Genomic DNA, 65,795 nt, shown 5'->3' on the forward strand with positions numbered 1-65,795 from the left:
CTATTCCTCCCACTGACACCAATGATGGGGCGCTATTCCTCCCACTGACACCAATGATGGGGCACTTTTCCTCCCATGACACCAATGATGGGGCACTATTCCTCCCACTGACACCAATGATGGGACACTATTCCTCCCACTAATACCAATGATGGGGCACTATTCCTCCCACTGACACCAATGATGGGGCCACTATTCCTCCCACTGATACCAATGATGGGGCACTATTCCTCCCACTGATACCAATGATGGGGCACTATTCCTCCCACTGACACCAATGATGGGGCACTTTTCCTCCCATTGACACCAATGATGGGGCACTATTCCTCCCACTGACACCAATGATGGGGCCACTATTCCTCCCACTGACACCAATGATGGGGCGCTATTCCTCCCACTGACACCAATGATGGGGCGCTATTCCTCACACTGACACCAATGATGGGGCACTATTCCTCCCACTGATACCGATGATGGGGCGCTATTCCTCCCACTGACACCAATGATGGGACACTATTCCTCCCACTGATACCAATGATGGGGCACTATTCCTCCCACTGATACCAATGATGGGGCCACTATTCCTCCCACTGATACCGATGATGGGACACTATTCCTCCCACTGATACCAATGATGGGGCCACTATTCCTCCCACTGATACCGATGATGGGGCGCTATTCCTCCCACTGACACCAATGATGGGACACTATTCCTCCCACTGACACCAATGATGGGGCACTATTCCTCCCACTGATACCAATGATGGGGCCACTATTCCTCCCACTGATACCAATGATGGGACACTATTCCTCCCACTGATACCAATGATGGGACACTATTCCTCCCACTGACACCAATGATGGGGCGCTATTCCTCCCACTGACACCAATGATGGGGCACTTTTCCTCCCATTGACACCAATGATGGGGCACTATTCCTCCCACTGACACCAATGATGGGGCACTTTTCCTCCCATTGACACCAATGATGGGACACTATTCCTCCCACTGACACCAATGATGGGACACTATTCCTCCCACTGACACCAATGATGGGGCCACTATTCCTCCCACTGACACCAATGATGGGGCGCTATTCCTCCCACTGACACCAATGATGGGGCGCTATTCCTCCCACTGACACCAATGATGGGGCACTATTCCTCTCACTGACACCAATGATGGGGCGCTATTCCTCCCACTGACACCAATGATGGGGCACTTTTCCTCCCATTGACACCAATGATGGGGCACTATTCCTCCCACTGACACCAATGATGGGACACTATTCCTCCCACTGATACCAATGATGGGGCACTATTCCTCCCACTGATACCAATGATGGGGCACTATTCCTCCCACTGACACCAATGATGGGGCCACTATTCCTCCCACTGATACCAATGATGGGGCACTATTCCTCCCACTGATACCAATGATGGGGCACTATTCCTCCCACTGACACCAATGATGGGGCACTTTTCCTCCCATTGACACCAATGATGGGGCACTATTCCTCCCACTGACACCAATGATGGGACACTATTCCTCCCACTGACACCAATGATGGGGCCACTATTCCTCCCACTGACACCAATGATGGGGCGCTATTCCTCCCACTGACACCAATGATGGGGCGCTATTCCTCACACTGACACCAATGATGGGGCACTATTCCTCTCACTGACACCAATGATGGGGCACTATTCCTCTCACTGACACCAATGATGGGGCACTATTCCTCCCACTGACACCAATGATGGGGCGCTATTCCTCACACTGACACCAATGATGGGGCACTATTCCTCTCACTGACACCAATGATGGGGCACTATTCCTCCCACTGACACCAATGATGGGGCACTATTCCTCACACTGACACCAATGATGGGGCACTATTCCTCCCACCGACACCAATGATGGGGCACTATTCCTCCCACTGACACCAATGATGGGGCACTATTCCTCACACTGACACCAATGATGGGGCACTATTCCTCCCACCGACACCAATGATGGGGCACTATTCCTCTCACTGACACCAATGATGGGGCGCTATTCCTCACACTGACACCAATGATGGGGCGCTATTCCTCACACTGACACCAATGATGGGGCACTATTCCTCCCACCGACACCAATGATGGGGCACTATTCCTCCCACTGACACCAATGATGGGGCACTATTCCTCACACTGACACCAATGATGGGGCACTATTCCTCCCACCGACACCAATGATGGGGCACTATTCCTCCCACTGATACCAATGATGGGGCACTATTCCTCACACTGACACCAATGATGGGACACTATTCCTCCCACTGACACCAATGATGGGGCACTATTCCTCCCACTGACACCAATGATGGGGCACTATTCCTCCCACTGACACCAATGATGGGGCACTATTCCTCCCACCGACACCAATGATGGGGCACTATTCCTCCCACTGACACCAATGATGGGACACTATTCCTCCCAGTGATACCAATGATGGGACACTATTCCTCCCACTGACACCAATGATGGGGCACTATTCCTCCCACTGATACCAATGATGGAGCACTATTCCTCCCACTGACACCAATGATGGGGCACTATTCCTCCCACTGACACCAATGATGGGACACTATTCCTCCCACTGATACCAATGATGGGGCACTATTCCTCCCACTGACACCAATGATGGGGCACTATTCCTCCCACTGATACCAATGATAGGACACTATTCCTCCCACTGACACCAATGATGGGACACTATTCCTCCCCACTGACACCAATGATGGGGCACTATTCCCCCCACTGATACCGATGATGGGGCACTATTCCTCCCACTGACACCAATGATGGGCCACTATTCCTCCCACTGACACCAATGATGGGGCACTATTCCTCCCACTGACACCAATGATGGGACACTATTCCTCCCACTGACACCAATGATGGGCCACTATTCCTCCCACTGACACCAATGATGGGGCACTATTCCTCCCACTGACACCAATGATGGGGCACTATTCCTCCCACTGATACCGATGATGGGGCACTATTCCTCCCACTGATACCAATGATGGGACACTATTCCTCCCACTGACACCAATGATGGGGCGCTATTCCTCCCACTGACACCAATGATGGGGCACTTTTCCTCCCATTGACACCAATGATGGGACACTATTCCTCCCACTGACACCAATGATGGGACACTATTCCTCCCACTGACACCAATGATGGGGCCACTATTCCTCCCACTGACACCAATGATGGGGCGCTATTCCTCCCACTGACACCAATGATGGGGCGCTATTCCTCACACTGACACCAATGATGGGGCACTATTCCTCTCACTGACACCAATGATGGGGCGCTATTCCTCCCACTGACACCAATGATGGGGCACTTTTCCTCCCATTGACACCAATGATGGGGCACTATTCCTCCCACTGACACCAATGATGGGACACTATTCCTCCCACTGACACCAATGATGGGGCGCTATTCCTCCCACTGACACCAATGATGGGGCACTTTTCCTCCCATTGACACCAATGATGGGGCACTATTCCTCCCACTGACACCAATGATGGGACACTATTCCTCCCACTGATACCAATGATGGGGCACTATTCCTCCCACTGACACCAATGATGGGGCCACTATTCCTCCCACTGATACCAATGATGGGGCACTATTCCTCCCACTGATACCAATGATGGGGCACTATTCCTCCCACTGACACCAATGATGGGGCACTTTTCCTCCCATTGACACCAATGATGGGGCACTATTCCTCCCACTGACACCAATGATGGGACACTATTCCTCCCACTGACACCAATGATGGGGCCACTATTCCTCCCACTGACACCAATGATGGGGCGCTATTCCTCCCACTGACACCAATGATGGGGCGCTATTCCTCACACTGACACCAATGATGGGGCACTATTCCTCTCACTGACACCAATGATGGGGCACTATTCCTCCCACTGACACCAATGATGGGGCGCTATTCCTCACACTGACACCAATGATGGGGCACTATTCCTCTCACTGACACCAATGATGGGGCACTATTCCTCCCACTGACACCAATGATGGGGCACTATTCCTCACACTGACACCAATGATGGGGCACTATTCCTCCCACCGACACCAATGATGGGGCACTATTCCTCCCACTGACACCAATGATGGGGCACTATTCCTCACACTGACACCAATGATGGGGCACTATTCCTCCCACCGACACCAATGATGGGGCACTATTCCTCTCACTGACACCAATGATGGGGCGCTATTCCTCACACTGACACCAATGATGGGGCGCTATTCCTCACACTGACACCAATGATGGGGCACTATTCCTCCCACCGACACCAATGATGGGGCACTATTCCTCCCACTGACACCAATGATGGGGCACTATTCCTCACACTGACACCAATGATGGGGCACTATTCCTCCCACCGACACCAATGATGGGGCACTATTCCTCCCACTGATACCAATGATGGGGCACTATTCCTCCCACTGAAACCAATGATGGGACACTATTCCTCCCACTGACACCAATGATGGGGCGCTATTCCTCACACTGACACCAATGATGGGACACTATTCCTCCCACTGACACCAATGATGGGGCACTATTCCTCCCACTGACACCAATGATGGGGCACTATTCCTCCCACCGACACCAATGATGGGGCACTATTCCTCCCACTGACACCAATGATGGGACACTATTCCTCCCAGTGATACCAATGATGGGACACTATTCCTCCCACTGACACCAATGATGGGGCACTATTCCTCCCACTGATACCAATGATGGAGCACTATTCCTCCCACTGATACCAATGATGGGGCACTATTCCTCCCACTGATACCAATGATGGGGCACTATTCCTCCCACTGACACCAATGATGGGGCGCTATTCCTCACACTGACACCAATGATGGGGCACTATTCCTCCCACCGACACCAATGATGGGGCACTATTCCTCCCACTGATACCAATGATGGGACACTATTCCTCCCACTGACACCAATGATGGGGCACTATTCCTCCCACTGACACCAATGATGGGACACTATTCCTCCCACTGATACCAATGATGGGACACTATTCCTCCCACTGATACCAATGATAGGGCACTATTCCCCCACTGACACCAATGATGGGACACTATTCCTCCCACTGATACCAATGATGGGGCACTATTCCTCCCACTGATACCAATGATGGGGCACTATTCCTCCCACTGACACCAATGATGGGGCACTATTCCTCCCACTGATACCAATGATAGGACACTATTCCTCCCACTGACACCAATGATGGGACACTATTCCTCCCCACTGACACCAATGATGGGGCACTATTCCCCCCACTGATACCGATGATGGGGCACTATTCCTCCCACTGACACCAATGATGGGCCACTATTCCTCCCACTGACACCAATGATGGGGCACTATTCCTCCCACTGACACCAATGATGGGACACTATTCCTCCCACTGACACCAATGATGGGCCACTATTCCTCCCACTGACACCAATGATGGGGCACTATTCCTCCCACTGACACCAATGATGGGGCACTATTCCTCCCACTGATACCGATGATGGGGCACTATTCCTCCCACTGACACCAATGATGGGGCACTATTCCTCCCACTGACACCAATGATGGGCCACTATTCCTCCCACTGACACCAATGATGGGGCACTATTCCTCCCACTGACACCAATGATGGGGCACTATTCCTCCCACTGATACCGATGATGGGGCACTATTCCTCCCACTGACACCAATGATGGGCCACTATTCCTCCCACTGACACCAATGATGGGGCACTATTCCTCCCACTGACACCAATGATGGGACACTATTCCTCCCACTGATACCAATGATGGGGCACTATTCCTCCCATTGACACCAATGATGGGGCACTATTCCTCCCACTGATACCGATGATGGGGCACTATTCCTCCCACTGATACCAATGATGGGGCACTATTCCTCCCACTGACACCAATGATGGGGCACTATTCCTCCCACTGACACCAATGATGGGACACTATTCCTCCCACTGATACCAATGATGGGGCCACTATTCCTCCCACTGATACCAATGATGGGGCACTATTCCTACCACTGATACCGATGATGGGACACTATTCCCCCCACTGATACCAATGATGGGACACTATTCCTCCCACTGACACCAATGATGGGACACTATTCCTCCCACTGACACCAATGATGGGGCACTATTCCTCACACTGACACCAATGATGGGGCACTATTCCTCCCACTGACCACCAATGATGGGACACTATTCCTCCCACTGACACCAATGATGGGACACTATTCCTCCCACTGATACCAATGATGGGACACTATTCCTCCCACTGACACCAATGATGGGGCACTTTTCCTCCCACTGACACCAATGATGGGACACTATTCCTCCCACTGATACCAATGATGGGACACTATTCCTCCCACTGACACCAATGATGGGGCACTATTCCTCCCACTGATACCAATGATGGGACACTATTCCTCCCACTGATACCAATGATGGGGCACTATTCCTCCCACTGATACCGATGATGGGACACTATTCCTCCCACTGACACCAATGATGGGACACTATTCCTCCCACTGATACCAATGATGGGACACTATTCCTCCCACTGATACCAATGATGGGGCACTATTCCTCCCACTGATACCGATGATGGGACACTATTCCTCCCACTGACACCAATGATGGGGTACTATTCCTCCCACTGACACCAATGGTGGGGCACTATTCCTCTCACTGACACCAATGATGGGGCACTATTCCTCCCACTGATACCAATGATGGGGCACTATTCCTCCCACTGACACCAATGGTGGGGCACTATTCCTCCCACTGACACCAATGATGGGGCACTATTCCTCCCACTGATACCAATGATGGGGCACTATTCCTCCCACTGACACCAATGATGGGGCACTATTCCTCCCACTGATACCAATGATGGGGCACTATTCCTCCCACTGATACCAATGATGGGGCACTATTCCTCCCACTGATACCAATGATGGGGCACTACTACTATGCTCAAGTCGGGGGCGTGGCCGGATGAGAGAGTGAGAGGTCGCACGGCCTGCGCCTCCCCTCGTCCCCCTTGGATAGTTGCCTGGATGTAGAGCCTAAATTAGAGAACATGCAGCCTATACTGTGATGGCCCTACCTTTTTCCCCTGTAAATTCTGTGGATGTAGCCCGAGCGAAACGGAGCCTGTGTGTCCGTAGCGGCGGAGGGAGATCCCGCGTGTGATCTAGCTATCGCGAGATCCCCTTGCAACGTTCCCGCGGAGAAGCGCAGAGCGAGCGGCGTACCCGAAGGTACCCGAAGGTAGCCGAGGGGAGCCGAGGGAAAGCTACGCCGCCGCGCCGGGCTAAAGCATCGCGAGACCACAAATATACTGCAGCGCAGAAGAGGGCTTTTTGAACGCCGCATGTGGAACGGAGATCCCAGAATTTTGAACTAGCCAAGCGGAGCATCTGTGCAACCTGTGGCATCGGCCTGGGTTAAGCGGTAATACGGGGAGACGAGTGGGGGGTGAGGAGGAAGAAATATAAGTGAAATGTATGGGACAAGATCTACCATGTACGACCACTGGTAACAAGCAGTTCTATATACAGCTGATACCCTCCCTCCACCTCTCTGCTCTCCCCTGTTTCTCTTGTGATAAGCAAAAACACTTATCCATTCGGCCTGATTGTTGAACTGCTGCCTAAGGGATTAAGAGCCGAAAAGCACTACATAATGCAACATAAACTTACCTGCTTTATAATTCTATTCAAACTGTATTTAAATCCGCAATTGCATTGATCCTGGTGTGGGGTAAGCAAGACTATCGAGCATTTGGATTAAGGTCGCTGTACTAGCCACATTGCTCTGTGTTGAAACTACATAGTACACAGGGAGCAATAGAGGGCCTTGCCCACCATCGCTACATAACTGCCGCATCACTTTCTCATCCCCAGTTAAGCCGCCCCTAGGCGCAGACCATGCTTAGTAAAAGGGCCACGGAGGATACACTCCATAGCGATGGGAATCAGAAAACCCGGGCAGGCAAAGAAAAAGCAAGCCAGGCCTCTGCAGCAGCAGCTGCAAACAGGGCTGGTGCAAGGATCGTTGACACCCTAGGCGAAAACCTAATTTTGCCGCCCCCCCCCCCCCCCCCCCGGCTGCGCCCATGACTCCACCTTACCCTGCCCTTGCTACACATGACCTATCTGACCCCTACACTGACCCCCTGACACATACACTAATCCACCTGACTCCTACTTCCTGCACTACTCACATCACACTGACCCCTACACCGACCCACCTGGCACCTACGCTGACACCTACACTGACCATCACGCTGACACCTACACATACCCTGAAAACACATACCCTGACACATACAATGGCACTGACGCATACACTGAGGCATACACTGACATGACACATACACTGACACGACACATTACACTGACACGACACATTACACTGACACGACACATTACACTGACATGACACATTACACTGACATGACACATTACACTGACACGACACATCACACTGGCATGACACATACACTGACACATCACACTGGCATGACACATACACTGACACATCACACTGGCATGACACATACACTGACACATCACACTGGCATGACACATACACAGACATCACACTGACATGACACAGACACATCACATACACTGACACTGGCATGACACATACACAGACACATCACACTGGCATGACACATACACAGACACATCACACTGGCATGACACATACACAGACACATCACACTGGCATGACACTGACACACATCACACTGACCTACCTGACTCCTACTTCCTGCATTACTCACACACAAACCCCCTCCATACAGCTCAATGGATCCATTCTCCTCCTTACCTCTGCTCTTTGATGCTTCCTTCAGCGACCATCATCCGGGCCTCTCCGACTCCTCCGCACTGCCAGGGCCGTCCACCCGCTCCGCCGGGGCCACACCAGCGCCGCCATCCATCCGCTCCGCCGGGGCCACACCAGCGCCGCCATCCATCCGCTCCGCCGGGGCCACACCAGCGCCGCCATCCATCCGCTCCGCCGGGGCCACGCCAGCGCCGCCATCCATCCGCTCCACCGGGGCCACACCAGCGCCGACATCCATCCGCTCCGCCGGGGCCACGCCAGCGCCGCCATCCATCCGCTCTGCCGGGGCCACACCAGCGCCGCCATCCATCCGCTCCGCCGGGGCCACGCCAGTGCCACCATCCATCCGCTCCGCCGGGGCCACGCCAGCGCCGCCATCCATCCGCTCCACCGGGGCCACACCAGCGCCGACATCCATCCGCTCCGCCGGGGCCACGCCAGCGCCGCCATCCATCCGCTCTGCCGGGGCCACACCAGCGCCGCCATCCATCCGCTCCGCCGGGGCCACGCCAGTGCCACCATCCATCCGCTCCGCCGGGGCCACGCCAGTGCCGCCATCCATCCGCTCCGCCGGGGCCACACCAGTGCCATCCATCCGCTCCGCCTCCATCATATTCCCGCCGGGACCAGGCCAGGCAGCGCCGTCAACCCAGCTCCATGCAGGAGGTCAGCTGACCGACCTCTCGAAGCTGAGCCCCGCCCCTCCGCTGCACTCACACAGACACACAGCGCCGCTCCAGAGGGACAGGCTGGAGCAAAGGAGTCCCGGGGCGGCGCTGTGAGATGACTACGGTGGGGGCGCTCAGCGCGAAACATGGGGGATTGGTGGCGCTGGTGGAACACCACAGGGGGGGCGAGAGAGCAGAAGAGGAGCTCACACTGGGCAGAGGCCGTAGTTGCGCCCTAGGTGGTAGTGCGCCCTAGGCGACTGCCTACTTCGCCTAGTGGTAGTGCCGGCCCTGGCTGCAAAACTCGAACGCTATGCACATGCAACTTCACCAACTAGGAAAGGACATCACCAGACAGTCGGGCAGGCAAGGCCACAAGGGACGACATCAGATAGGAGAAGTATTGGCCATCTAGCATTAAACCCTACTGCCTCACCGATTGGCAGCAAAGCAAATAACCCGGAGCTAGTAGAGGGCACGGTAACATGCAATGTATCAGTACCAGTAGTACCAGTAATACGTCCACCAGCAGGGGAAGGTGAACCCACGCTACGAGACATATTGGCAGCAGTTAATGATTGTAAATATTCTATCTGTGGCCTTGATAACCAGCTAACTAGCATTAAAATCAAACTACACTCCATGAGTCAACTGCTGAGTAACACTGTGGAAAGAACTACAGCTCTTGAGGGAAGACTAAGCACGGTTGAGGATGAGCTTCACCCACTCCAGCAAAAAATAACTGGGCTACAGAAGCAGCTTACTATCCAGACGTCAAAATTAGATGAAATTGAGAACAGAAATCGCAGGAACAACATACGCTTGATTGGACTACCAGAGGGGAGTGAGGGCTCTAACCCTATAGCCTTCCTGGAAAACTGGTTTAGAGAACTTCTGGGGGATGATTCCTTTACAGCACTCTTTGCTATAGAAAGGGCACATAGAGTGCCAATTAGAGCTAGGCTACCAGAAGGCCGCACTAGGCCGCTGATACTGAAATTTATGAACTATAATGACCGAGTTATTCTGATGCAAAGGGTCAGAGAATTAAGGGACATTCTCTACAAGGGGACTAGAGTGTCATTTTACCCGGATTTTTCACCAGACCTACAGAAGCAGAGGGCGGAATTCATCCCCATTAAGCGTATTTTGCAAGAACACAATATAGCCTATGCATTGCTATACCCGGCCCGACTACGCATGACTGCCCTGGGTTCAACCCTCTTCTTTAGCACCCCAAATGAGGTTAAGAGGTGGCTGGAGGAACATGGGGGGGATCTTTAGAGCTCTCCAGTGCTACTGTGTCTGGGAAACTGGGGATCCCTCTTGGTACCCCCCTCCCCCCTCTTCCCAATTTTTTTTTCTTTTTGCCCCTTTTTTTTTTATTTATTTTTTTTTTTTTTATGTTAAAGTTAATTTGAGATCTATACGAAGAAATATTTAATTATTAATTAGTCATATTAATTGTACAAGCAGAATTATAATGTCTAGGAATGGTATGTTATGTAATTTGAGTTATTGTAATATGTATAGGCAATACGAGCTTGGCACGAGGGGAAAAAATTAATCATCTAGCACATCGTATGCACATAATAGGCACAAATGCACTTATTGCCTAGAGATGGAGATGCAATAAATGGGATATTAGGGACACTTTTTACCAGGTAGGTGAGGGTCAAGCTAGACCCCCCCCCCCCCCTCCTTTTTTCCTTTTTCTTTCACTATACCGGGGGAATTGAATAATAACAGAATAGCAACTATAGAATAATAGAGTGATTGGATTAGCATTTATATATGATTTAGGGCAGGGATATGCAATTAGCGGACCTCCAGCTGTTGCAAAACTACAAGTCCCATCATGCCTCTGCATCTGGGTACCATGCTTGTGGCTGTCAGAGTCTTGCTATGCCTCATGGGACTTGTAGTTCTGCAACAGCTGGAGGTCCGCTAATTGCATATCCCTGATTTAGGGGATAAGCAGCACTAAGCAAGGCTACCTGTATAGGGTGAAAATAGCACAAAAATATATATATATATATATATATATATATATATATATATATATATATATATTTTTTTTTTTTTGGTTAAGGGTTCATTTATCTGGATTCGGTGAGGGAGTGGTTTGGAGGGGCTACCTGCTGGAGATTTTCTCGGGGTGGGTCCCCTTCTTCCCCCCCCTCCCTTTCCTTTTTTTTTTTTTTTTTCCTTGTGAGGGGATGAGCTTAACTGAATGCTGGGTTAAGATGGTGCTATATAAACACTATGTTTGGAATTAGTTAGGGCGGACCTCCAGGTAAATTGAGGGGCGGGGGGGGTGAAGCGGGGCGCCCTGGGTCTTTTGTGTGAATGCATAAGAGGGCCACCATAGCGACCCCTAGGGGACGCCCTGATGGGCAGAGGAGTGGGGGTGGGGTGGTGGGGGGGGGCTAAGGGACACTTTGAGGAGTGGGGATGGGTGGGGCGGAGGGCTATGGGTAGGTAGGGGTGGGAGGGAGGGTAGGAGGGAGGGGGGGGGAACTTCGAGCACACACTGTGGGTATGGGGGGCTGGGGGGGGGGAGGGGTGAGGGGGCCTGTCGGGAGAGGATGGGTTTCCCTCCCCCCTCTCCCCCTGCCCCCGGCCAACATAGCGACTGCCAATGGCTATGAGTAGAGTAAGCATTATATCGTGGAACGTGAGGGGGTTGGGAGATCCCAAGAAGCGAGCAGCGGTTATGCTGGAAACAGAGAGGGGGGGCCCATGCATACTCTTTCTGCAAGAAACGCACCTAACCCCTGGCACAGCTCCACAGCTAAACAATCGGAAATTCCAAGCACACTACCACTCCTTTCATACATCATATTCAAGAGGAGTGAGTGTTTTAGTTAGGAGGGGCACGGACTTTTTATGTAAGGAGGCCTCTATCGATGAGGTGGGGAGATTTGTTTTTCTATATGGTCTGATGAGAGGGCAACACTACATCTTTGCCAATATCTATATACCCCCTCCCTTTAAGCTGGAGGTTATGTACAAATTGCTGACATTCTGTTTGGACAAGCCGGGAGTTCCGTGGATAGTACTAGGTGACTTTAACGAAACACTTGATGGGAACCTGGATAGGTTTCCTAAACCTGACGGGGCTAGAACAGGGCGACTGCAGGGATTTTTATCCGAAACAGGATTGAGCGACCTATGGCGAATGCGACACCCCCAGGAGAGACAGTATTCTTGTTTTTCTAGGACCTATTACACGTTGTCAAGAATTGATATGATTTTTGGAAACAAAGAGGCAGCAGAGGTGGTACAGGACATTGAATATGGGGCAAGGGGGATTTCAGATCATTCCCCCTTGTCCATCATGGTGTCTTTGGGAGCTAGAACAGGCCCAGGGGAGTGGAGGATAAACCCCGGCTGGCTGGAGCTAATGGACAGTTCTAGTCCCTTTCTGGATAAGATAAGGGAATTCCTTCTAATAAACAAGGGTACAGCTTCACCCGGAATAGTGTGGGATTCCCTTAAAGCCTATATTAGAGGTATATTAATTCAACAAATTGCAATAACTAAAAAGAAAGCTCGAGAACAGGAGTCAGTAATAAGAAATAGGGTTACCATGGCGGAAAGCGTATACTTAGAAGCCCCATTACCTGAAAGTCAGAAGGTATGGCTAGACAGCCAACAAGCTTATAAAATGGCTCTTTTAAAAAAGGCAGAGAACCGGCGAATATTCCAACGGCAGCATTATTTTGGCGAAGGGGAGAGGGTGGGCCGAGCCCTCTCCCTCTTGGTCCAAACTAACAGTTCCCCTACAACAGTCCAGGTGATTAAGTCGCCAAATGGCGATCTTGTTTCTAGCCCCCCCGCGATCATGAGAGTAATCTATGATTACTATAATAACCTATATAAATCATCACCGCGAGGTCAAGGTAGTCTTGCTACTGATTTCTTACTTCAAGCAACAATTCCAACATTACCAGAACAGGACAAAATATGTCTTGAGGCCCCACTTACACTGGAGGAGTTGAAAAACGCAGTAGCTGCAATGCCCAATTATAAATCCCCAGGCCCAGATGGGTTGCCAGCGGAAATATACAAGCGCTATGGCGAAGCGCTACTGCCGGAGCTCTTGGAGACATTGAACCAAGCACTAGAGGTGGGTGAACTCCCCGCCTCAATGCTGGAAGCCAATATAATTCTAATACTTAAGGAGGGGAAGGACCAACAGGAAGTCTCATCATATCGGCCAATATCCTTGCTGTGCTCGGATATTAAAATTCTAGCTAAGGCCCTAGCAACCCGTTTAAATAAATATATCCATAAACTAATACATCCAGACCAGTCGGGTTTTATCCCGGACAGGACAACCAGCACCAATATCAGAAGAGTTTTCCTTAATATTCAAACACCCAGGGATAACGATGGGCCGGGAGCCATTTTGGCCTTAGACGCGACTAAGGCCTTCGACAGCCTGGACTGGGGCTACTTGTGGGGAGTGTTGGAGAGGTTTGGCCTTGGTACTCAATTTATCCAATGGATAAAACTACTCTATAATAGGCCCAGGGCAAAAGTCAAGTTGGGAACTAAATTTTCGGAGGCTTTTCAGCTGGAGAGAGGTACAAGACAGGGGTGCCCATTGTCACCCCTCCTGTTCGTATTAGCCATGGAACCCCTGGCTGTCATGGCAAGATCATGCCCGGACATCCAGGGATTCCGGCGCGGAGTAGGGGAGGATAAAATCGCCCTGTTCGTGGATGATGTCCTGTTCTTTATTGGGGACATGGATTCAACCCTGAACAGGGTAGTGCAGATGATGGGGGAGTTTGGCCAACAATCTGGCCTTGTAATTAACTGGAGCAAATCAGCTCTCCTGCCACTGACCAGACCTGGGGTTCAATGGGCGCTACCAGTGATCCAGGGTCTGGAGACAGTATCTAGCTTGAAGTACCTGGGTATCTGGATCTCTGGGGAAGTGAATCAGTATATCAAGGAAAACTTATTACCATTGTTAACTAAACTGAAGCAGAAACTTAATAGGTGGTGTGGCCTTCCCCTCTCTGTGGCAGGACGCTGTAACTTAATAAAAATGATCTGGCAGCCACAAATACTGTATATTCTACATAATTCCCCAATCTGGATTAACCAGAAATGGTTTAAAAAAATGGATTCTCTTATCCGAGATCTAATCTGGAAAAAGGGGCATGCCCGGATTGGGCTGCAGACGATGCAGCTTCCCGTAGCGGAGGGAGGACTGGCCATACCCCACCTGAGATCATACTTCTTGGCTGCCCAACTCCAGCATTTAGAAGGGGCAGGGCTCCAAGAGGGAGGGTCCCCAAACCATAAATTGATGATGGTTGGGGTACCCCACAAGCTACTTGCTGAAGCCCTGGAGGCTAACTCATTCGTCCATAGATGCCCCACCAATACACTAATGAGGAAGGTATGGCACAATGCAAAGCAAACCATGGGATACGTGGGGGTAACCGGCTACACGCCCCTATGGCACAATCGACACTTATGTGAACTAAACAATATAGATAGATCCCTAGAATGGGACAGACAGGGAATTAATAGGTTGGTGCAACTATACGAAGGGAATGTAATGAAATCCTTTGAAGCCCTTAGACAGGAATTTGATGTCTCTAATAAGACATTTTACAAATATCTACAGTTTAGACATGGTATTCAAGCTCAATACGGGTCATTTGAGATTGAACGGACCGAAATTCCTCTACTCCAGGGACTCATGGACCGTAGGCAAGCAAAAGGCCAGATCTCCAGATTATATACCAAGATCAGGGGAAGGACCCTGAAGGGAGAGGGCCCGGATAAGAGCAGGATGGGGTGGATAGGAGATGTGGGGCCGATAACCAAGGAACAATGGGATAAGATCCTTGAACAGGGGAGATTGGTCTCTATATCCCCATCGCAGCGCGTGTCACATTTGTTTCTTATATATAGGGTATATTATACCCCCTATAAATTGTGGAAAATTGGCAGGAAAGCCAGCGACAGCTGTCCCAGATGTGGGGCATTGGGGGACCTTTTTCATATGGTTTGGAAATGCCCAAAATTGTATGGATACTGGTTAGAAATTGTACTTAGAATAAACAGGATTTTTAAGATCTCCCTGAAACCAGATGCCAGGATTTGCTTATTAGGGATTTTTGAGGAGGACAGAATCTCCCCTCTAATCAAGTTGCCGGTCTTGAGATGTTTATATCAGGCCAAAAATCCCCCGACAATTGAACAATGGTCTAATACAATCAATTCTACCATTTGGTGGGAGAGAGCTATGTTTATAAAGCAAAACAACTTAAAAAAATTTGGAGCAATATGGAACCCGTGGCTGATCGATATGGGCTACCCCCCTGGGGAGGCTATCGTGAGGGCGGCCTAGCACTTTCTGAATCGCTGGCGGCGATGGCTCTCCCTCTTTGGCTTCCTTTTTTTTTTTTTCTCTCTCCATACCAACTTGTGGCTATTGCTCTTTAATCAGCCGACCATTATTGGCGGGGCTGGTACTAGCAGTGTGTGCTCGAAGTGGGGGCGGGTGGGAGGGACGGGGAGGTTGGGGCGGAGGGCGCGCCCGGCGCGAAGTGCGGGTCGGGGGCGCCCCTCCGTATTGCACTATCTATGTATGTAATGTGGATATTTGTTAATTGTGGAAAGCACTGTGTTCTTTGTACAGAAATTTTTTTCTAATAAAAATGAAAGAATTCAATGATGGGGCACTATTCTTCTCACTGACATTTTCTACTGCCACTGACCATGGCCCACCTCCCCCTGAAGTCTGTAGGACAGTAAACTGGCCCTTTCATTAGAAAGTATTAGGCCTCTGATTTTAGATCATTAAGATTAAGGGAGTGTAAGGTAAATATGTGGACTGATAACCCTACAATGTACCACCAGATATGACCACCACTCCTACGGTTCACAGGGCTACCCAATGGGGGGGGGTCCTATGGTTCACAGAATCACCATACCATTGACATTGGTTAATAATTTATTTAATAGAAAATATATTACAATGGAGGCATCTGAGCTCCACTTAACCCCCCCCCCCCCCCCCCCCCCGCAACATTTAATGCCTCCCATTTCCATGAGCAAATATACCTGGGGTAATTCTTCAGACAATGGAGGAGATCCTCGTCTCCGGGTCTACATCATTAGGAACTTGAATTGTTTTGTCTTCTTCATTTAGCTATTTAGCCTTCCTAGACTTCTCTTGTGCTGCATTATTTTCTTCCATCCATTAGAAAAACATTTGGCTTCCAAAATTTTTTTGCTAATATTTTGCAGGTTTCTACATTGGATTTGCAGTTTGTACGAGTGATGGCCGCCTCTGCCTCCTCCGGTAAGTAATACTTGTAAATGGTGTATTTTTTAGGACTGCAGTTCCTCAGGGCTGATCTATCAGTATGGTTCGTCTTCCCGCATTGGTATAAAGGTGAGAAGCACTTTGTGGATCAGCACCGGGAGAAGCTCGTCCAGCAGATCACTATGGTGCATCCAGCGTTGGACCGTCTACTACAAGAAGACCTCCTGACTCAGGAACAGTGTGACATTGTGAAGGCTGAAAACACAAGCCAGGAAAAGATGAGGAGGCTGCTGACATATACCAGAGGCTGGAATACCCCGGACAAGGACGCTCTTCTCAGAGCCCTGAAGACCAGCAATCCCGGGGGCACTAAAAACCTCGCAGGAACATCACTATTAGGTACCATCTTTCAATAACCTTCAAGGCATTTTATTGGACCTGAAAAGCTCTTTTTTTACTTGTGCACACCACATTCTAGTCTATGGGCTTTAAACCAGATTAGGTATTGGCAGGGCTGGACTGGGACAGAAATTTGGCCCTGGACTTCATCCAGACCGGCCCACTTACATTTTGAGTGTCCCATCAGCACTCCCTTGCATCAGAGTGTCCCATCAACAGCCCCCTTACAACAGAGTGTCCCCCATCAGCAGCCCCCTTACAACAAAGTGTCCCCCATCAGCAGCCCCCTTACAACAGAGTGTCTCCCATCAGCAGCCCCCTTACATCAGTGTCCCCCATCGGCAGCCCCCTTACATCAGTGTCCCCCATCAGCAGCCCCCTTACATTAGTGTCCCCCATCGGCAGCCCCCTTACATCAGTGTCCCCATCAGCAGCCCCCTTACATCAGTGTCCCCCATCAGCAGCCCCCTTACATTAGTGTCCCCCATCGGCAGCCCCCTTACATCAGTGTCCCCATCAACAGCCCCCTTACATCAGTGTTCCCCATCAGCAGCCCCCTTACATCAGAGTGTCCCATCAGCAGCCCCCTTACATCAGAGTGTCCCATCAGCAGCCCCCTTACAACAGAGTGTCCCCCATTGGCAGCCCCCTTACATCAGTGTCCTTATCAGCAGCCCCCTTACATCAGTGTTCCCCATCAGCAGCCCCCTTACATCAGTGTCCCCCATCAGCAGCCACCTTACATCAGAGTGTCCCATCACCATCCCCCTTACATCAGAGTGTCCCATCACCAACCCCCTTACATCAGAGTGTCCCATCAGCACCCCCTTACATCAGAGTGTCCCATCAGCACCCCCTTACATCAGAGTGTCCCATCAGCAGCCCCCTTACATCAGAGTGTCCCATCACCATCCCCCTTACATCAGAGTGTCCCATCACCAACCCCCTTACATCAGAGTGTCCCATCAGCACCCCCTTACATCAGAGTGTCCCATCAGCAGCCCCCTTACATCAGAGTGTCCCATCACCAGCACCTTACATCAGAGTGTCCCATCACCAGCCCCCTTACATCAGAGTGTCCCATCACCATCCCCCTTACATCAGAGTGTCCCATCACCAACCCCCTTACATCAGAGTGTCCCATCAGCACCCCCTTACATCAGAGTGTCCCATCAGCACCCCCTTACATCAGAGTGTCCCATCAGCAGCCCCCTTACATCAGAGTGTCCCATCACCAGCACCTTACATCAGAGTGTCCCATCACCAGCCCCCTTACATCAGAGTGTCCCATCACCAGCCCCCTTACATCAGAGTGTCCCATCAGCAGCCCCCTTACATCAGAGTGTCCCATCAGCAGCCCCCTTACATCAGAGTGTCCCATCAGCAGCCCCCTTACATCAGAGTGTCCCATCAGCAGCCCCCTTACATCAGAGTGTCCCATCAGCAGCCCCCTTACATCAGTGTCCCCCATCGGCAGCCCCCTTACATCAGTGTCCCCCATCAGCAGCCCCCTTACATTAGTGTCCCCCATCGGCAGCCCCCTTACATCAGTGTCCCCATCAGCAGCCCCCTTACATCAGTGTCCCCCATCAGCAGCCCCCTTACATTAGTGTCCCCCATCGGCAGCCCCCTTACATCAGTGTCCCCATCAACAGCCCCCTTACATCAGTGTTTCCCATCAGCAGCCCCCTTACATCAGAGTGTCCCATCAGCAGCCCCCTTACATCAGAGTGTCCCATCAGCAGCCCCCTTACAACAGAGTGTCCCCCATTGGCAGCCCCCTTACATCAGTGTCCTTATCAGCAGCCCCCTTACATCAGTGTTCCCCATCAGCAGCCCCCTTACATCAGTGTCCCCCATCAGCAGCCACCTTACATCAGAGTGTCCCATCACCATCCCCCTTACATCAGAGTGTCCCATCACCAACCCCCTTACATCAGAGTGTCCCATCAGCACCCCCTTACATCAGAGTGTCCCATCAGCACCCCCTTACATCAGAGTGTCCCATCAGCAGCCCCCTTACATCAGAGTGTCCCATCACCATCCCCCTTACATCAGAGTGTCCCATCACCAACCCCCTTACATCAGAGTGTCCCATCAGCACCCCCTTACATCAGAGTGTCCCATCAGCAGCCCCCTTACATCAGAGTGTCCCATCACCAGCACCTTACATCAGAGTGTCCCATCACCAGCCCCCTTACATCAGAGTGTCCCATCACCATCCCCCTTACATCAGAGTGTCCCATCACCAACCCCCTTACATCAGAGTGTCCCATCAGCACCCCCTTACATCAGAGTGTCCCATCAGCACCCCCTTACATCAGAGTGTCCCATCAGCAGCCCCCTTACATCAGAGTGTCCCATCACCAGCACCTTACATCAGAGTGTCCCATCACCAGCCCCCTTACATCAGAGTGTCCCATCACCAGCCCCCTTACATCAGAGTGTCCCATCAGCAGCCCCCTTACATCAGAGTGTCCCATCAGCAGCCCCCTTACATCAGAGTGTCCCATCAGCAGCCCCCTTACATCAGAGTGTCCCATCAGCAGCCCCCTTACATCAGAGTGTCCCATCAGCAGCCCCCTTACATCAGTGTCCCCCATCAGCAGCCCCCTTACATCAGTGTCCCCCAACAGCAGCCCCCTTACATCAGAGTGTCCCATCACCAGCCCCCGTTACATCAGAGTGGCCCACTGAGCCATCGGCCCACCGGGAAACTCCCGGTAGTCCCAATGGCCAGTACATGCCTGGGTATTGGTGGTTCATGACTGATCATTCGGTTTATCCCAACGGATTGCTAATACTTACCTTAAGCCCCCATACACACTATCAGTTTTTCTGCTGAGTTTTGTCTTCGGGTTTACCAAAACCGTGTAGTAGAAGGGCCGGCCTGATTGCACACACATTGAAACTCCTAAGGTTTGACCTCATATTATATGTTTGTGGTAAATCTGAGCAGAAAAACTGATAGTGTGTGTGTGGGGCTTTAGATAGAGATGATGGATCCACTCGTTTGTACCTGGGCATTAGGGATGAGTCGAACACACCTGGGTTTTTCGGTTTGCGGAATTTTGATTCAACACAACAAATGTTTGGCTGTTGGATCTGAACCCCACTGAAGTCAATTTTTGGCAATTTTAAAGGGTAATTGGCAAGGGATGGGCAAAAAGTACATGGGGGGGGGGGGGGGCAGGGCCGTCTTTAATATTGATTGGGCCCTGGGCAAAACTTTTCTTGGGCCCCCCCCCCCCCCCCCCATGCAGTTTTGTTCTCCGCCTGCTCCGAGAAATACAATAAATAGCAGCTAAACTCAAAATAAGTTTACTGAATCAGATCAGGCAGCTATTGTGATTTGTTGCCAGAGGTTACAGTGTACTATTACCGCTCACTGACTGGTTGCTAGAGGTTACAGCGAACATTATTGCTCACTGATTAGTTGCTAGAGGTTACAGCATATGATTTCTGCTTGTTGATTGGTTGCTAGAGATTACTGTGGATATGGCCTCAGGGGGGCATGATATACATATCAATGCTGCCGACCACCCCTATTTACATATGAATGGCTGTAATTTACATGTAAACATGTAAACACAGGGTCTGCAGGTGAGTCATCTTTCCACAACAATAGGACAGAGCTGGGCAGTATTAGTAGCAGCACTTCACACTGAGATATTGGGACAGTACAGGACTAAAACCTCAAGGGATGAGGGAACTTAAACCAGGATAGTTGGCAAGTATGAGGCACCACAACAATGACAGGGCCCAGGGCAGCTGCCCCTTTTGCCCTGCCTTAAAAACGACCCGGGGGGGGGGGGGGGGGAGTTGTATTGAACCATTGCAGGAGAAAAAAAGTGGTACATTAAGTGACATTTACAAAGAAACAAAAAACTATTTTCGGGGGAGATGGGGGTCCCCAGTTCATTATTTGTCAGCTTTCAGAAAAAAAAACGAGTTAAGGCCCCCCCCCCCCGCTTTTGGAATATATATATATAAAATAAAAATGATTTAAGATCCCTCCCAAAATCAAAATGAGACCCTCTGGACCCGGTTTGGATTGTAAAGAGCTCCTCCTTGCAAAAAAAAATAAAAATAATAAAAAATTCACGGGGGTTCCCCAAAATATTTACAAGACCCTTTTGGATCTGGTAGGGTTTGTAGGTATAACCCAGTGAAAAAAAAAATGGAGCAAGGTCCATCTCAAATCCATACCAGATTTTTAATCCAAGCATGTAGCCTGGCAGGCTGCCCCCCCAACCTGACCAGGCCACATGCCCTTACAATAGGGAGGGAGACCAGGTTGATGAGCACAAGGGACTCTTCATCACAACCATGGCCCGGTAGATGTGGGAGTGCAGAAGGACTTTGTAGGAATTTAGAAGCTTTCCTTAGGATAGGGCCCCCCCCCCCCAGATATCCCGTAATACCCAGCTGTGCAAGTAAATGAGTCTGGGGGTGCCACTTTATAGGATTTGGCGATGTCTTATCCCATGGGCGTCCTCAACAACCACTGACACCGGCATCCTGACATGTATAAGAGCGTTAGCAATACCGTGGAGATACATTATGTTGGGGTTCCCTCTGAATGGGTAAATGTTCATGCACTTTTCTGAAGGTTCGGTCTGAAGACAACCTTTAGCTCATCTCTAATTGGAGTTCATGATATACAAGGGCTTTGAATTTAGCAGGTCTTCAGATTTCCCCAATAATCTGGTGTTCCTCTATGTTCATCTGAAGGTATGGAAAGAAGTGTCATAATCAAATTAACAGATGTGTTGAATCATGAACTGAGCCATCCATACCTTCTCTCCATTGCACCCCCCATCTCTGATCTTTGGGTTTGCATAGTCCATCTTGGCAGTAAACTCAACATGACGGATGCTGTTCTTCGTAATTAGAAGAATGTCAAAGTGTTGGTTTGCTGTGACGATCCATGCCTTGATCTAAATGCAGTTTGCCAGGTGACATTAATGGCGCGTACACATGATCAAACAATCGGGTGGAAAAGTCCGGCAAACTCAAGTCCGCCGGACAATCCCCCCGTGTGTAGGCTCCGGCGGACTTTTTTTTACCTGAAAGTACGGCGGACTTAGAAAGTAGTTTTGCACTCCAATCTTCCCGCCGGACTTGCATTTCTTTTTTTGAAATGAACGGACTTTTCCCGTCCGGAGAAAAGTCCGCTCATTTTGAGCACGTCTCCAGGTAGGCAGGGCCCGCGAAGGATGCGTCACTGGCCACCTGGTATGGAGTTAAAGGGGAACCCCAACGCCGAAAAAAATCGGCGTGGGGGTCCCCCCCAGGTCCACATCAGACCCTTGTCCGAGCACGCTACCCAGCCGGCCAGGAAAGGGGGGGGGGCCGAGCGCCCCCCCCTCCTGAGCCGTACCAGGCCGCGTGCCCTCAACATGGGGGGTGCCTTGGGGAAGGGGGGGCCGTGCGCCCCCCCCACTCCAAAGCACCTTGTCCCCATGTTGATGAGGACAAGGGCCTCTTCCTGACAACCCTGGCTGTTGGTTGTCGGGGTCTGCGGACGGGGGGGCTTATCGGAATCCGGCAGCCCCCTTTAATAAGGGGGCCCCCGGATACCGGCCCCCCCCACCCTATGTGAATGAGTATGGGGTGCAATGTACCCCTACCCATTCACCTGTAAAAAAAAGTTTAAAAAAAACACAACACACAAGGGTTAAAATAGTTTATTGCACAGCTCCGGGGGGTCTTCCGTCTTCGGGGGTCTTCTTGCCGGACTCCTCCGCTATCTTCTTCTAGCTCTTTTGCTAGCGGAGGAGCCCGGCTTTATTCCTCGCCGCCGCGGCCTCTTCTTCTGACTTTGGGGGTCTTGTCCCCCTCTTCTGTTCTTCTTGCCGGGCCACCGCGCCTTCTTATAGCTCTTTTACAGGCGGTGGCCCGGTCTTCTGTCGCCGCTGTCGTCGTCGCCGCCTTCTGTTCTTCTCTTCAGATGTTGCCTCGTCGCTGCCTCCGCTCACAATGACGGGGACCGGGCGCGCGTCGACTTATATAGGGACATCACCGGATGATGTCCCCCGCCTATTATGATGTCACAGTCCCAGCATCCTCTAAGTCCGCCGGATAGTCGGCTACGTGTGTACGCGGCATTAGGGGCACCAAATGTACTGCAAGTTGTCAAGAAGCTCTCGATTAGTGAGCAACATTTCCATGCATCCACTTAATTGGTGATTCCGGCCACGTGACCCCCCATAAGATTCATTCATGTCTCCAGACCCAAAATAGGCAACGAGTGATGGTCAGCCAAGGGGGTTCCTTCTACGTTGTAGCACTTCCCTCAGTTCTTGATCTAATTTGTCATGTTACTAATGCAGAAGGACTCTTCACATAAAAGAATTCCCTCATCTTCAGATATGACTTTGCTAATACGATTTCATCACCTTTTAACATTTTTTAAAGTGTACATCAAAAAAATAATTTTCTCCTGTCTGTGAAAATTGTCTTTTATTTAGAGAAACTGAAGACGGAATCTGATGACCAAATCAGAGGTGTGTACAATATACAGGATTCCGATAAGTCGGAACTGCAACGACATGTCTGTGAAGCACTAATGCCGCGTACACGCGACCGGACTTCGCAACAGCAAAGGTCCGACGGAGCGAATCCGATCGTGTGTGGGGCTCCATCGGACCTTTGCTTCCCAAAATTCTGACGGACTTTAGAAATAGAAAATGTTTCAAATTTTTTCGGACCCAGTTCCTATCGAGAAATCCGGTTGTCTGTGTGCTGTTCCGATGGACAAAAACCGACGCAAGGGCAGCTATTGGCTACAGGCTATGAACTTCCTTATTCTAGTCCGGTCGTACGTCATCACGTTCCAATCCATTGGACTTTGGTGTGATTGTGTGTGGCCAAGTCCATTCATTTGGAAAGTCCGTCGGAACTCCACCGAAAGTCTATCGGGAAGACCGTCGGACCTAGTCCGTCAAAGTCCGGTCGTGTGTACGCGGCATCAGGAGAGGACTCCTCTAGTCATGGAGCCAGCATATAATACAGTCATCTTTTATTTGCTTCTTTCAAATTTCATATCATGCTACAACGCAGATAGGCTAATAATTAGGTTAGACAAATTTCGTTTTTTTTGGCTCCCCTGTAATTAGTGGAGCAGCTTAAGATTAGCTTGGACTGTTCTGGGTTTAACTGGTTGTAGGTCTTGATTACTTCCCCCTCCCTGCCTTCTGGAAGATTCTGGAAAGTAGTGGACTTGAAAAGTCAAATTCACAGCCTGCATATTTATGTGGTCTCAACCCAACCCCGGAGGAGGGTGCCCAGTAGGTGGCCGGGGAGTGCATAAATAATCTGAGTCCTTGGGGCAGCTTGGTTCTTGTGCAGGAGGAGAAGTTTTCAGCCTGAATGGCTGCTACCCTTCTGGGAATTTCAGGTGTAACTCTGCATGTGCTCATCAAGGTTCCGACTATGGTAGAGCTGGGGGGACGGGACGGGGGACTGTTGTGCTCATCAAGATTCCGACTATGGTAGAGCTGGGGGGACGGGACGGGGGACTGTTGTGCTCATCAAGGTTCTGACTATGGTAGAACTGGGGGGGGGGGCTGTTCTTGCGTTCTTGTGCTCATCAAGGTTTCAGCTATGCTATGACTGGGAGGCCTGTGCTACTGAATCTTGCTGGAACTGATTAAGGGATTTCACTGAGGAACTGGTCTGGAGAGTTAACAGGAGAAATGTCTGGCTGATATTGGATGGAAGCATCCAAGTATCCATGGAGTACAGACCTGTTTGTGGGATCCTAGTGACTGCATGCTGCTACTATCCCTTGGGCATCAGTGCCAGTTGTTGTGAAAATTTCATAAGATGTATTTTATTGTATTGTCATAAGAGTCTCCCAGTTTTGGCACTCCCGCAGGCCACTGTAAAGAGCTGACTGGGGCAGACTGACGCTGGTTGAGACCTGTTAGGTAGTGGAAAACTTCCTGTTTGGAAAGAGGTGTGTGGTAGAATATCCACGACACAGTGCTTGCTCAAGTTGGGGCGTGTCAGTAGAGCAGTGGACGGTGTCAGTAGAGCAGTGGATGGTGTCAGTAGAGCAGTGGACGGTGTCAGTAGAGCAGTGGATGGTGTCAGTAGAGCAGTGGATGGTGTCAGTAGGGCAGTGCATGGTGTCGGTAGGGCAGTGGACGGTGTCGGCAGGGCAGTGGACGGTGTTGGTAGGCAGTGGATGGTATCGGTAGGGCAGTGGACGGTGTCGGCAGGGCAGTGGATGGTGTCGGCAGGGCAGTGGATGGTGTCGATAGGGCAGTGGACGTGTCAGTAGGGCAGTGGATGGTATCGGTAGGGCAGTGGACGGTGTCGGCAGGGCAGTGGATGGTGTCGGTAGGGCAGTGGACAGTGTCGGCAGGGCAGTGGACGGTGTCGGCAGGGCAGTGGACGAAGTCGGTAGGCAGTGGATGGTATCGGTAGGGCAGTGGACGGTGTCGGCAGGGCAGTGGACGGTGTCGGTAGGGCAGTGGATGTGTCAGTAGGGCAGTGGATGGTGTCGGCAGGGCAGTGGATGGTGTCGGCAGGGCAGTGGATGGTGTCGGTAGGGCAGTGGACAGTGTCGGCAGGGCAGTGGATGGTGTCGGCAGGGCAGTGGATGGTGTCGGTAGGGCAGTGGACAGTGTCGGCAGGGCAGTGGATGGTGTCGGCAGGGCAGTGGATGGTGTCGGTAGGGCAGTGGACAGTGTCGGTAGGGCAGTGGACGGTGTCGGCAGGGCAGTGGATGGTGTCGGCAGGGCAGTGGATGGTGTCGGTAGGGCAGTTGACAGTGTCGGCAGGGCAGTGGACGGTGTCGGCAGGGCAGTGGACGAAGTCGGTAGGCAGTGGATGGTATCGGTAGGGCAGTGGACGGTGTCGGCAGGGCAGTGGACGGTGTCGGTAGGGCAGTGGACGTGTCAGTAGGGCAGTGGATGGTGTCGGCAGGGCAGAGGATGGTATCGGTAGGGCAGTGGATGGTGTCGGCAGGGCAGTGGACGTGTCAGTAGGGCAGTGGATGGTGTCGGCAGGGCAGAGGATGGTATCGGTAGGGCAGTGGATGGTGTCGGTAGGGCAGTGGACAGTGTCGGTAGGGCAGTGGATGGTGTTGGTAGGCAGTGGATGGTATCGGTAGGGCAGTGGACGGTGTCTGCAGGGCAGTGGATGGTATCGGTAGGGCAGTGGACAGTGTCGGCAGGGCAGTGGATGGTGTCGGTAGGGCAGTGGACGGTGTCGGCAGGGCAGTGGACAAAGTCGGTAGGCAGTGGATGGTATCGGTAGGGCAGTGGACGGTGTCAGCAGGGCAGTGGACGGTGTCGGTAGGGCAGTGGACGTGTCAGTAGGGCAGTGGATGGTGTCGGCAGGGCAGAGGATGGTATCGGTAGGGCAGTGGACGGTGTCGGCAAGGCAGTGGATGGTGTCGGTAGGGCAGTGGACAGTGTCGGTAGGGCAGTGGATGGTGTTGGTAGGCAGTGAATGGTATCGGTAGGGCAGTGGACGGTGTCGGCAGGGCAGTGGACGGTGTTGGTAGGGCAGTGGACGTGTCAGTAGGGCAGTGGATGGTGTCGGCAGGGCAGAGGATGGTATCGGTAGGGCAGTGGACGGTGTCGGCAGGGCAGTGGATGGTGTCGGTAGGGCAGTGGACGGTGTTGGTAGAGCAGTGGATGGCGTCGACAGGGCAGTGAACGTGTCACAGATAGAAGCAGATTTAATCCCACAGCTGCTGGAGAGGGACCCGAATGGGAGGATTACAATTAACTCCTTAATGACTGGGCACCTTTTTCTAAGTAACCAGCAGCCACTACTTAAAGTTTGTTCGTTATTTTGCACCTTTCATTTCTAGCAATCGGTGTGGAGAGTGGGAAGGTCAGTGTTGGGGGGGGGGTTGATAGTTGGGTGTCTGTATTTGGAAGGTGGGGGTCAGTAGTTGAAGATGAGGGGTGTCAGTCTGGGGGAGTGACGAGGGGTCTCTAATGTAGATGGGATTCATAATATCACAGTCTGCATTACTATCTGGAAGGGTGCCCAGTAGGTGGCCAGGGAGTGCATGAATAGTCTGAGGCCTGTGGCGGCTTGGTTCTTGTCCAGGAGGAGAGGTTTTCAGCCTGAAGGCCCGCTACCCTTCTGGGCATTTCAGTTGTACCTCTGCATGTGCTCATCGGTCTGCATTACTATTTGAAAAGCCCCCTTCCCCCGCTGACAGACCCCCAGCACCCTAACTACTGCCCCACCCCCACTGACAATCACCCCATCCTCTTTCTTGTCCCTCGTTGGGTGCTTTAAGTTGTACATGGCAGAGGTATCTGGAAATTAAGGGGTTAATTGTTAGCCACCTGGTTGGCTCTCTCCCCAGCAGCTTTGGGGTTAAGTCTGTGCAACTTAAATTGGAAGTCTTGAAGAAGCGCCACTGGCCGTAAAACGCATTGACATTCTTACTTCTGACCAATTCCACTGTGATTTTATGCATAAATATTGGGACATTATGTCCAATTTTCATGGGACGCTGTCTAGTCATCCTAGAACGCCCATTGGCTTTTGTCTACTCTTTGGATTACATTTTTTTGGGGGTTGACGATCTCTCAGTATTGGGCCTCACAAGGAGGTCAGGCAGCAATGTTGCCCCCCACACCTATCAACTTTAGAATCTGTATTTTCTTTATATGCTTTTTTTTCTTAACTCTTTTATATTTCTAACCTTAGACTCAAGAACGAAATACATGATGTCTACAAGACAGAGATACCAACGTTTCAAAGCGTATAACTCTTGTAGAGGGGAGTACGTTAGTCTAGACAAAATATATACACAAATCCTACTGATAAAAGACAATCAACATAAACAAAGGAGAGAGCATGAAATACAATATTTGGGTAGAAGACATCTTCATCTACTGAACGACAGATCTTCTTCCGGTGAGCACTCCCCAACCACACCTCAGGATCTGTTTAATCCCAATGAAGATGGCGTTACTCCCAAGATCGTGGTTCTAGAAGGGCCTGCCGGGATCGGAAAGACGATGACCTGCCAGAAGATCATGCTGGATTGGGCCTCTGGGAATCTCTACCAAGACAAGTTCCGTCTGCTGTTTTGTTTGAGCTGTAGAGAACTCAACAACCTTACTGGCCGCATAAGCCTAGCTAGGCTTATATCCAGAATCTGTAGGCTGCCGTATGAAGAGGAAGTCATGAAGGCCATTTTGAGTGATTCCGAAAACTTGCTCTTTATCATTGATGGTCTGGATGAGCTCAGGTGCTCGTTGGAGGATCAGTCTGAGGTTTGTGAAGACCCTTTTCAGGAAACTCACCTAAACGTCATTCTGAGGAGTTTACTGAAAAAACAAGTCCTGTGCGAAGCGTCTATGATTATCACCACCAGATCATTTGCCTTGGAGAAATTGGATGACCTTATCGAAGATCCACGCTATGTAGAAGCTTTAGGATTCACGGGGAAGGAGCGGGAAGAATATGTTTACAAGTTCTTTAGAGATAAAGATGTTGCAGAGAAGGTTCTTGGAATAATTAAAGAGAACGACATTGTATTTACCATGTGCGCCATCCCGATCACGTGCTGGATTGTGTGTACTGTGATGGAACAAGAGATAAAAAAGGACTTTGACCTCATCCAGTGTAGAACAACCACCTCCATCTACATCCTCTACCTCAAGGGCTTAACAAAATATCACAGCAGAAAGCAGCCGGTGGCGACGTGTCTAAGGAAGGTGTGCACTTTAGCCAACGAAGGGGTTTTCAAGAAGAAAATTCTCTTTGAGGAGTCGGATCTGAGAAGACATGGGCTCTCCATGACAGAGATGGATTCCGTATTTCTGAACGAGAGCATTATTCACCAGGACATCGAAATAAGCACCTGCTACAGCTTCATCCACCTGACCGTCCAGGAGTTCTTTGCCGCTTTGCATTATGTGCTGGAAGACGAACCGTCCAATGGCAACCCTACAGCCGACACGGTTCTTTCCCACCCCGATCAGTATTTTGGGAAATCTATGACTGAAATGTGCATTAATAGCCCCCATTTACCATTAATGGTCCAGTTTCTGTATGGACTCACGGACAATAACCAGGGGAAGGAGCTGTCCAAAATCACAGGGTGCGACATTTCGTTCCGAGCTACGTCTGCCATGTTGAGCTGGCTTGCCCCCGATGACGTATGCTTCTATAACGAGCTCATCTGCTGCTTGTACGAGATGCAGGACGAGGGCTTCGTCAGGACGCTGATGTCTCGCACCAGGAGTTTGACCTTTCGGCTGTTGGGAAGAGTGAACTGCATTCGGCAGCTGGCCTACTGCTTGAAAACCAGAAATGAGATTCACCAAATATCATTTAAGTGCTGGAAGATGGGACTGGAGGACCTCCAGGCGTTGTCTCCGTTCCTCCGAAAGTGCTCAGTGCTTCAGTAAGTATTTCCTCTCCTCGTTTAAAATTGATGAATTGACTTGAGCCGCCCAAGGCCTTCATAGCAATAATGGGAGACCAGCATTAGGCTTTCGTACTCGGAATGTGACTCGGTTGTATCTTCTTTGGGTATTTGTATAGTTGGAAGTACATAATACATATAATGTGTATACATGCTGTGTGCGTACGTGTGGATATATATATATATATACAGTCAAGCACAGACACCTATTTTGGTAAAAAGGATGGCCTGGATTTCCGCTAATTTCATTCAAAAGTTGTAATGCAGCAAAGGATGTTGCGCAACCCACAAACCTTGGCTATAAAATGTAATATTAAAGTCCAAAACCTAACATCAAAAATGGTCTTCCACCAAATTATCCGCCTGTCCCAATATCTTTTTTATTTTTAGGTGCCCCATTGGGGGACTTTCCCTAGGCAGGATGGGGTCTCCGTCCCCAGAAGAGATGAGGTCCTTTTCTCCAGGGCAGATGAAGTTACTGCCCCAGGTGAGAAGGGGTCCCTGTCCCCAGGGGAGATGGGGATCCCTGTCCCCATGTGAGAAGGGGCCCTTGTCCCCAGGGGGAGATTGAGGGGGTATGTAATGGTGTGTCTGGCTGGGGAGAACAGACATCGGACTAAGCGGCAATGCTTGGAGCAGAAGAGGGGTACTCTGAGGAGCCGGCCGAGGACACAGGTCATGCGGGGAATGCACAACTAAAGAGCAGCCAGTGCGATAGTCGAGCATGGAGCTCTGCTAGTCACCCTCCACCTCCAGCCACCCATGTGCATGGTGCACTGGTACCCCTAGCTGCCTATGCTGCTGCCGGCCATATGTAGAGGGGGCTGCATGGGCCCCCTGCATCACAGGGCCCAGTTGCGGTCGCGACTGCTGCACCCCCTATAGTTACGCCCCTGCATCCCAGTCTTAGTCCGGAGGGTTCAATATTGAGTTGGCTCCGCCCTTTGCAGCTATAACAGCTTCACCTCTTCTGGGAAGGCCGTCCACAAGGTTTAGGAGGGTGTCTATGGGAATGTTTGACCATTCTTCAAAAAATAGCCTTTATTGCTCAAAGTAATAAAAAAAACAAAAAATCATGTCACAGCAGAACGGACAGAAGAGTTGACGCGTTTCACACTATCTAACAGTGCTTAACCACTTACAGACCCCGGACCATTTTGCTGGTCAAAGACCAGACCACTTTTTGCCATTCGGCGCTGTGTCGCTTTAACTGACAATTGCGCGGTCGTGCGACGTGGCTCCCAAACAAAATTGACGTCCTTTTTTTCCCCACAAATAGAGCTTATTTTTGGTGGTATTTGATCACCTCCTGCGGTTTTTATTTTTTGCGCTATAAACAAAAATAGAGCGACAATTTTGAAAAAAAAACGCATTATTTTTGACTTTTTGTTATAATAAATATCCCCCAAAAATATATAAAAAAACATTTTTGTTCCCCTCAGTTTAGGCCGATACGTATTCTTCTACATATTTTTGGTAAAAAAAATCGCAATAAGCGATTATTGATTGGTTTGCGCAAAAGTTATAGCGTTTACAAAATAGGGGATAGTTTTATGGCATTTTTATTAATAATTTTTTTATTATTTTATTATTATTTTTTTTTACTAGTAATGCGATCAGTGATTTTTATTGTGACTGCGACATTGTGGGGGACACATCAAACATTTTTGACACATTTTTGGGACCATTGTCATTTATACAGCAATCAGTGCTATACAAATGCAGTGATTCCTGTGTAAATGACACTGGCAGTGAAGGGGTTAACCAGTGGGTGGCAGTGTAGGGGGTTAAGTGTTCCTAGGGGTGTGTTACTAACTGTGGGGGGGGGGGGGTTGGGCTTTCATTTAGTGAACACTGATCTCTGCTCCAATCACATGGAGCAGAGATCAGCGTCACTAGTTGCTAGGCAGAATGGAGAAATGCTGTTTACACGGCATTTCCTCCATTCAGCCGCCCTGTGAGACGATCGCGGGCATGCTTGCGGCGATCGAGTCCGCGGCAGGGCGGCATTGAGGATTGGACATACCTTTACGCCAATATGCCTGCCCGTGCCCATTCTGCCGACGTACATCAGCGGGAACCGGTTAATCATTGTGATTAAGCACTGTTTGAAACGCGTCGGCTCATCTGTCTCTATTATTTTTGATTCCTTTTGAGGAATAAAGGCTATTTCTTTAGAGTGCGGCTATCCAGCATTTTTCTCAAATTTTCGGTGCTATATGCATTTCCGGCACCTGTGGCTTCCAAACTAGAGGAGAGGTTCACTTCCAATCTGACCTGCCTGGAGCGGTGATATCCCTCCTTCCTCTATGAAATCTACTTTCTTGTAGTAATTGTATTATTCGGAGTGAAGTCCGGGGGCGATGGCGTTGGAATATAAATGAGCTCTTATGTGGTTTGTTGTGTCTCTTCAGGTTCACATGTTATGAGAAGTCCTCGTTGTCGTGTGAGGGGCTCCGCTCTCTAATTCTTACACCCGGGTCTCTGAAGAAACTTCTCCTACTCTCACCCCGTCTGCAGGATTCCGATGTGACCCTTCTGTGTGAGGGACTCCGACATCCCCACTCTCCTCTGCAGGAGCTCAGGTGAGAATTATTGCCGATCCCGCCTTTTCTGTTTACCCCGTTTTTTAAATCAGCATTTTTTTTTTGCTAGAAAATGACTTGGAACACCCCCCCCCCCCCAAACATTATATATTCTATATTACCAAAAGTATTGGGACACCTGCCTTTACACACACATGAACTTTAATGGCATCCAAGTCTTAGTCCGTAGGGTTCAATATTGAGTTGTCCCCGCCCTTTGCGGCTATAACAGATTCACCTCTTCTGAGAAGGCCGTCCACAAGGTTTAGGAGGGTGTCTATGGGAATGTTTGATCGTTCTTCCAGAAGGACATTTGTGAGGTCAGGCACTGATGTTGGACGAGAAGGTCTGTATCTCAGTCTCTGCTCTAATTCATCCCCAAAGGTGTTCTATCGGGTTGAGGTCAGGACTCTGTGCAGGCCAGTCAAGTTCCTCCACCCCAAACTCGCTCATCCATGTCTTTTATGGACCTTGCTTTGTGCACTGGTCCAAATCATTTGGTGGAGGGGGGATTATGGTGTGGGGTTGTTTTTCAGGGGTTGGGCTTGGCCCCTTAGTTCCAGTGAGCATACCAAGAAATTTTGGACAATTTCCATGCCACATTAATGCTAATCTGTGCCACATCCATAACTCATCCATGCTCATCCATGCCCCATCCATGCCTCATCTGTGCCCATCCATGCCACATTAATGCTCATCCATGCCACATCCATAACTCACCTGTGCCCATCCATGCCTCATCCATGCCACATCCATAACTCACCTGTGCCCATCCATGCCTCATCCATGCCACATCCATAACTCACCTGTGCCCATCCATGCCTCATCCATGCCACATCCATAACTCACCTGTGCCCATCCATGCCTCATCCATGCCACATCCATAACTCACCTGTGCCCGTCCATGCCTCATCCATGCCACATCCATAACTCACCTGTGCCCATCCATGCCTCATCTGTGCCCATCCATGCCACATTAATGCTCATCCATGCCACATCCATAACTCACCTGTGCCCATCCATGCCTCATCCATGCCACATCCATAACTCACCTGTGCCCATCCATGCCTCATCCATGCCACATCCATAACTCACCTGTGCCCGTCCATGCCTCATCCATGCCACATCCATAACTCACCTGTGCCCATCCATGCCTCATCCGTGTTCATCCATGCCACATCCGTACCACATCAGTGCTCATCCGTGCCACATCAGTGCTCATCCATGCCACATCTGTGCCACATCAGTGCTCATCAATGCCACATCAGTGGTCATCCATGCCAAATCAGCAGTCATCCATGCCAAATAAGCACTCATCCATGCCTCATCACTGCTCATCCATGCCAAATCAGCGCTCATCTGTGCCTCATCTGTGCCCATCCATGTCACATCCATAACTCACCTGTGCCCATCCATGCCTCATCTGTACCCATCCATGCCACATCATTGCTCATCCATGCCTCATCCGTGCCAGATCAGTGCTCATCCGTGCCACATCAGTGCTCATCTGTGCCTCATCCGTGCTCATCCATGCCACATTTGTGCTCATCCATGCCACATCCATGTCTCGTCCATGTCACATCTGTGCTCATCCATGCCTCATCTGTGCCACATCCACGCCTCCTTTTTGCCACATCCATGCCTCATCCGTGCCACATCCATGCCTCATCTGTGCCACATCCATGCCTCATCTTTGTCACATCCATGCCTCATCCGTGCCACATCCATGCCTCATTTGTGCCACATCCATGCCTCATTCGTGCCACATCCATGCCTCATCCGTGCCACATCCATGCCTCATCTTTGTCACATCCATGCCTCATCCGTGCCACATCCATGCCTCATCCGTGCCTCATCCGTGCCTCATCCGTGCCTCATCTTTGTCACATCCATGCCTCATCCGTGCCACATCCATGCCTCATCTGTGCCACATCCATGCCTCATTCGTGCCACATCCATGCCTCATCCGTGCCACATCCATGCCTCATCCGTGCCTCATCCGTGCCTCATCCGTGCCACATGCATTCCACATCAGTGCTTATCTGTGCCAAATCAGTGCCATCACCGTGCCCATCATTTCCATACAGTGCCTCACAAAAGTGTGATAGGTAGTCAGGAAATTAGATGTGTAATTTATGCCCCTGGAACAACTGACGGTGCTCCTTGGATGTTGGGCCTCTCTCTATGTGGCCAGGCTGTGAGAAATGTGGTATCACCATACTCAGGAGGAGTAGCGGAATGTATTTTGGGGTGTCATTTTTGCTATGTACATTCTGTGTGTTGGAAATATCTTTTAAAGTGGCAACTTTGTGTAAAAATGTTTCCTTTTTTTTTTCCACATTTTCCAAAAACTTGTGGAAAAAAATGACATGTCCAAAAGACTCATTGTGCCTCATAGATTTTACGTTGGGGTCTTTGCTTTCCAAAATTGGGTCATTTTGTGGGCGTCTGCATTGTCTTGGTGCCCTACTTCTGCTGCCGGTACCATGTGATCGCTGTGACCAATCGCAGCTAGCAACACAAGTGTATCCAATGAACGGCATGAAAGGAAGCCATGCATGGCGTAGAATTGCCATGTGATCTGCTGTGATTGGTCACAGTGATCACGTGGCACCGGCAGCAGAGGTGGGCAGGAGCGGTGGCTGCCCTGGGAACTGTGATATCATGTGAGGTTGGGGGAGCACCACAAAGATCGAGGGGAGGGGAGTTTGTAGGGGGATTGGGGGGGATCGCAGGAGGCACCAATTGTTCTAGGAGGGGAAATTTGGGGAGGTGTGCTAGGAGTTGGGATTTTAGGGGGGATGTGTGTTGAGAGGGGAGATGGGGGAAGAGGATTTGGGGGTTTGTACTAGGAAAGATAAAATGGGGGGAGGGGGAGGGGGAGGGGATTTGTTTGTGCGAGTAGAGATGATTGGGGTGCATTTGTGTTAGGAGGGGGAATGGGGGGGGGGGGTGTCAGGTCACCTTGAGGCGAGGTGACAGATGCACACCGTAGGGATCAGGAGTGCACCGCAAGGTTGTGGACCCTACGACTGACTGCTGCGGACGGGAGACAGGTCCCACCGGGGTTAGAGCGTAAGATTCCCTGGGGCGTGGAGTCTAAGAGCCAGCAGGTGTTCACCAGCGCCTCGAGTGGTGAGGATGGACTTGGCTGCAACTGGCTCCAGGTCGCGACCCCCAGGGTCCCCCAGCTCACACCCACAGTAGGCAACAGGAGGATAGGGATGGTGAGGGACAAAGCCAAGGTCGGGGCCACAAGCAGACAGAAATAGACAGGGACACGCCAAAAGGTCAGGATCACAGGCAAACAGGGATGGTCAAGGACACGCCAAAGTCGGTAACGGAATAACAGCAGAGCACACGGCAGGCAACAGGAAGCTGAACACACAAAGGAATACACAATTGTTGATCAGCACTATTGGCTTGCAGTGCACAGGTTAATATAGGGCTCCCTGATAGGGCCTGGGGTGGAGCCGTGCTTAGAGGAGAGGTTATAAAAACCACCAGGTGGAAGTGGCTGACCTCTTAGTCTGAACACATGAGGGGAGGTAAGCAAACACAGGAAGATCACTGCATAACCATGACAGGGGGGATTTGTGCTTGGATAGGGTATTGGGGAAGGGAAATTTGTGCTGGGAGGGGGGGATTTGGAGGAGAAGATTTGTGCTCGGAGGGGAAATTTGAAGGGTAGAGCATTTGTATTAAGGAGGGGGATTTTTTTTCGCCGGGGTGGGGATTGTGCTGGGAGATAGCCAGTGGGCACAGCCGGTGATAGATTGTGCTGCCCGTGGGGTGCAGGCAAGGCACGTTCCTGGGAGAACATCATATGACGTCCACCCGAAATGTTGAATGTCCCAGCTGTCATTGGACAATAGGTTGGGTGGGAAGTGGTTAATGATCAGGGCTCTGGAATAAGACCCGTGTGAGGGACTCCGACATTTGGGTCGCCTCCGGCAGGAGCCGAGGTGTCAAATTTTTTCTTTGTTGAAATGAAGATATCGGTGGCTGGAGATGGGTCCGGATATCATGGAGGGAAAGTAACCTATCTTCTCTCTTTCTGAAAAGGTTCACCTGCGGCTTAACCCAAGCAACCTGCAATGACCTTCGCGGGCTTATCAGGAGTCAGCCTGAGACCAAACTGGATGTGATGTTTTATGTGGAAGAGGAGATGACTATCCCGGAAGTTCAGGAAGAGGAGATGACTATCCCGGAAGTTCATCGGCTGTTGGAATCCCTCCGTCTACCGGGTTGCAACTGGAATGACCCTTTAGTCAATATCTGGGGCAGGATCAAGTGAGAACCAACCACGTTCTTTCCATTTTTGTCAGCCACCGGTAATGAAGGATGATGACGTGATGGGGACACATGTGGTCTGGCTTGACTGCTCATATGCATAGGCCTAGGAAAAAACAACTGTTAACATAAAAAGAAAAACCTTGCCCCCCCCACCCATAAAGAAACCACACTTACAACCATTAGGTTGGAAAAGGGCAAGGCTCTCCCAACTAGGGATCTCCAAACTACGGCCCTCCAGCTGTCGTGGAACTCCGTGGGGCATTGCAAAAACTCTGACATTCACAGATATGACTAGGCATGGTGAATTATAGTTCCTGAACAACTGGAGGGCCGTAGTTTGAAGACCCCCCTAAACTAGACAAATTTACAAAGGTGGCCTGTCCTTACCATACGTGCTGGGCAGACAGACTCATCCCGACTTTAATGAAGGCCATAGCACCATTACAGTAACTTTAAATGACGGCAAGGCAGGGCTGGACTGGGACAGAAATTTGGCCCTGGACTTCATCCAGACTGGCCCACTTACATTTTGAGTGTCCCATCAGCACTCCCTTACATCAGAGTGTCCCATGAGCAGCCCCCTTACATCAGAGTGTCCCATGAGCAGCCCCCTTACATCAGAGTGTCCCATGAGCAGCCCCCTTACATCAGAGTGTCCCATCAGTAGCCCCCTTACATCAGAGTGTCCCATCACCAGCCCCCTTACATCAGAGTGTTCCATCACCAGCCCCCTTACATCAGAGTGTCCCATCACCAGCCCCCTTACATCAGAGTGTCCCATCACCAGCCCCCTTACATCAGAGTGTCCCATCAACAGCCCCCTTACATCAGAGTGTCCCATCAGTAGCCCCTTACATCAGAGTGTCCCATCACCAGCCCCCTTACATCAGAGTGTCCCATCACCAGCCCCCTTACATCAGAGTGTTCCATCACCAGCCCCCTTACATCAGAGTGTCCCATCGGCAGCCTCCTTACATCAGAGTGTCCCATCACCAGCCCCCTTACATCAGAGTGTCCCATCACCAGCCCCCTTACATCAGAGTGTTCCATCACCAGCCCCCTTACATCAGAGTGTCCCATCACCAGCCCCCTTACATCAGAGTGTCCCATCACCAGCCCCCTTACATCAGAGTGTCCCATCAACAGCCCCCTTACATCAGAGTGTCCCATCAGTAGCCCCTTACATCAGAGTGTCCCATCACCAGCCCCCTTACATCAGAGTGTCCCATCACCAGCCCCCTTACATCAGAGTGTCCCATCACCAGCCCCCTTACATCAGAGTGTTCCATCACCAGCCCCCTTACATCAGAGTGTCCCATCACCAGCCCCCTTACATCAGAGTGTCCCATCACCAGCCCCCTTGCATCAGAGTGTCCCATCACCAGCCCCCTTGCATCAGAGTGTCCCATCACCAGCCCCCTTACATAAGAGTGTCCCATCAGCAGCCCCTTACATCAGAGTGTCCCATCACCAGCCCCCTTACATCAGAGTGTCCCATCACCAGCCCCCTTACATCAGAGTGTCCCATCACCAGCCCCCTTGCATCAGAGTGTCCCATCACCAGCCCCCTTGCATCAGAGTGTCCCATCAACAGCCCACTTGCATCAGAGTGTCCCATCAGCAGCCCCCTTACAACAGAGTGTTCCCCATCAGCAGCCCCCTTACAACAGAGTGTCCCCCATCGGCAGCCCCCTTACATCAGTGTCCCCCATCGGCAGCCCCCTTACATCAGAGTGTCCCATCACCAGCCCCCTTGCATCAGAGTGTCCCATCAACAGCCCACTTGCATCAGAGTGTCCCATCAGCAGCCCCCTTACAACAGAGTGTTCCCCATCAGCAGCCCCCTTACAACAGAGTGTCCCCCATCGGCAGCCCCCTTACATCAGTGTCCCCCATCGGCAGCCCCCTTACATCAGTGTCCTCCATTGGCAGCCCCCTTACATCAGTGTCCCCCATTGGCAGCCCCCTTACATCAGTGTCCCCCATCGGCAGCCCCCTTAAATCAGTGTCCCCCATCGGCAGCCCCCTTACATCAGTGTCCCCCATCGGCAGCCCCCTTACATCAGTGTCCCCCATCGGCAGCCCCCTTACATCAGTGTCCCCCATCGGCAGCCCCCTTACATCAGTGTCCCCCATCGGCAGCCCCCTTACATCAGTGTCCCCCATTGGCAGCCCCCTTACATCAGTGTCCCCCATCGGCAGCCCCCTTAAATCAGTGTCCCCCATCAGCAGCCCCCCTACATCAGTGTCCCCCATCAGCAGCCCCCTTACATCAGTGTCCCCCATTGGCAGCCCCCTTACATCAGTGTCCCCCATCGGCAGCCCCCTTACATCAGTGTCCCCCATCGGCAGCCCCCTTAAATCAGTGTCCCCCATCAGCAGCCCCCCTACATCAGTGTCCCCCATCAGCAGCCCCCTTACATCAGTGTCCCCCATTGGCAGCCTCCTTGCATCAGTGCCCCCCATCGGCAGCCCCCTTACATCAGTGTCCCCCATCAGCAGCCCCCTTACATCAGAGTGTCCTATCAGCAGCCCCCTTACATCAGAGTGTCCCATCACCAGCCCCCTTACATCAGAGTGTCCCATCACCAGCTCCCTTACATCAGTGTCCCCCATCAGCAGCCCCCTTACATCAGAGTGTCCCATCAGCAGCCCACTGAGCCATCGGCCAACCGGGAAACTCCCGGTAGTCCCAATGGCCAGTACATGCCTGCGGCAAGGTCCAAAAAAAAAATGCTGCTAAAGCTGTGAAGTACCATCCAAAAGAGGGAAGGAGGGTGGGCAGCTCTTCCAGCCACGAGGTCTCCAAAAAAAAAGGCCATAATTCCATGGGGCAGAACCTTTTTATGAGCTCAGACCTGTCCCATCACCTTGTGACATTCAACCAATCCTCTGTGAGCACTTCAGCTCCTGGCCACGCCCCCATCAGTCAAGGCTCTCTTCCCCTAAAGGGATCAAGAGGCCCTCACTATACCACATGTAGCACTAACCCCCGAAGGAGCTGCTGGTTATTTTTGGGCTTACCGTTACCTTCCGCTTCTCCTTGTGGCACGTCTAGGGGATGTCCCGTGGTAGGTGACCCAGTAACTGGAGACTGAAAATAGATCCACTTGAATGGATTTTATTTGCAAACGTCAACCATTGAACTTGGGATCAGAGGGTTGGGAAGGAGGTTCAGGTTCTCTTAGTGTCAAAGTCTATAAACGTTGAGGAACTTGCTTACTTTGACGGCGTCCAGAGAATAGCCAATCACAGCTGGATGATCACTCAGGTTGGACAGTCCGTCTCTCACAAGGTCTCGCAGCCAACAAGGAGCTTCCTCAGGAACAAGTCTCTGCCACAGACGTTGTTGTAGAACACGTAGGAAACTAAGCTGTAGAACTCTTGTAGGATACCTGGATCTTTCAGCCAGCTTGGTGATATCCACAAGACCGGATTCTCTCGGGTACTTCAGCCCTTCCAGGCTCTTACTAAGAAACCAACCCGTACGTGGTCTTCTTCTGAAGAGTCCTCCCCTGGAATGCTTGAAGTCCACGGGGTCTCTCCCGAACTGGAGACGGCACCCGACCACCTCAGAATCCTTCCTCAGTTTCCTTGCCTCGGGCTAGCCAGCTCCAAGACATTAAAGTCGGGTGGAACCACAACCCAGGCCATGGCCTTCCTGGGGGCTGGTCAGGAGGACCAGGACCATGTAATCAGCACAGCATACTGGACCGGAACCCCCGAACCACGTGACGTCCGCATCTTAAATACCCTCTCCCAGAGGGCACAGAGAGAGCGCCACTCCCACTGACGTGACTCTGAAAGAGAGTAACTTAAGCGCCTGACCAGACCATAGTTCCACGCCTGCCACCAGAGACAGCGCCCCCCTGTGGCCATGCTGAACATCTCACAGTCCAGTCAGACTGACACAGAAGTCAAATTTAGACAAATAGACCCAAACTGAACTGTAGTTTGGGTAAAGTTACATTATGAAAACACATAGCGCATGCTCTTCAGGAGCCGCCGATACACATACGCACATGCAGACATTGCTGAGGGCCATCATGGCCGGGGCTAGTCCCTCAGATCTGGAGTCTTATGAAGGCACCGAGCACTTCCAGGAAGCACTGGCAGAATCTCCCATGACTAGAGGAAGTCCAAACCCCTTTGTAGCACTACCCCCTCCCCCCCCCGTAATTAACGGGTTCATTCCCAAAACGGTGGGAAGGCCACCAGTCACCCAGGCAGAGGTCCATTCACATATAGCCCAGTGATGGTGAACCTCGGCACCCCAGATGTTTTGGAACTACATTTCCCATGATGCTCAACTACACTGCAGAGTGCATGAGCATCATGGGAAATGTAGTTCCAAAACATCTGGGGTGCCAAGGTTGGCCATCACTGGTCTAGGGCATGGGGTCTTCAAACTACGGCCCTCCAGTTGTTCAGGAACTACAATTCCCATCATGCCCAGTCATGTCTGTGAATGTCAGAGTTTTACAAGGCCTCATGAGATGTGTAGTTCCGCAACATCTGGAGGGTCGTAGTTTGGGGATCCCTGCTCTAGGGGATGTCTTTTCATGATTTATTGTTTGTAAAACTTTAACAGGAGAGGGACAGTGGGGCCCGGGGGCCCTCCAAAACATCAAAGCGCAATGATCCCAGGGCACTCTTCTCTTAGTAGCAGCACATCATTCATGCCCCTACTGCTTCAACATGCTCTTCTCATGTGTTCTGATGCTTCAGTAATGCATCGGTGATGCTTCTCTGGTGCTTTCTTGAGTTTTAATGAAGCTTGGCAAATGCCCCGTGCATATTGAATTTCTATTTGCTTTAAAGGGGCCCAGTAGAACCCCATCTCATTAGTATCCCCATTAAAGAGATCTCAAGCTTATTACTCAGTAGTGACCCCCAGCCCTGCTGACCCCCCCCCCCCAGCCTATTCAGTAGTGACCCCCAGCTCTGCTGACCCCACCCTCCCAGCCTATTCAGTAGTGACCCCCAGCCCTGCTGACCCCCCCCCCCAGCCTATTCAGTAGTGACCCCCAGCTCTGCTTACCACCAACTTAGTAGTAACCCCAACTCTGTTTACCCCCTACTCAGTAGTAACCCCCAGCTCTGCTGATTCCCCCACTCAGTAGTAACCCCCAGCTCTGCTGATTCCCCACTCAGTAGTAACCCCCAGCTCTGCTGATTCCCCCACTCAGTAGTAACCCCCAGCTCTGCCGATTGCTCCACTCAGTAGTAACCCCCAACTCTGCTGATTCCCCCACTAAGTAGTAACCCCCAACTCTGCTGATTCCCCCACTCAGTAGTAACCCTCAGCTCTGCTGATTATCCCACTCAGTAGTAACCCTCAGCTCTGCTGATCACCCACTCAGTAGTATGCCCCAGCTCTGCTGATCCCCCAGTAGTAACTACCAGCCATGGTGATGCCCAACTCAGTAGTAAAACCCCCAGCTCTGCTGATTCCCCCACTCAGTAGTAACCCTCAGCTCTGCTGATTCCCCCACTCAGTAGTAATCCTCAGCTCTGCTGATTCCCACACTCAGTAGTAACCCTCAGCTCTGCTGATTATCCCACTCAGTTGTAACTCCCAGCTCTGCCGATTGCTCCACTCAGTAGTAACCCCCAACTCTGCTGATTCCCCCACTAAGTAGTAACCCCCAACTCTGCTGATTCCCCCACTCAGTAGTAATCCTCAGCTCTGCTGATTCCCCCACTCAGTAGTAACCCCCAGCTCTGCTGATTCCCCCACTCAGTAGTAACCCCCAGCTCTGCTGATTCCCCCACTCAGTAGTAACCCCCAGCTCTGCTGATTTCCCCACTCAGTAGTAACCCTCAGCTCTGCTGATTATCCCACTCAGTAGTAACCCCCAGCTCTGCTGATTCCCCCACTCAGTAGTAACCCTCAGCTCTGCTGATTATCCCACTCAGTAGTAAACCCCAGCTCTGCTGATCACCTGTTTTTTTTTGATCCTCTCTCTTGGTCCCCACTCATCTCCTGTGTTGTTACTCCCATGCTGCGCACCACATGTGACATCTGCTAGTTTCTCCTGCTCTGGTCCTCTTGCTCTGGCTGATTCCCCCACTCAGTAGTAACCCCCAGCTCTGCTGATTCCCCCACTCAGTAGTAATCCTCAGCTCTGCTGATCCCCACTCAGTAGTAATCCTCAGCTCTGCTGATTCCCCCACTCAGTAGTAACCTCAGCTCTGCTGATTATCCCCTCAGTAGTAACCCCCAGCTCTGCTGATCACCTGTTTTTTTGATCCTCTCTCTCTGGTCCCACTCATCTCCTGTGTTGTTACTCCATGCTGCGCACCACATGTGACATCTGCTAGTTTCTCCTGCTCTGGTCTCTTGCTCTGCTGATTCCCCACTCAGTAGTAACCCCCAGCTCTGCTGATTCCCCCACTCAGTAGTAATCCTCAGCTCTGCTGATTATCCCACTCAGTAGTAATCCTAGCTCTGCTGATTCCCCCACTCAGTAGTAATCCTCAGCTCTGCTGATTATCCCACTCAGTAATAACCCCCAGCTCTGCTGATTCCCCCACTCAGTAGTAATCCTCAGCTCTGCTGATTCCCCCACTCAGTAGTAATCCTCAGCTCTGCTTATTCCCCACTCAGTAGTAACCCCCAGCTCTGCTTATTCCCCCACTCAGTAATAACCCCCAGCTCTGCTGATTCCCCCACTCAGTAGTAACCCTCAGCCTCTGCTGATTCCCCCACTCAGTAGTAACCCCCAGCTCTGCTGATTCCCCCACTCAGTAGTAACCCTCAGCTCTGCTGATTCCCCACTCAGTAGTAACACCCCAGCTCTGCTGATTCCCCACTCAGTAATAACCCCAGCTCTGCTGATTCCCCCACTCAGTAGTAATCCTCAGCTCTGCTGATTCCCCCACTCAGTAGTAACCCCCAGCTCTGCTTATTCCCCCACTCAGTAATAACCCCCAGCTCTGCTGATTCCCCCACTCAGTAGTAAATCCTCAGCTCTGAGTCCCCACTCAGTAGTAATCCTCAGCTCTGCTTATTACCCCACTCAGTAGTAACCCCCAGCTCTGCATTATTCCCCCACTCAGTATTAACCCCCAGCTCTGCTGATTCCCCACTCAGTAGTAACCCCCAGCTTTGCTGATTCCCCCACTCAGTAGTAACCCCCAGCTCTGCTGATTCCCTCACTCAGTAGTAACCCTCAGCTCTGCTGATTCCCCACTCAGTAGTAACCCTCAGCTCTGCTGATTCCCCCACTCAGTAGTAACCCTCAGGCTCTGCTGATTATCCCACTCAGTTGTAACCCCCAGCTCTGCTGATTCCCCCACTCAGTAGTAACCCCCAGCTCTGCCGATTGCTCCAACTCAGTAGTAACCCCCAACTCTGCTGATTCCCCCCACTAAGTAGTAACCCCCAACTCTGCTGATTCCCCCACTCAGTAGTAACCCTCAGCTTGCTGATTATCCCACTCAATAGTAACCCTCAGCTCTGCTGATCACCCACTCAGTAGTATGCCCCAGCTCTGCTGATCCCCCAGTAGTAACTACCAGCCATGGTGATGCCCAACTCAGTAGTAAAACCCCCAGCTCTGCTGATTCCCCCACTCAGTAGTAACCCTCAGCTCTGCTGATTCCCCCACTCAGTAGTAATCCTCAGCTCTGCTGATTCCCCACTCAGTAGTAACCCCCAGCTCTGCTGATTCCCCCACTCAGTAGTAACCCTCAGCTCTGCTGATTATCCCACTCAGTTGTAAACTCCCAGCTCTGCCGATTGCTCCACACAGTAGTAACCCCCAACTCTGCTGATTCCCCCACTAAGTAGTAACCCCCAACTCTGCTGATTCCCCCACTCAGTAGTAACCCTCAGCTCTGCTGATCACCCACTCAGTAGTAACCCTCAGCTCTGCTGATCACCCACTCAGTAGTATGCCCCAGCTCTGCTGATCCCCCAGTAGTAACTACCAGCCATGGTGATGCCCAACTCAGTAGTAAAACCCCCAGCTCTGCTGATTCCCCCACTCAGTAGTAACCCTCAGCTCTGCTGATTCCCCCACTCAGTAGTAATCCTCAGCTCTGCTGATTCCCCCACTCAGTAGTAACCCCCAGCTCTGCTTGATTCCCCCACTCAGTAGTAACCCTCAGCTCTGCTGATTATCCCACTCAGTTGTAACTCCCAGCTCTGCCGATTGCTCCACTCAGTAGTAACCCCCAGCTCTGCTGATTCCCCCACTAAGTAGTAACCCCCAACTCTGCTGATTCCCCCACTCAGTAGTAATCCTCAGCTCTGCTGATTCCCCCACTCAGTAGTAACCCCCAGCTCTGCTGATTCCCCCACTCAGTAGTAACCCCCAGCTCTGCTGATTCCCCCACTCAGTAGTAACCCCCAGCTCTGCTGATTCCCCCACTCAGTAGTAACCCTCAGCTCTGCTGATTATCCCACTCAGTAGTAACCCCCAGCTCTGCTGATCACCTGTTTTTTTTGATCCTCTCTCTCTGGTCCCCACTCATCTCCTGTGTTGTTACTCCCATGCTGCGCACCACATGTGACATCTGCTAGTTTCTCCTGCTCTGGTCCTCTTGCTCTGCTGATTCCCCCACTCAGTAGTAACCCCCAGCTCTGCTGATTCCCCCACTCAGTAGTAATCCTCAGCTCTGCTGATTATCCCACTCAGTAGTAATCCTCAGCTCTGCTGATTCCCCCACTCAGTAATAACCCCCAGCTCTGCTGATTCCCCCACTCAGTAGTAATCCTCAGCTCTGCTGATTCCCCCACTCAGTAGTAATCCTCAGCTCTGCTTATTCCCCCACTCAGTAGTAACCCCCAGCTCTGCTTATTCCCCCACTCAGTAATAACCCCCAGCTCTGCTGATTCCCCCACTCAGTAGTAACCCTCAGCTCTGCTGATTCCCCCACTCAGTAGTAACCCCCAGCTCTGCTGATTCCCCCACTCAGTAGTAACCCTCAGCTCTGCTGATTCCCCCACTCAGTAGTAACCCCCAGCTCTGCTGATTCCCCCACTCAGTAATAACCCCCAGCTCTGCTGATTCCCCCACTCAGTAGTAATCCTCAGCTCTGCTGATTCCCCCACTCAGTAGTAACCCCCAGCTCTGCTTATTCCCCCACTCAGTAATAACCCCCAGCTCTGCTGATTCCCCCACTCAGTAGTAATCCTCAGCTCTGCTGATTCCCCCACTCAGTAGTAATCCTCAGCTCTGCTTATTACCCCACTCAGTAGTAACCCCCAGCTCTGCTTATTCCCCCACTCAGTAATAACCCCCAGCTCTGCTGATTCCCCCACTCAGTAGTAACCCCCAGCTTTGCTGATTCCCCCACTCAGTAGTAACCCCCAGCTCTGCTGATTCCCCCACTCAGTAGTAACCCTCAGCTCTGCTGATTCCCCCACTCAGTAGTAACCCTCAGCTCTGCTGATTCCCCCACTCAGTAGTAACCCTCAGCTCTGCTGATTATCCCACTCAGTTGTAACCCCCAGCTCTGCTGATTCCCCCACTCAGTAGTAACCCCCAGCTCTGCCGATTGCTCCACTCAGTAGTAACCCCCAACTCTGCTGATTCCCCCACTAAGTAGTAACCCCCAACTCTGCTGATTCCCCCACTCAGTAGTAACCCTCAGCTCTGCTGATTATCCCACTCAGTAGTAACCCTCAGCTCTGCTGATCACCCACTCAGTAGTATGCCCCAGCTCTGCTGATCCCCCAGTAGTAACTACCAGCCATGGTGATGCCCAACTCAGTAGTAAAACCCCCAGCTCTGCTGATTCCCCCACTCAGTAGTAACCCTCAGCTCTGCTGATTCCCCCACTCAGTAGTAATCCTCAGCTCTGCTGATTCCCCCACTCAGTAGTAACCCCCAGCTCTGCTGATTCCCCCACTCAGTAGTAACCCTCAGCTCTGCTGATTATCCCACTCAGTTGTAACTCCCAGCTCTGCCGATTGCTCCACTCAGTAGTAACCCCCAACTCTGCTGATTCCCCCACTAAGTAGTAACCCCCAACTCTGCTGATTCCCCCACTCAGTAGTAATCCTCAGCTCTGCTGATTCCCCCACTCAGTAGTAATCCTCAGCTCTGCTGATTCCCCCACTCAGTAGTAACCCCCAGCTCTGCTGATTCCCCCACTCAGTAGTAACCCCCAGCTCTGCTGATTCCCCCACTCAGTAGTAACCCCCAGCTCTGCTGATTCCCCCACTCAGTAGTAACCCTCAGCTCTGCTGATTATCCCACTCAGTAGTAACCCCCAGCTCTGCTGATCACCTGTTTTTTTGATCCTCTCTCTCTGGTCCCCACTCATCTCCTGTGTTGTTACTCCCATGCTGCGCACCACATGTGACATCTGCTAGTTTCTCCTGCTCTGGTCCTCTTGCTCTGCTTATTCCCCCACTCAGTAATAACCCTCAGCTCTGCTGATTCCCCCACTCAGTAGTAACCCTCAGCTCTGCTGATTCCCCCACTCAGTAGTAACCCTCAGCTCTGCTGATTCCCCCACTCAGTAGTAACCCTCAGCTCTGCTGATTATCCCACTCAGTTGTAACCCCCAGCTCTGCTGATTCCCCCACTCAGTAGTAACCCTCAGCTCTGCTGATTCCCCCACTCAGTAGTAACCCTCAGCTCTGCTGATTCCCCCACTCAGTAGTAACCCTCAGCTCTGCTGATTCCCCCACTCAGTAGTAACCCCCAGCTCTGCTGATTCCCCCACTCAGTAGTAACCCTCAGCTCTGCTGATTCCCCCACTCAGTAGTAACCCTCAGCTCTGCTGATTATCCCACTCAGTTGTAACCCTCAGCTCTGCTGATTCCCCCACTCAGTAGTAACCCTCAGCTCTGCTGATTCCCCCACTCAGTAGTAACCCCCAGCTCTGCTGATTCCCCCACTCAGTAGTAACCCTCAGCTCTGCTGATTCCCCCACTCAGTAGTAACCCTCAGCTCTGCTGATTATCCCACTCAGTTGTAACCCCCAGCTCTGCTGATTCCCCCACTCAGTAGTAACCCTCAGCTCTGCTGATTCCCCCACTCAGTAGTAACCCTCAGCTCTGCTGATTCCCCCACTCAGTAGTAACCCCCAGCTCTGCTGATTCCCCCACTCAGTAGTAACCCTCAGCTCTGCTGATTATCCCACTCAGTAGTAACCCCCAGCTCTGCTGATCACCTGTTTTTTTGATCCTCTCTCTCTGGTCCCCACTCATCTCCTGTGTTGTTACTCCCATGCTGCGCACCACATGTGACATCTGCTAGTTTCTCCTGCTCTGGTCCTCTTGCTCTGCTTATTCCCCCACTCAGTAATAACCCCCAGCTCTGCTGATTCCCCCACTCAGTAGTAATCCTCAGCTCTGCTTATTCCCCCACTCAGTAATAACCCCCAGCTCTGCTGATTCCCCCACTCAGTAGTAACCCTCAGCTCTGCTGATTCCCCCACTCAGTAGTAACCCCCAGCTCTGCTGATTCCCCCACTCAGTAGTAACCCTCAGCTCTGCTGATTCCCCCACTCAGTAGTAACCCTCAGCTCTGCTGATTCCCCCACTCAGTAGTAACCCCCAGCTCTGCTGATTCCCCCACTCAGTAGTAACCCCCAACTCTGCTGATTCCCCCACTCAGTAGTAACCCTCAGCTCTGCTGATTATCCCACTCAGTAGTAACCCTCAGCTCTGCTGATCACCCACTCAGTAGTATGCCCCAGCTCTGCTGATCCCCCAGTAGTAACTACCAGCCATGGTGATGCCCAACTCAGTAGTAAAACCCCCAGCTCTGCTGATTCCCCCACTCAGTAGTAACCCTCAGCTCTGCTGATTCCCCCACTCAGTAGTAATCCTCAGCTCTGCTGATTCCCCCACTCAGTAGTAACCCCCAGCTCTGCTGATTCCCCCACTCAGTAGTAACCCTCAGCTCTGCTGATTATCCCACTCAGTTGTAACTCCCAGCTCTGCCGATTGCTCCACTCAGTAGTAACCCCCAACTCTGCTGATTCCCCCACTCAGTAGTAATCCTCAGCTCTGCTGATTCCCCCACTCAGTAGTAATCCTCAGCTCTGCTGATTCCCCCACTCAGTAGTAACCCCCAGCTCTGCTGATTCCCCCACTCAGTAGTAACCCTCAGCTCTGCTGATTATCCCACTCAGTTGTAACTCCCAGCTCTGCCGATTGCTCCACTCAGTAGTAACCCCCAACTCTGCTGATTCCCACACTAAGTAGTAACCCCCAACTCTGCTGATTCCCCCACTCAGTAGTAATCCTCAGCTCTGCTGATTCCCCCACTCAGTAGTAATCCTCAGCTCTGCTGATTCCCCCACTCAGTAGTAACCCCCAGCTCTGCTGATTCCCCCACTCAGTAGTAACCCCCAGCTCTGCTGATCCCCCCACTCAGTAGTAACCCCCAGCTCTGCTGATTCCCCCACTCAGTAGTAACCCTCAGCTCTGCTGATTATCCCACTCAGTAGTAACCCCCAGCTCTGCTGATCACCTGTTTTTTTGATCCTCTCTCTCTGGTCCCCACTCATCTCCTGTGTTGTTGCTCCGATGCTGCGCACCACATGTGACATCTGCTAGTTTCTCCTGCTCTGGTCCTCTTGCTCTGCTTATTCCCCCACTCAGTAGTAACCCCCAGCTCTGCTGATTCCCCCACTCAGTAGTAACCCCCAGCTCTGCTGATCCCCCCACTCAGTAGTAACCCCCAGCTCTGCTGATTCCCCCACTCAGTAGTAACCCTCAGCTCTGCTGATTATCCCACTCAGTAGTAACCCCCAGCTCTGCTGATCACCTGTTTTTTTGATCCTCTCTCTCTGGTCCCCACTCATCTCCTGTGTTGTTACTCCCATGCTGCGCACCACATGTGACATCTGCTAGTTTCTCCTGCTCTGGTCCTCTTGCTCTGCTTATTCCCCCACTCAGTAATAACCCCCAGCTCTGCTGATTACCCCACTCAATAGTAACCCCCAGCTCTGCTGATTCCCCCACTCAGTAGTAACCCTCAGCTCTGCTGATTCCCCCACTCAGTAGTAACCCTCAGCTCTGCTGATTATCCCACTCAGTTGTAACTCCCAGCTCTGCCGATTGCTCCACTCAGTAGTAACCCCCAGCTCTGCTGATTCCCCCACTCAGTAGTAACCCTCAGCTCTGCTGATTCCCCCACTCAGTAGTAACCCTCAGCTCTGCTGATTATCCCACTCAGTTGTAACTCCCAGCTCTGCTGATTGCTCCACTCAGTAGTAACCCCCAGCTCTGCTGATTCCCCCACTCAGTAGTAACCCTCAGCTCTGCTGATTCCCCCACTCAGTAGTAACCCTCAGCTCTGCTGATTATCCCACTCAGTTGTAACTCTCAGCTCTGCCGATTGCTCCACTCAGTAGTAACCCCCAGCTCTGCTGATTCCCCCACTCAGTAGTAACCCCCAGCTCTGCTGATTCCCCCACTCAGTAGTAACCCCCAGCTCTGCTGATTCCCCCACTCAGTAGTAACCCCCAGCTCTGCTGATTCCCCCACTCAGTAGTAACCCCCAGCTCTGCTGATTCCCCCACTCAGTAGTAACCCCCAGCTCTGCTGATTCCCCCACTCAGTAGTAACCCACAGCTCTGCTGATTCCCCCACTCAGTAGTAACCCCCAGCTCTGCTGATTCCCCCACTCAGTAGTAACCCTCTGCTCTGCTGATTATCCCACTCAGTAGTATGCCCCAGCTCTGCTGATCCCCCAGTAGTAACTACCAGCCATGGTGATGCCCAACTCAGTAGTAAAACCCCCAGCTCTGCTGATCACCTGTTTTTTTGATCCTCTCTATCTGGTCCCCACTCATCTCCTGTGTTGTTGCTCCCATGCTGCGCACCAGGTGTAACATCTGCTAGTTTCTCCTGCTCTGGTCCTCTTGCTCTGCTGATACCCAACTCAGTAGTAACCCCCAGCTCTGCTGATTCCCCCATTCATGATAAAATGGTTTTCAACATTTTTACAAATATGTGAAAAGTGTGTGTGTGTGTGGGGGGGGGGGGGATTTGTATTCACCCCCCTTTACTCTGATGCCCCTAACTAAAATCTAGTGGAACCAATTGCCTTCAGAAGTCACCTAATTAGTAAATAGAGTCCACCTGTGTGTCATTTAATCTCAGTATAAATACAGCTGTTCTGTGAAGCCCTCAGAGGTTTGTTAGAGAACCTTAGTGAACAATCAGCATCATGAAGGCCAAGGAACACACCAGACAGGTCAGGGATGAAGTTGTGGAGAAGTATAAAGCAGGGTTAGGTTATAATAAAATCTCCCAAGCTTTGACCATCTCACGGAGCTCTGTTCAATCCATCATCGGAAAATGGAAAGAGTATGGGCACAACTGCAAACCTACCAAGACATGGCCGTCCACCTAAACTGACCGGGCCGGGCAAGGAGAGCATTCATCAGAGAAGAGCCAAGAGGTCCATGGTAACTCTGGAGGAGCTGCAGAGATCCACAGCTCAGGGGGGAGAATCTGTCCACAGGACAACTATTAGTCGTCTCTCCACAAATCTGCCCTTTATGGAAGAGTGACAAGAAGAAAGACATTGGAGAAAGAAAGTCATAAGAAGTCCTGTTTGTAGTTTGTGAGAAGCCATGTGGGGGAGGGGGCAGCAAACATGTGGAAGAAGGTGATCTGGTCAGAGGAGACCAAAATTCTACTTTATGGCCTAAAAGTAAAACGCTATGTGTGGGGAAAACTAACACCGCCCATCCCCCAAACACACCATCCCCACCGTGAGACATGGTGGTGGCAGCATCATGTGGTGGGGATGGTTTTCTTCAGCAGGGACAGGGAAGCTGGTCAGAGGTGATGGGAAGATGGATGGAGACAAATACAGGACAATCTTAGAAGAAAACCTGTTATACCACGTACACACAATCGGAAATTCGGCAAGCAAAAGACAGATGAGAGCTTTTGGTCGGAAAATGCGACCGCGTGTACGCTCCATCTGACTTTTGCTGGCTGAATTCCCACCTGCAAAAGATTGAGAGCAGTTTCTCAATTTTTCAGTTGGAAAAAGTTTTGATCGGAAATTCCGATCGTCTGTACCAATTCTGATTGCGCAAAATTCCTACGCATGCTCGGAAACAATTTAACGCATGCTCGGAAGCACTGAACTTCATTATCTCGGCTCTTCATAGTGTTGTACATCACATCGTTCTTGAAGGTTGAAAGTTCAGCGAACTTTTTGTGTGTATGCAAAGCCAAGCTTGAGTGGAATACTCTAATGCCGCGTACGCACGAGCGGATTTTCCGTCAGAAAAATCTTGGATGGTTTTTCTGACGGAAAATCCGCTTGTGCGTACGCGGCATTAGAGTCTGCCAAAGACTTGAGACCGGGGCGGAGGTTCCCCTTCCAGCAGGACAACGACCCGAAACATCCAGCCAGAGCTACAATGGAATGGTTTACATCAAAGCATATTCATGTGTTAGAATGGCCCAGTCACAGTCCAGACCTAAATCCCATTGAGAATCTGTGGCCAGACTTGAAAATTGCTGATCAGAGACGCTCTCCATCCAATCTGACAGAGCTTGAGATATTTTACAAAGAAGAAGAATGGGCAGAAATGTCCTCTCTAGATGTGCAAAGCTGGTAGAGACACCCCCAAAAAGACTTGTAGAGAAAGGGGGTTCTACAAAGTATTGACTCCGGGGGGCGCCATACAAATGCCCCTCCCCCCCACACTTTTCACAGATTTATTTGTATCATTTTCCTTCCACTTCACAATTATGTGACACTTTGTGTTGGTCCATCACATAAAATCCCAATAAAATACATTTACGTTTTTGGGTTGTAACGTGAGAAGATGTGGGGAATTTCAAGGGGTATGAATACTTTTTCAAGGCACTGTATGTATAGGTATGTGTGTGTATCTTGAGCATAATACAAACCCTGTCTCCTCCTTCTTCCATATACATCCAGTGAATACATTGGATTGGAGTACAGCCCAACAAGGACTACATGAGAAGATCCCAACAAAGTGGCCAAATGCCGAAACACGTTTGACGTAAGTTCCTCCCCCTCCATAAGAATTAAAGTAAAAGAACCTTCAGAACTGAATGCATAATGGAAGGAATGGCCACCAGGAAGAAGAAGAATTGGGTGAAATCCGCCTTTCTCAACCTCAACTCCACCTTAACACAGAAGTAACCCTCAGGGCCGTTTTTAAGGCAGGGCAAAAAGGGGCAGCTGCCCTGGGCAATGTAGTTGGGGCCCAAAGCAGCTGCCTTATACTTGCCAACTATCCCAGTTTAAATCCCCTTATCCCCTGAAGTTTTAGTCCTGTGGTGTGTCCCGATATCTCTGTGTAAAGTCCTGCTGCTGCTGCTGCCCGGCTCTACCCTATTGCCATGTACAGGTGACTCACCTGCAGACCCAGTGTTTACATGTTAATAGTCATGAGCTGCAGCATTGATATGTAAATAGAGGAGGCATTCATATGTATATCATTCTCTCCCCCCCCCCCCGAGGTCACATCCACCATCACTTCTTCTGAATGCTGCCCACTGGGGAGGTAAAGGAGCAAGCTTGGAAGTCCTGCCTACAGCTGGGGTCATTAAGCCCAACATCAGCCTGTTCTGCAAGAGCAAATTGGGAGGTGGAACCCTTCTTCAAAATAACATGGTGCCATCGCAACCCTGAATTTTGGTGCATGTGCAAGAGATGATGTGCTGTAACCATTTTCAACCAATCAGTGAGCAGTAATAATGTGCAGTAATCTCTAACAACCAATAAGTGAGTGGTATAGATGTTCAGTAATCTCTAGCAACCAATAAAAAAGCAGAAGTCATGTGCTGTAACCTTTAGAAAATAACAGTGAGCCATAATGTGTGCTGTAACATCTAGCAGCCAGTCAGTAAGCGGTAATGATACACTGGAACTTCTGGCAACCAATCACAATCACTGCCTGACCTAAATCAGTAAACCGATTTTGAAGTCTAGCTGCTATTTATTGTATGTCTCAAAGCAAAAATTGCATGGAAGAGGGGGGCCCAAGAAAATGTTTGCCCAGGGTCCAGTCAATATTAAAGACGGCTCTGGTAGCCCTTGAAATAACTTTCTGGTCTCTGCTAAAATGACCACATCTACAACTCGCGATTCGCTAGTGGGATGGTCAGTGGGAAGAACGCTCCTTACCACTTGTGGTCATTGGGACCAACGACTTCCATACAGAGAGCTGAAAAGACGTTCGGTGCCAGTAGGAACTTCTCCGAGAGGCAGACGTTACTCATTGACCAAAGAACCCCTCGCAACCTCTTCAGGAACCCTGGGTTAGAGACTCGTTCCTCACACCTAGACATCCAAAAAAATGGAGGGATGGAGTGATTGGAATGGTTCATGTTAGTTGTGATCGTTTTGGGTTTTTTAAGCCTATTGTGACACCTAGGAAGTCCCTAATCTCCAGAGAAACCACATGGTCATACAGGTAAAAGCAGCCTAAGCCTAGCTCCACCCCGACGTGTTTCGCCCCACCTCGCCCCACCTCACCCCACCTCGCCCCACCTCACCCCAGGGCTTAGTTATGAAGGTGGATGTATTGTGACACCTAGGAAGTCCCTAATCTCCAGAGAAACCACATGGTCATACAGGTAAAAGCAGCCTAAGCCCAGCTCCACCCCAACGTGTTTCGCCCCACCTCGCTCCACCTCACCCCCAGGGCTTAGTCGTGGAGGTGGATGTATTGTGACACCTAGGAAGTCCCTAATCTCCAGAGAAACCACATGGTCATACAGGTAAAAGCAGACTAAGCCTAGCTCCACCCCAACGTGTTTCGCCCCACCTCACCCCAGGGCTTAGTTATGGAGGTGGATGTATTGTGACACCTAGGAAGTCCTTAATCTCCAGAGAAACCACATGGTCATACAGGTAAAAGCAGCCTAAGCCTAGCTCCACCCCGACGTGTTTCGCCCCACCTCGCTCCACCTCACCCCCAGGGCTTAGTCATGGAGGTGGATGTATTGTGACACCTAGGAAGTCCCTAATCTCCAGAGAAACCACATGGTCATACAGGTAAAAGCAGACTAAGCCTAGCTCCACCCCGACGTGTTTCGCCCCACCTCACCCCAGGGCTTAGTCGTGGAGGTGGATGTATTGTGACACCTAGGAAGTCCCTAATCTCCAGAGAAACCACATGGTCATACAGGTAAAAGCAGACTAAGCCTAGCTCCACCCCAACGTGTTTCGCCCCACCTCACCCCAGGGCTTGGTCATGGAGGTGGATGTATTGTGACACCTAGGAAGTCCCTAATCTCCAGAGAAACCACATGGTCATACAGGTAAAAGCAGCCTAAGCCTAGCTCCACCCCAATGTGTTTCGCCCCACCTCGCTCCACCTCACCCCCAGGGCTTAGTTATGGGGGTGGATGTATTGTGACCCCTAGGAAGTCCCTAATCTCCAGAGAAACCACATGGTCATACAGGTAAAAGCAGCCTAAGCCTAGCTCCATCCCCAACGTGTTTCGCCCCACCTCGCCCCACCTCACCCCAGGGCTTGGTCATGGAGGTGGATGTATTGTGACACCTAGGAAGTCCCTAATCTTCAGAGAAACCACATGGTCATACAGGTAAAAGCAGCCTAAGCCTAGCTCCACCCCGACGTGTTTCGCCCCACCTCGCTCCACCTCACCCCCAGGGCTTAGTCATGGAGGTGGATGTATTGTGACACCTAGGAAGTCCCTAATCTCCAGAGAAACCACATGGTCATACAGGTAAAAGCAGACTAAGCCTAGCTCCACCCCGACGTGTTTCGCCCCACCTCACCCCAGGGCTTAGTCGTGGAGGTGGATGTATTGTGACACCTAGGAAGTCCCTAATCTCCAGAGAAACCACATGGTCATACAGGTAAAAGCAGACTAAGCCTAGCTCCACCCCAACGTGTTTCGCCCCACCTCACCCCAGGGCTTAGTTATGGAGGTGGATGTATTGTGACACCTAGGAAGTCCTTAATCTCCAGAGAAACCACATGGTCATACAGGTAAAAGCAGCCTAAGCCTAGCTCCACCCCGACGTGTTTCGCCCCACCTCGCTCCACCTCACCCCCAGGGCTTAGTCATGGAGGTGGATGTATTGTGACACCTAGGAAGTCCCTAATCTCCAGAGAAACCACATGGTCATACAGGTAAAAACAGACTAAGCCTAGCTCCACCCCGACGTGTTTCGCCCCACCTCACCCCAGGGCTTAGTCGTGGAGGTGGATGTATTGTGACTCCTAGGAAGTCCCTAATCTCCAGAGAAACCACATGGTCATACAGGTAAAAGCAGACTAAGCCTAGCTCCACCCCAACGTGTTTCGCCCCACCTCACCCCAGGGCTTGGTCATGGAGGTGGATGTATTGTGACACCTAGGAAGTCCCTAATCTCCAGAGAAACCACATGGTCATACAGGTAAAAGCAGCCTAAGCCTAGCTCCACCCCAATGTGTTTCGCCCCACCTCGCTCCACCTCACCCCCAGGGCTTAGTTATGGGGGTGGATGTATTGTGACCCCTAGGAAGTCCCTAATCTCCAGAGAAACCACATGGTCATACAGGTAAAAGCAGCCTAAGCCTAGCTCCATCCCCAACGTGTTTCGCCCCACCTCGCCCCACCTCACCCCAGGGCTTGGTCATGGAGGTGGATGTATTGTGACACCTAGGAAGTCCCTAATCTTCAGAGAAACCACATGGTCATACAGGTAAAAGCAGCCTAAGCCTAGCTCCACCCCGACGTGTTTCGCCCCACCTCACCCCAGGGCTTAGTCGTGGAGGTGGATGTATTGCAACACCTACTTATATACACTATATTTCCAGGACAGTTATAGACAGTAGGACAGTTATAGAGTCCACAAATTATGGGGTTTACACTATATTCTCAAAAGTATTGGGACACCTGCTTTTACACGCACATGAACTATAAATGGCATCCCAGTCTTAGTCCGTAGGGTTCAATATTGAGTTGGCCCTTTGCAGCTATAACAGCTTCAACTCTTCTGGGAAGGCCGTCCGCAAGGTTTAGGAGGGTGTCTATGGGAATGTTTGACCGCTCTTCCAGAAAGGCATTTGTGAGATCAGGCACACTGATGTTGGACGCCTGGCTCGTAGCTGTTGGATATTCTTTAGGAAGTTTTATATACAGCAGTCTCCACACTAATTCATCCCAAAGGTGTTTTTTTTGGGTTGAGTTCAGGACTCTGTGCAGGCCAGTCCAGTTCCTCCGCCCCCAAACTCGCTCATCTATGTCTTTATGGACCTTGCTTTGTGCACTGGTGCGCAGTCGTGTTGGAACAGGGGTCGTCCCAAAGTTGGGAGCATGGAATTGTCCAAAATGTCTTGGTATGCTGACGCCTTCAGAGATCCCTTCACTGGAACTAAGGGGCCAAACCCAACCCCTGAAAAACAACCCCCACACCATAATCCCCCCTCCCCCCACCCCACACCATAATCCCCCCTCAACCAAATGATTTGGACCGGTGCACAAAGTTTATAAAATCCATTATTTAATAAGGTAACACCAGAGGGCAGCACTAACAATTACTGCTAACCCTAAAATGTAATCCCAACCCTAGCCCTTAACCTTCCCTTCATTGGAACTAAGGGGCCAAAAATAACCCCTGAAAAACAACCCCCCCACACCATAATCCCTCCTCCCACCAAATGATTTGCACCAGTGCACAAAGCAAGGTCCATAAAGACACAAATGAGCGAGTTTGGGGGTGGAGGAACTTGACTGGCCTGCGCAGAGTCCTGACTTAAACCCCCATAGAACACCTTTTGGACTCAATTAGACTGTGAGCCAGGCCTTCTCGCCCAACATCAGTGCCTGACCTCACAAATGCTCTTCTGGAAGAATGGTCAAACATCCCCATCCTCCTAAACCTTGTGGACGGCCTTCCCAGAAGAGTTGAAGCTGTTATAGCTGCAAAGGGTGGAGCCAACTCAATATTGAACCCTACGGGCCAAGACTGGGAGGCCATTAAAGTTCATGTACGTGTGAAGGCAGGTGTCCCAATACTTTTGGTAATATAGTGTGTGTATATAAGTAGGTGTCGCAATACATCCACCTTCCATGACTAAGTCCTGGGGCGAGGTGGGGCGAAACACGTCGGGGCGGAGCTAGGTTTAGGCTGCTTTTACCTGTATGACCATGTGGTTTCTCTGGAGATTAGGACTTCCTAGGTGTCACAATATACATTGACATTGTATTCTTAGACTGTTTCATTGTTATATCATTGTTGTGTGTTTTTTTTTAGTTCTACAGGTTTTCCTCCCCCCCCCTGAGGAACAAAGTATTTTCGAAACGCGTTGATTTTAAAGAAAAAAATCACATAGCTCTGTTTGTGGCCCTGTGTATTGTTTTCATGGGTTTTTCCTGGAGGAGGGAGAGAAATGAACCCAATAAAATAAGAGATTTCTCAGATCTTCACCCCCTTCTCTTCCAGATGGAAACCTTTCTTGATGCTGTGTGCGTCCCGCCCCTCCCGTGTTCCAGCGCAAGGGCCAGTCCGGTGACATCAGAGGAAGAGATGTGATTGGGAGGATGATCGTTATTGTATCCATTATTGCTGTGTATATAATTCCAGGAGATACATTGGATTCCTCTTCTTGTACAGATCTGGTAACGAATGTAAATGTCTATAAATGGGGAGACGTTGGATGGCGGGTCACTTGTGTGTCTCCATGGACCTCATTCACCAGATCCATATAATGTGGGCCGGATGAAATCTGGTCACCGGGGGCCGGTCACTGAAGACTGTCCGGTCATCTTGGTAAATTCCGGGAAATTGTGGTCACTTGAAGCCCATCACTGATGGAACGTTCTATTCTATTCTATTCTATTCTATCCACTGGCTGGCCTGGCCTTTTCCAGCACTTTTTTTGTTTACAGCTTTAACCCCTTCAGTACCGCGCACTTTTACCCCCCTTCCTGCCCAGGACAATTTCCAGCTTTCAGCGCTCTCACACTTTGAATGACAATTACTCGGTCATGTGACACTGTACACATATGAACATTTTTTTTAATCATTTTCTTCCCACAAATACAGATTTCTTTTGGAGATTTATTTTACAGTATATACGGTATATATATATGTGTGTATACGGTATATATATATATATATATATATGTGTGTGTATACAGTATATACGGTATATATATGTGTGTGTGTATACGGTATATATATATATATGTGTGTGTATACAGTATATACGGTATATATATATGTGTGTGTATACGGTATATATATATGTGTGTGTATACAGTATATACGGTATATATATGTGTGTGTATACAGTATATACGGTATATATATGTGTGTGTATACAGTATATACGGTATATATATGTGTGTGTATACGGTATATATGGTATATATATGTGTGTATACGGTATATACGGTATATATATGTGTGTGTATACAGTATATACGGTATATATATGTGTGTGTATACGGTATATATATATATGTGTGTGTATACAGGATATACGGTATATATATGTGTGTGTATACGGTATATATATATATGTGTGTGTATACAGTATATACGGTATATATATGTGTGTGTATACAGTATATATATATATATGTGTGTGTATACAGTATATACGGTATATATGTGTGTGTGTATACAGTATATACGGTATACATATATATGTGTGTATACGGTATATATGTGTGTGTATACAGTATATACGGTATATATGTGTGTGTATACAGTATATACGGTATATATGTGTGTGTATACAGTATATACGGTATATATGTTTGTGTATACGGTATATATATGTGTGTGTGTATATATGGTATATATATATATATATAGATACACGCATGTAAATATCTGTTTGCTCCACACAGCCCCGCTGTTTATATTTTACCAAATGAAAATGAATTGTAATGTGATTGGCAGTGGAGATTTGCCTGTGATAAATGGGTTGTGTGAATCTCACATGTGGGGAAAATGGAAAATTTTCAGCCGACAGCCTTTGGTTAAGAGAACATTGCCGGAGGGAAGGCTGTGTGGTTGGAGTGTTCCTTTAATATCATAGCTGTTGATGAGGCGTGGGCGCCATCTTGTGGAAAAGTGAAGTACAGCAGTTTGATTCCACCAACCCGCTGCACCGTATGTGTAGAACGAGCTTCACAACACGACAATAAATGTGTTATTTAAAGAAGAGGGGAAATTGAAAAAGAGGGACTGGAGGGCAACCAACCCCCCGGGACTTTTAAGGCACCAGATATATGCAAACACTATATAAAATCAATGAAAATGTATTATTTGGTGTACAAAAAACATTTAAACAAATACACTGAATAATTACATCCGTTTACATACAGAGTAAAAAGGTACAAATATATAGAGGTTGGTATATAGGCCTACAGAAATCCATAGGTTACCACATTTGTACATAGTTTAAACTGCATTGTTTCTTTCCTACATGTTTCGCTCTTCAGAGCTTCCTCAGGACAATTACAGCATACAGCAATCAATAGATAACCCATATGTCTAGTAAATAAATATAGTTGTCTATCGTTGTATAAACTTCTAGTAAATGGTAATTAAATGAGGCCAGATTATTTTCTCCTCTATTGTCCTCTATTCTCCCCGTGTCAGCTTCCAATGCTTGCTTGCTTGCTCCCCGTGTCAGCATTGGAAGCTGACACGGGGAGCTACCGCACGGACAGATGTGAGACTGAAATCCGCTTGATTTCACTACAGCATTCCATCTAACAGATCAAACACAGAGAAATTTCTCTTGTTTATAAATATACTGCATCCAATTTCCATCTGACAAATATACCTTATCTATGGGTATCAGGCATGCTTGAACTGGTTCTACTTTAATTACCATCTTTGCATTACCAGATCCCCGGGGGTAGGAATGGGAGATCCGTGCACCGGTCCGTGACATCACAAGGGGGGCAGGGCCACAAGGTGACGTAGTCGGGTGTCTCCGCCCCCTGACATTTCTTATATAGGAAAGGGGCGGAGACACCCGGCTACGTCACCTTGTGGCCCTGCCCCCCTTGTGATGTCACGGACCGGTGCACGCTGGGTAAGTGACGTCACAAGGGGGGGCGGGGCCACCAGGTGACCCCCCGTTCCCTTTCCTATATAAGAAATGTAAGCCAGCCTTTACCTGACGGCGGGAGAGTCTTTTGTTATTTTTTTCTTTTTTGGGTGTGGCGGGCGGCGTGATTGGCGATTAATTTATATATCGGGGGACACTATTTTTTTACATTTTTTAATAAAAGAATTGTTAAAAACTGTCTGTGTGTTTATTTATTCACATGGGGGGGGTTGGGATCTGGGGGCCCCCTTCTTAAAGGAGGCTTCCAGATTCCAATTGGCCCCCCTGTCCACAGACCCCCCTACAACCACCAGCCAAGGTTGTGGGGATGAGTCCCTTGACCCCCCTACAACCACCAGCCAAGGTTGTGGGGATGAGTCCCCTGACCCCCCTACAACCACCAGCCAAGGTTGTGGGGATCAGTCCCCTGAGCCCCCCACAACCACCGGCCAAGGTTGTGGGGATGAGTCCCCTGACCCCCCCGCAACCACCAGCCAAGGTTGCGGGGATGAGTCCCCTGACCCCCCCGCAACCACCGGCCAAGGTTGCGGGGATGAGTCCCCTGACCCCCCCACAACCACCGGCCAAGGTTGTGGGGATGAGTCCCCTGACCCCCCTACAACCACCGGCCAAGGTTGCGGGGATGAGTCCCCTGACCCCCCCCCGCAACCACCGGCCAAGGTTGTGGGGATGAGTCCCCTGACCCCCCTACAACCACCAGCCAAGGTTGTGGGGATGAGTCCCCTGAGCACCCCACAACCACCAGCCAAGGTTGTGGGGATGAGTCCCCTGACCCCCCCGCAACCACCGGCCAAGGTTGCGGGGATGAGTCCCCTGACCCCCCCGCAACCACCGGCCAAGGTTGCGGGGATGAGTCCCCTGACCCCCCCACAACCACCGGCCAAGGTTGTGGGGATGAGTCCTCTGACCCCCCTACAACCACCGGCCAAGGTTGCGGGGATGAGTCCCCTGACCCCCCCCGCAACCACCGGCCAAGGTTGTGGGGATGAGTCCCCTGACCCCCCTACAACCACCGGCCAAGGTTGTGGGGATGAGTCCCCCGACCCCCCTGCAACCACCGGCCAAGGTTGTGGGGATGAGTCCCCTGACCCCCCAGGCTGTTTGACAAATCCCACATGTGATACCGCCAGCTAAGCCCTGGTAGTAATTTTTGTCTTTAGTTTTAGTTTGTGATTAACCCCGTCAATATCGGGCACTTTTACCCCCCTTCCTGCCCAGATCAAGTTTCAGCTTTCAGCGCTGTTGCACTTTGTATGACAATTACACGGCCATGTAACAATGTACACATATGACATTTTTATCATTTTTTTTTCATACAGTTTTTTTTTGGTGTTTTTTTTTTGCTGCATATCAGTGCCGCCCCATCAGTGCCGCCTCATCAGTGCCCATCAGTGCCGCCTCATCAGTGCCCATCAGTGCCGCCTCATAAGTGCCCATCAGTGCCACCTCATCAGTGCCCATCAGTGCCACCTCATCAGTGCCCATCAGTGCCGCCTCATCAGTGCCCATCAGTGCCACCTCATCAGTGCCCATCAGTGAAGGAGAAAACATACTTATTTACAATTTACATTTGATAACATAAAGAAAAACTTTTTTCCCCAAATCCCCTTTCTAGCATAAATCCTTACCCCCCCATCCCCCTAGCACAAAACCACCCCTCTTAAATCACTCCCCCTCCCTCCAAATTTCCTCTCCTAGACCCCCATCGCACCCCAAATTCACCCTCCCTGCACAAACTCCTTCCCCCCCCCAAAATCACCCCTCCTAGTACAATAATTCCTTCCCTAGCATCCTCCCTCCCAAATCCCCCTTCCTAACACAAATCCCTCCCATCACCCCCTCTAGCACAACCCCCCAAATCCACTCTCCAAACATAAATCCCCTCCCCCCAGTCCACCAGCACAAATCCCTCAAAAGCACCCCTCCTTGCACATCTCTCCACCCCAAACGACCCCTCCTAGACCCCCCTCCCAGCACAAATCCCCTCCCTGATTCCCCCCCAACAGAAATCCCCCCTTCCCCTCTTTAACCACTAATCCCCCCCCCCGCAAACCACCCTCCTAGCACTTCCCTCCCCCATAAATTGCCTCTCCTAGAACAAATCTTACCCCCATCACCACCCAAATCCTCCCTCACTGCACAAATCCCCCTTTCCCCTCCAGAAAAAAAATCCCCCCAATCCCCCTCCTAGCACAAATCCTCTCACCCTCCCCTCTTTTCCCCATTGTGTCCCCAGTGCGGTTCTCCGCTCAGTCTGACGCACAGACCTCAGACGTAGCTGTAGAAGGTTGTGGGGTCTCCTTCCTCCACGGCTTCTCCTCGTCTTGACACGTCCCGGGTGGAGGAGGAGCCCGGGGGGAGGGGGGGGGCGCATGGACAAGGAAAATCAGATGGCGGCGCTCCCACACTGTGCAATACCGGCTTTATTCATATCTCACATCTTCTATAAAAGCAACATAACTGACAGGCAGGGGGACAAATGGGATGACGCGTTTCACGCGATGAACGCGTTTTATCAAAAACACATGGAATGCAGTCACCACACGCCTATGTATATGTAAGACACAGGTGTCTCCGATCCAGTGATTGCCGGCCTTCCTCCAAGCTCTGTGCTCAAACATTCCCACACAACATCTTTATCATTTCATGAGACAGTTAGAACTTTCTTTTGGTGGTATTTAATCACCTCTTCTTTTGTTTTTTTTTGCTATTTTTTGCTGCACTGATGGGCATTAATGAGGTGCCACTTATGGGCATTGTTTAGGCTGCACTCATGGGCATTGATGAGGTGGCACTGATGGGCATTGATGAGATGGCACTGATGGTCATTGATGAGTCTGCACTGATAGGCATTAATGAGGTGGCACTGATGGGCATTGATGAGATAGCAGTGATGGTCATTGATGAGGCTGCACTGATGGGCATTGATGAGGTGGCACTTATGGGCACTGTTTAGGCTGCACTGGTGGGCATTGATGAGGCGGCACTGATGGGCATTGATGAGATGGCACTGATGGTCATTGATGAGTCTGCACTGATAGGCATTAATGAGGTGGCACTGATGGGCATTGATGAGATAGCAGTGATGGTCATTGATGAGGCTGCACTGATGGGCATTGATGAGGTGGCACTTATGGGCACTGTTTAGGCTGCACTGGTGGGCATTGATGAGGCGGCACTGATGGGCATTGATGAGATGGCACTGATGGTCATTGATGAGTCTGCACTGATAGGCATTAATGAGGTGGCACTGATGGGCATTGATGAGATAGCAGTGATGGTCATTGATGAGGCTGCACTGATGGGCATTGATGAGGTGGCACTTATGGGCACTGTTTAGGCTGCACTGGTGGGCATTGATGAGGCGGCACTGATGGGCATTGATGAGATGGCACTGATGGTCATTGATGAGTCTGCACTGATAGGCAATAATGAGGTGCCACTGATGGGCATTGATGAGATGGCAGTGATGGTCATTGATGAGCCTGCACTGATGGGCATTGAGGTGGCACTTATGGGCACTGTTTAGGCTGCACTGGCGGGCATTGATGAGGCGGCACTGATGGGCATTGATGAGATGGCAGTGATGGTCATTGATGAGGCTGCACTGATGGGCATTGATGAGGTGGCACTTATGGGCACTATTTAGGCTGCACTGGTGGGCATTGATGAGGCTGCACTGATGGCCATTGATAATGCTGCACTGATGGGCATTGATGAGATGGCACCTATGGGCATTGATGAGATGGCACTGATGGGCATTGATGAGGCTGCACTGATGGGCATTGATGAGGCGGCACTGATGGGCATTGATGAGGTGGCACTGATGGGCATTGATGAGGCTGCACTAATGGGCATTGATGAGGTGGCACTGATGGGCATCAATGAGGCTGGACTGATGGGCATTGATGAGGCAGCACTGATGAGCATTAAATGAGGTGGCATTGATGGGCATTGATGAAATGGCACTAATGGGCATTGATAAGGCTGCACTGATGGGCATTGATGAGGCAGCACTGATGGGCATTGATAAAGTGGCACTGATGGGCATTGTTTAGGCTGCACTGATGGGCATCGATGAGGAGGCACTGATGTGCATTGATGAGGTGGCACTGATGAGGCTGGGCTGATGGGCCATTGATGAGGTGGCACTGATGGGCATTGATGAGTTGGCACTGATGGGCATTCATGAGGTGGCATTGATGGGCAATGATGAGGTGGCACTGATGGGCATTGATGAGACAACACTGATGGGCTTTGATTAGGTGGCACTGATGGGCATCGATGAGGCTGCACTGATGGGCAATTGATGAGGTGGCACTGATGGGCATTGATGAGGTGGCACTGATGGGCATCAATGAGGCTGGACTGATGGGCATTGATGAGGCAGCACTAATGGGCATTGATGAGGTGGCACTGATGGGCATCAATGAGGCTGGACTGATGGGCATTGATGAGGCAGCACTGATGAGCATTAATGAGGTGCCATTAATGGGCATTGATGAGGTGGCACTGATGGGCATCCATGAGGTGGCATTGATGGGCAATGATGAGGTGGCACTGGGGGGCATTGATAAGGCTACACTGATGGGCACTGATGAGGCAGCACTAATGGCATTGATAAGGTGGCACTGATGGGAATTGTTTAAGCTGCACTGATGGGCATCGATGAGGAGGCACTGATGGGCATTGATGAGGTGGCACTGATGAGCACTGATTAGGCTGTGCTGATGGGCATTGATGAGGTGGCACTGATGGGCATTCATGAGGTGGCATTGATGGGCAATGATGAGGTGGCACTGAGGGGCATTGATGAGGTTGTACTGATGGGCATTGATGAGGTGGCACTGATGAAGAGGCACTAACATGCAGCACTGATAGGTGGCACTGATAGGTACTGATAGGTGGCAATGATGAGCGCTGATGAAGAGGCCACTAACCTGCAGCACAAATGGACACTGATAGGCGGCACTGATGGGGACTGATAGGCCACTAATGAGGAAACACTGATGGGCACTGACAGGCATCACTAATGGGCACTGATTGGCATCACTGATGGACACTGAAGGGCACCACTGATGGGGCTGCA

At 50.7% G+C, this 65,795-nt stretch overlaps 1 protein-coding gene and 1 long non-coding RNA gene across 2 annotated transcripts; both read left to right on the forward strand.

Moving 5' to 3' along the window:
* Positions 1-16,939: 16,939 nt before the first annotated feature.
* On the forward strand, positions 16,940-36,566 carry LOC143975973 (NACHT, LRR and PYD domains-containing protein 3-like; the record flags this gene model as incomplete). Its single annotated transcript, XM_077478501.1, has 6 exons — positions 16,940-17,017; positions 17,111-17,380; positions 23,854-23,889; positions 28,070-29,777; positions 32,213-32,383; positions 36,449-36,566. Coding segments are annotated over exons 1-6 (2,325 nt in total), but the record flags the coding sequence as incomplete, so codon positions are not given.
* A 5-nt stretch (positions 36,567-36,571) lies between these two features.
* Positions 36,572-60,538, forward strand: LOC143975778 (uncharacterized). The gene is made up of 3 exons (XR_013272418.1): positions 36,572-36,676; positions 52,564-52,648; positions 58,057-60,538. It is a non-coding gene; the product is annotated as an uncharacterized LOC143975778 (long non-coding RNA).
* Positions 60,539-65,795: the final 5,257 nt, after the last annotated feature.

The sequence above is a fragment of the Lithobates pipiens genome, unplaced genomic scaffold (genome assembly GCF_037356315.1).
Source record: "Lithobates pipiens isolate NorthernLeopardFrog02 unplaced genomic scaffold, aLitPip1_a1.2 Scaffold_13, whole genome shotgun sequence".
NCBI classification, from domain to species: domain Eukaryota; kingdom Metazoa; phylum Chordata; class Amphibia; order Anura; family Ranidae; genus Lithobates; species Lithobates pipiens.